Source organism: Aulostomus chinensis, chromosome 1 (assembly GCF_037954235.1).
Source record: "Aulostomus chinensis isolate RoL2024-O1b breed Wild chromosome 1, RoL_Achi_v1.0, whole genome shotgun sequence".
NCBI lineage: Eukaryota > Metazoa > Chordata > Actinopteri > Syngnathiformes > Aulostomidae > Aulostomus > Aulostomus chinensis.
Genome location: NC_141320.1, coordinates 22,411,360 through 22,483,448, shown reverse-complemented (window position 1 = coordinate 22,483,448; position 72,089 = coordinate 22,411,360). Strand labels below are relative to the sequence as shown.

Genomic DNA, 72,089 nt, shown 5'->3' with positions numbered 1-72,089 from the left:
TGCTGACAGTAATGTAGTCAGAGTTGCTACGAACCTTTAAATAATGCAACAATAATGTAGTAAGAGTTGCTACCAACCTCAAAATAATGTGACAATGATTTTAGGAGAATTGCTAATGATCTCAAAATGATGCGACAGTGATTTAGGAAGAATTGCTAATGAACTCAAAATGATGCTAGCAGTAATGGAGTGAAAGTTTCGAATAACCTCAAAGTGATGCTGACAGTCATGTAGTAAGTGTTGCTACGAACCTCAATATAATGCGACAGTAATGTAGTAAAAGTTGCTACGAACCTCAAAATATTGCGACAGTGATGTCGGAAGAATTGCTAATGAACTCAAGATGATGCTAACAGTAATGGAGTGAAACTTTCGAATAACCTCAAAGTGATGCTGACAGTCATGTAGTAAGAGTTGCTACGAACCTCAAAATAATGCGACAGTAATGTAGTAAAAGTTGCTACGAACCTCAAAATATTGGGACAGTGATGTCGGAAGAATTGCTAATGAACTCAAGATGATGCTAAAAGTAACGTAGTGATAGTTGCGAAGAAACTCAGTGATGCTTACAGTAATGTAGTTAGAGTTTCGAACAACCTCAAAGTGATGCTGACAGTCATTTAGTAAGAGTTGCTCATGAACTCAATTTAATGCTACAGTGATGTCGTGAGAATTGCTCATGAACTCAAAATGATGCTAAAAGTAATGTAGTGATAGTTGCTAATAAACTCAAAGTGATGCTGACAGTAATGTAGTAAGAGTTGCTACGAACCTTAAAATAATGCAACAATAATGTAGTAAGAGTTGCTACGAACCTCAAAATGATGTGACAGTGATGTCAGAAGAATTGCGAATGATCTCAAAATGATGCGACAGTGATGTAGTAAGAATTGCTAATGAACTCAAAATGATGCTAACAGTAATGGAGTGAAACTTTCAAATAACCTCAAAGTGATGCTTACAGTCATGTAGTAAGTGTTGCTACGAACCTCAAAATAATGCGACAGTAATGTAGTAAAAGTTGCTAAGAACCTCAAAATATTGCGACAGTGATGTCGGAAGAATTGCGAATGAACTCAAAATGATGCTAACAGTAATGTAGTGATATTTGCTAATCAACTCAGTGATGCTTACAGTAATATAGTAAGTTTTTCGAATAACCTCAAAGTGATGCTAAAAGTCATGTAGTAAGAGTTGCTACGAACCTCAAAATAATGCGACAGTAATGTAGTAAAAGTTGCTACGAACCTCAAAATATTGCGACAGTGATGTCGGAAGAATTGCTAATGAACTCAAAGTGATGCTAACAGTAATGTAGTGATAGTTGCTAATCAAGTCAGTGCTGCTTCCAGTAATGTAGTAAGTGTTTCGAATAACCTCTAAGTGATGCTGACAGTCATGTAGTAAGAGTTGCTACGAACCTCAATATAATGCGACAGTAATGTAGTAAAAGTCGCTACGAACCTCAAAATATTGCGAGAGTGATGTCGGAAGAATTGCTAATGAACTTAAAATGATGCTAACAGTAATGGAGTGAAACTTTCGAATAACCTCAAAGTGATGTTGACAGTCGTGTAGTAAGTGTTGCTACGAACCTCAAAATAATGCGACAGTGATGTCAGAAGAATTGCTAATGATCTCAAAATGATGCGACAGTGATTAAGTAAGAATTGCTCATGAACTCAAAATGATGCTAACAGTAATGGAGTGAACATTTCGAATAACCTCAAAGTGATGCTGACAGTCATGTACTAAGAGTTGCTACGAACCTCAAAATAATGCGACAGTAATGTCGTAAAAGTTGCTACGAACCTCAAAATATTGCGACAGTGATGTCGGAAGAATTGCTAATGAACTCAAAATGATGCTAACAGTAATGGAGTGATAGTTGCTAAGAAACTCAGTGATGCTTACAGTAATGTACTAAGAGTTTCAAACAACCTCAAAGTGATGCTGACAGTCATTTAGTAAGAGTCGTAATGAACTCAATTTAATGCTACAGTGATGTCGTGAGAATTGCTCAACAACTCAAAATGATGCTAACAGTAATGTCGTGATAGTTGCTAATAAACTCAAAGTGATGCTGACATTAATGTAGTAAGAGTTGCAATGAACCTTAAAATAATGCAACAATAATGAAGTAAGAGTTGCTACGAACCTCAAAATAATGCGACAGTGATGTCGGAAGAATTGCTAATGAACTCAAGATGATGCTAACAGTAATGTAGTGATAGTTGCTAATCAAGTCAGTGATGCTTAAAGTAATGTAATAAGTGTTTCGAATAACCTTTAAGTGATGCTGACAGTCATGTCGTAAGAGTTGCTACGAACCTCAATATAATGCGACATTAATGTAGTAAAAGTCGCTACATACCTCAAAATATTGCGACAGTGATGTCGGAGGAATTGCTCATGAACTTAAAATGATGCTAACAGTAATGTAGTGATAGTTGCTAATCAAGTCAGTGATGCTTACAGTAATGTAGTAAGTGTTTCGAATAACCTCAAAGTGATGCTGACAGTCATGTAGTAAGTGTTGCTACGAACCTCAATATAATGCGACAGTAATGTAGTAAAAGTTGCTACGAACCTCAAAATATTGCGATAGTGATGTCGGAAGAATTGCTAATGAACTCAAGATGATGCTAACAATAATGTAGTGATAGTTGCGAAGACACTCAGTGATGCTTACAGTAATGTAGTAAGAGTTTCGAACAACCTCAAAGTGATGCTGACAGTCATTTAGTAAGAGTTGCTAATGAACTCAATTTAATGCTACAGTGATGTCGTGAGAATTGCTCAACAACTCAAAATAATGCTAACAGTAATGTAGTGATAGTTGCTAAGAAACTCAGTGATGCTTACAGTAATGTAGTAAGAGTTGCGACGAACAACCTCAAAGTGATGCTGAAAGTCATGTAGTAAGAGTTGCTAATGATCTCAAAATGATGCGAAAGTGATGTAGTAAGAATTGCTAATGAACTCAAGATGATGCTAACAGTAATGGAGTGAATCTTTCGAATAAACTCAAAGTGATGCTGACAGTAATGTAGTAAGAGTTGCTACGAACCTTAAAATAATGCAACAATAATGTAGTAAGAGTTGCTACGAACCTCAAAATATTGCGACAGTGATGTCGGAAGAATTGCTAATGATCTCAAAATGATGCTAACAGTAATGTAGTGATAGTTGCTAAGAAACTCAGTGATGCTTACAGTAATGTAGTAAGAGTTTCTAACAACCTCAAAGTGATGCTGACAGTCATTTAGTAAGAGTTTCTAATGAACTCAATTTAATGCAACAGTGATGTCGGAAGAATTGCTAATGATCTCAAAATGATGCGACAGTGATATAGTAAGAATTGCTAATGAACTCAAAATGATGCTAACAGTAATGGAGTGAAACTTTCGAATAACCTAAAAGTGATGCTTACAGTCATGTAGTAAGTGTTGCTACGAACCTCAAAATAATGCGACAGTAATGTAGTAAAAGTTGCTCCGAACCTCAAAATATTGCGACAGTGATGTCGGAAGAATTGCTAATGAACTCAAAATGATGCTAACAGTAATGTAGTGATAGTTGCTATTCAAGACAGTGATGCTTACAGTAATGTAGTAAGAGTTTCGAATAACCTCAAAGTGATGCTGACAGTCATGTAGTAAGAGTTGCTACGAACCTCAATATAATGCGACAGTAATGTAGTAAAAGTCGCTACGAACCTGAAAATATTGCGACAGTGATGTCAGAAGAATTGCTAAAGATCTCAAAATGATGCGACAGTGATTCAGAAAGAATTGCTCATGAAGTCAAAATGATGCTAACAGTAATGGAGTGAAACTTTCGAATAACCTCAAAGTGATGGTGACAGTCATTAGGAAGAGTTGCTACAAACCTCAAAATAATGCGACAGTGATGTCAGAAGAATTGCTAAAGATCTCAAAATGATGCGACAGTTATTTAGAAAGAATTGCTAATGAACTCAAAATGATGCTTACATTAATGGAGTGAACGTTTCAAATAACCTCAAAGTGATGCTGACAGTCATGTACTAAGAGTTGCTACGAACCTTAAAATAATGCAACAATAATGTAGTAAGAGTTGCTACGAACCTCAAAATAATGTGACAGTAATGTAGTAAGAGTTGCTACGAACCTCAAAATATTGCGACAGTGATGTCGGAAGAATTGCTAATGATCTCAAGATGATGCTAACAGTAATGGAGTGAAACTTTCGAATAACCTCAAAGTGATGCTGACAGTCATGTAGTAAGTGTTGCTACGAACCTCAAAATAATGCGACAGTAATGTAGTAAAAGTTGCTACGAACCTCAAAATAATGCGACAGTAATGTAGTAAAAGTTGCTACGAACCTCAAAATATTGCGACAGTGATGTCAGAAGAATTGCTAATGATCTCAAAATGATGCTAACAGTAATGTAGTGATAGTTGCTAAGAAACTCAGTGATGCTTACAGTAATGTAGTAAGAGTTTCGAACAACCTCAAAGTGATGCTGACAGTCATTTAGTAAGAGTTTCTAATGAACTCAATTTAATGCAACAGTGATGTCGGAAGAATTGCTAAAGATCTCAAAATGATGCGACAGTGATTCAGAAAGAATTGCTCATGAAGTCAAAATGATGCTAACAGTAATGGAGTGAACGTTTCGAATAACCTCAAAGTGATGCTGACAGTCTTGTACTAAGAGTTGCTAAAAACCTCAATATAATGCGACAGTAATGTAGTAAAAGTCGCTACGAACCTGCAAATATTGCGACAGTGATGTCAGAAGAATTGCTAAAGATCTCAAAATGATGCGACAGTGATTCAGAAAGAATTGCTCATGAAGTCAAAATGATGCTAACAGTAATGGAGTGAACGTTTCGAATAACCTCAAAGTGATGTTGACAGTCTTGTACTAAGAGTTGCTACGAATCTCAAAATAATGCATCAGTGATGTCAGAAGAATTGCTAATGATCTCAAAATGATGCGACAGTGATGTAGTAAGAATTGCTAATGAACTCAAAATGATGCTAACAGTAATGGAGTGAAACTTTCGAATAACCTCAAAGTGATGGTGACAGTCATTAGGAAGAGTTGCTACAAACCTCAAAATAATGCGACAGTGATGTCAGAAGAATTGCTAAAGATCTCAAAATGATGCGACAGTTATTTAGAAAGAATTGCTAATGAACTCAAAATGATGCTTACATTAATGGAGTGAACGTTTCAAATAACCTCAAAGTGATGCTGACAGTCATGTACTAAGAGTTGCTACGAACCTTAAAATAATGCAACAATAATGTAGTAAGAGTTGCTACGAACCTCAAAATAATGTGACAGTAATGTAGTAAGAGTTGCTACGAACCTCAAAATATTGCGACAGTGATGTCGGAAGAATTGCTAATGATCTCAAGATGATGCTAACAGTAATGGAGTGAAACTTTCGAATAACCTCAAAGTGATGCTGACAGTAATGTAGTAAGTGTTGCTACGAACCTCAAAATAATGCGACAGTAATGTAGTAAAAGTTGCTACGAACCTCAAAATAATGCGACAGTAATGTAGTAAAAGTTGCTACGAACCTCAAAATATTGCGACAGTGATGTCAGAAGAATTGCTAATGATCTCAAAATGATGCTAACAGTAATGTAGTAAGAGTTTCGAACAACCTCAAAGTGATGCTGACAGTCATTTAGTAAGAGTTTCTAATGAACTCAATTTAATGCAACAGTGATGTCGGAAGAATTGCTAATGATCTCAAAATGATGCGACAGTGATGTAGTAAGAATTGCTCATGAACTCAAAATGATGCTAACAGTAATGGAGTGAAACTTTCGAATAACCTAAAAGTGATGCTTACAGTCATGTAGTAAGAGTTGCTACGAACCTCAAAATAATGCGACAGTAATGTAGTAAAAGTTGCTACGAACCTCAAAATATTGCGACAGTGATGTCGGAAGAATTGCTAATGAACTCAAAATGATGCTAACAGTAATGTAGTGATAGTTGCTAATCAAGACAGTGATGCTTACAGTAATGTAGTAAGAGTTTCGAATAACCTCAAAGTGATGCTGACAGTCATGTAGTAAGAGTTGCTACGAACCTCAATATAATGCTACAGTAATGTAGTAAAAGTCGCTACGAACCTGAAAATATTGCGACAGTGATGTCAGAAGAATTGCTAAAGATCTCAAAATGATGCGACAGTGATTCAGAAATAATTGCTCATGAAGTCAAAATGATGCTAACAGTAATGGAGTGAACGTTTCGAATAACCTCAAAGTGATGCTGACAGTCTTGTACTAAGAGTTGCTACGAATCTCAAAATAATGCGACAGTGATGTCAGAAGAATTGCTAATGATCTCAAAATGATGCGACAGTGATGTAGTAAGAATTGCTAATGAACTCAAAATGATGCTAACAGTAATGGAGTGAAACTTTCGAATAACCTCAAAGTGATGGTGACAGTCATGTACTAAGAGTTGCTACGAACCTCAAAATAATGCGACAGTGATGTCAGAAGAATTGCTAAAGATCTCAAAATGATGCGACAGTGATTTAGTAAGAATTGCTAATGAACTCAAAATGATGCTTACATTAATGGAGTGAACGTTTCAAATAACCTCAAAGTGATGCTGACAGTCATGTACTAAGAGTTGCTACGAACCTTAAAATAATGCAACAATAATGTATTAAGAGTTGCTACGAACCTCAAAATAATGTGACAGTAATGTAGTAAGAGTTGCTACGAACCTCAAAATATTGCGACAGTGATGTCGGAAGAATTGCTCATGAACTCAAGATGATGCTAACAGTAATGGAGTGAAACTTTCGAATAACCTCAAAGTGATGCTGACAATCATGTAGTAAGTGTTACTACGAACCTCAAAATAATGCGACAGTAATGTAGTAAAAGTTGCAACGAACCTCAAAATAATGCGACAGTCATGTAGTAAGTGTTGCTAGGAACCTCAAAATAATGCGACAGTAATGTAGTAAAAGTTGCTACGAACCTCAAAATAATGCGACAGTAATGTAGTAAAAGTTGCTACGAACCTCAAAATATTGCGACAGTGATGTCGGAAGAATTGCTAATGAACTCAAGATGATGCTAACAGTAATGTAGTGATAGTTGCTAAGAAACTCAGTGATGCTTACAGTAATGTAGTAAGAGTTTCGAACAACCTCAAAATGATGCTGAAAGTCATTTAGTAAGAGTTTCTAATGAACTCAATTAAATGCAACAGTGATGTCGGAAGAATTGCTAATGATCTCAAAATGATGCGACAGTGATGTAGTAAGAATTGCTAATGAACTCAAAATGATGCTAACAGTAATGGAGTGAAACTTTCGAATAACCTCAAAGTGATGCTGACAGTCATGTACTAAGAGTTGCTACGAATCTCAAAATAATGCGACAGTAATGTAGTAAAAGTTGCTACAACCTCAAAATATTGCGACAGTGATGTCAGAAGAATTGCTAATGATCTCAAAATGATGCGACAGTGATTTAGTAAGAATTGCTAATAAACTCAAGATGATGCTAAATGTGATGGAGTGAAACTTTCGAATAACCTCAAAGTGATGCTGACAGTCATGTACTAAGAGTTGCTACGAACCTCAAAATAATGCGACAGTGATGTCGGAAGAATTGCTAAAGATCTCAAAATGATGCGACAGTGATGTCAGAAGAATTGGTAATGATCTCAAAATGATGCTAACAGTAATGGAGTGAAACTTTCGAATAACCTCAAAGTGATGCTGACAGTCATGTACTAAGAGTTGCTACGAACCTCAAGATATTGCGACAGTGATGTCGGAAGAATTGCTAATGAACTCAAGATGATGCTAACAGTAATGGAGTGAAACTTTCGAATAATCTCAAAGTGATGCTGACAGTCATGTAGTAAGTGTTGCTACGAACCTCAAAATAATGTGACAGTAATGTAGTAAAAGTTGCTACGAACCTCAAAATAATGCGACAGTAATGTAGTAAAAGTTGCTACGAACCTCAAAATATTGCGACAGTGATGTCGGAAGAATTGCTAATTAACTAAAGATGATGCTAACAGTAATGTAGTGATAGTTGCTCAGAAACTCAGTGATGCTTACAGTAATGTAGTAAGAGTTTCGAACAACCTCAAAGTGATGCTGACGGTCATTTAGTAAGAGTTGCTAATGAACTCAATTCAATGCTACAGTGATGTCGTGAGAATTGCTCAACAACTCAAAATGATGCTAACAGTAATGTAGTGACAGTTGCAAATAAACTCAAAGTGATGCTGACAGTAATGTAGTAAGAGTTGCTACGTACCTTAAAATAATGCAACAGAAATGTAGTAAGAGTTGCTACGAACCTTAACATAATGCAACAATAATGTAGTAAGAGTTGCCAAGAAACTCAATATAATGCGACAATAATGTATTAAAGTTGCTACGAATCTCAAAATAATGCGACAGTGATGTCAGGAGAATTGCTAAAGATCTCAAAATGATGCGACAGTGATTTAGTAAGAATTGCTAATGAACTCAAAATGATGCTAACAGTAATGGAGTGAAACTTTCGAATAACCTCAAAGTGATGCTGACAGTCATGTACTAAGAGTTGCTACGAACCTCAAAATAATGCGACAGTAATGTAGTAAAAGTTGCTACGAACCTCAAAATATTGCGACAGTGATGTCGGAAGAATTGCTAATGAACTCAAGATGATGCTAACAGTAATGTAGTGATAGTTGCTAAGAAACTCAGTGATGCTGACAGTAATGTAGTAAGAGTTGCTAATGAACTCAATTCAATGCTACAGTGATGTCGTGAGAATTGCTCATGAACTCAAAATGATGCTAACAGTGATGTAGTGATAGTTGCTAATAAACTCAAAGTGATGCTGACAGTAATGTAGTAAGAGTTGCTACGAACCTTAAAATAATGCAACAATAATGTAGTAAGAGTTACTACAAACCTTAAAATAATGTGACCGTAATGTCAGAAGAATTGCTCATGATCTCAAAATGATTCGACAGTGATGTAGTAAGAATTGCTCATGATCTCAAAATGATGCCAACAGTAATGGAGTGAAAGTTTCGAATAACCTCAAAGTGATGGTGACAGTCATGTAGTAAGAGTTGGTAAAAACCTCAAAATAATGCGACAGTAATGTAGTAAAAGTTGCTACGAACCTCAAAATATTGCGACAGTGATGTTGGAAGAATTGCTAATGAACTCAAAATGATGCTAACAGTAATGGAGTGATAGTTGCTAATCAACTCAGTGATGCTAACAGTAATGTAGTAAGTGTTTCGAACAACCTCAAAGTGATGCTGACAGTCATATGGTAAGAGTTGCTACGAACCTCAAAATATTTCGACAGTGATGTCGGAAGAATTGCTCATAAACTCAAAATGATGCTAACAGTAATGTAGTGATAGTTGCTAATAAACTCAAAGTGATGCTGACAGTAATGTAGTAAGAGTTGCTACGAACCTTAAAATAATGCAACAATAATGTAGTAAGAGTTGCTACGAACCTCAAAATATTGCGACAGTGATGTCAGAAGAATTGCTAATGATCTGAAAATGATGCGACAGTGATGTAGTAAGAATTGCAAATGAACTGAAAATTATGCTAACATTAATGGAGTGAAAGTTTCGAATAACCTCAAAGTGATGCTGACAGTCATGTAGTAAGAGTTGCTGCGAACCTCAAAATATTGCGACAGTGATGTCGGAAGCATTGCTAATGAACTCAAAATTATGCTAACAGTAATGTAGTGATAGTTGGTAAACAAGTCAGTGATGCTTACAGTAATGTAGTAAGTGTTTCGAACAACCTCAAAGTGATGCTGACTGTCATGTAGTAAGAGTTGCTACGAACCTCAAAATAATGTGACAGTGATGTCAGAAGAATTGCTAATGAACTCAAGATGATGCTAACAGTAATGTCGTGATAGTTGCGAAGAAACTCAGTCATGCTTAAAGTAATGTAGTAAGAGTTTCGAACAACCTCAAAGTGATGCTGACAGTCATTTAGTAAGAGTTGCTAATGAACTCAATTTAATGTTACAGTGATGTCGTGAGAACTGCTCATCAACTCAAAATGATGCTAACAGTAATGTAGTGATAGTTGCTAATAAACTCAAAGTGATGCTGACAGTAATGTAGTAAGAGTTGCTACGAACCTCAAAATAATGTGACAGTGATGTCAGAAGAATTGCTAATGATCTCAAAATGATTCGACAGTGATTTAGTAAGAATTGCTAATGAACTCAAAATGATGCGACAGTGATGTAGTAAGAATTGCTAATGAACTCAAAATGATGCTAACCGTAATGGAGTGAAAGATTCGAATAACCTCAAAGTGATGCTGACAGTCATGTAGTACGAGTTGCTACGAACCTCAAAATAATGCGACAGTAATGTAGTAAAAGTTGCTACAAACCTAAAAATAATGCTACAGTGATGTCAGAAGAGTTGCTAATGAACTCAAAATGATGCTAACAGTATTCTAGTAAGAGCTGCTAATAACCTCAAAATGATGACAGTAATTTAGTAAGAGCTGCTAAAAACCTCAAAATAATGCTACAGTTATGTAGGAAGAATTGTTAATGAATTCAAAAATGATGCTGACAGTAATGTAGTAAGAGTTGAAACGAGAACAACAAACTGTCCTTTGATGGTTGGACAGGTTGGTTTGGTCCGTCCTCTCACTCATCATTAAAAGCCCTTATTACTAATCATTCATCCAATCTGACACTCACGTCTGCAGTGGGGAATCCCCAGCAACCCGCGGCCCACATGGAGCAGTCTCGGCCAATCACGTGGGGCCTGCAGCGGCACCAACCACCAAATGGCTCGCAGGTGTCACTCTCAGCTCCAACCTCATGGCAGGCACAAGGCAGGGCGCCGTTGTTGAAGAGAGCCCAAGAGACACAGCTGAGCTGAGACAGAATGGAGACCAAGGACAGGAGGGACGACAGAGAAAAAGGAAACGTTAGCGAGACATTTTAGGAAAATTAGTTAAGTGGGGAAACGGTTATTAGCCAAACTTGCTAAATGGAAGGACAACAAAAAAACAAAGATCTTCAAAAGAAAATTAGCACAAAATGAAACCCTGCAAGAGAAAGTAAATCAAGAACTAAATATTCTTGAGGCTCAGGTCTTTAGTTCCAATGCTTGTAAATGACATCTGAATGCATTCACAACCCAAATCTGAGCAGACAGAAGCGTCCCAGTCAGGCCCAGTTTAGTTCCTCTAGAACATTCAGGGATACAGAACATGGACCAACTCAGGCTGAGAGACACCAACTTGACATGAAAGCTGTTGAGGCCACAGTTGCTGATGAAGTGGTCAGATTTCTCCAGTGGTTCTTGGTTCAGGGAGCTGGAGCTGGAGCTGCTCTCAGGCACCACCAGGACGTAATCCTGGAGAGACAGAAGGAAGAAGTCCAGGCCTGACAGAGGAGAAGGAGGCACAGAGTAGAAACAGCAGATACGTGTGGGGAAAGGGAGAGGGTATCAGTCCAGCAGAGGAGCAGGAAACCTACCACCACAGGGCTCTGCCTGCAGGAACCTGCAGGTGAGGAGGACCTGGTGGTCCGGCACATCCAGAATGATCTGGTTTTCAGACACCGGCACGTTTCGGCAGCCGTAAGCGTGGGGACAGAAGGAGGCGTTGGCGTGGCCTGAAAGACACAAACAACCATCTCCATTTGAATGTTTCTCAAACAGCCGGAGCAGGAAAGCTAAGATGAATCAAAGATCCTCCACCCTGCCAGATCCGACCCTGGTAATGTAGACCTGCACAGGGTGGGTGGGGTGGAGTGGCTGGTGGTGGTGGAGGATGAAGACGTATCTGCCCAAAGCCTGGACACGGTGGAGTCCACCGCAGCGTTCTGAGTAGAAGGATGAGAGCGATGTTCAATGGTACATGTTTTCTTTCCTGAACCGCCGATGTTTCCAATCACGAATCTCAGTCATGAGATTTGAACATCATGAAGGAGTTCAAAAGTGTCAAACTGGGCCGGTCTCCATTTTATGAGTCCGGAGACAGAGGATAAAACTACAAGTCCCTGGTTCAGATTTGACTCGTCTGAATCCAAACACAGCAGCGTTCTTCCACCAGGCCAGATGAGTTGATCATGATAACAAGATATCTTCATGCTACTACAACACACAAACTCATCACAAGAAAAGACTTCATGGTGGAACAACAAATCTCCTCCCAATGGGAAAAACATTGAGTTGAACAATCAACTTTTCCATGATGACATGGAGAGCTTGGCAGCAGCAGCAGGCTTCCATTGGGGGCTGATATGCCAGCTCCACTTAGCCTTCTTTGGAATGGTTTCACCTGGAGTGATGCTGTTATTGAGACCTTTTATCTGGAACAACACCACCTGCATGGAGACTGAGGACTTCAACAGATGCAGATGTTGACCCAGAATGAATCTAAATATTCCAGATGTGTTGAATCAATCCAGCAGCAGTGGTGGGAGCGTCGTAAACTCACTCACTCAGCAGCCGTCAGCTTCCACCTTCCCTCCCCCTGTAGCTCCTCCTGTGTCCCCTCAGCGCTCTTGTTATAACGGTTCGCTGAGGGGACACAGGAGGAGCTACAGGGGGAGGGAAGGTGGATCAGAACCGTTCTAACAAGAGCGCTAAGGGGACACAGGAGGAGCTACAGGGGGAGGGAAGGTGGATCAGAACCCTTCTAACAAGAGCGCTGAGGGGACACAGGAGGAGCTACAGGGGGAGGGAAGGTGGATCAGAACCGTTCTAACAAGAGCGCTAAGGGGACACAGGAGGAGCTACAGGGGGAGGGAAGGTGGATCAGAACCCTTCTAACAAGAGCGCTGAGGGGACACAGGAGGAGCTACAGGGGGAGGGAAGGTGGATCAGAACCGTTCTAACAAGAGCTCTGAGGGGACACAGGAGGAGCTACAGGGGGAGGGAAGGTGGATCAGAACCCTTCTAACAAGAGCCTGAGGGGACACAGGAGGAGCTACAGGGGGAGGGAAGGTGGATCAGAACCGTTCTAACAAGAGCGCTGAGGGGACACAGGAGGAGCTACAGGGGGAGGGAAGGTGGATCAGAACCGTTCTAACAAGAGCGCTGAGGGGACACAGGAGGAGCTACAGGGGGAGGGAAGGTGGATCAGAACCGTTCTAACAAGAGCGCTGAGGGGACACAGGAGGAGCTACAAGGGGAGGGAAGGTGGATCAGAACCGTTCTAACAAGAGCGCTGTCCCACTAATGTTCCTCACCAGAATCCTCCTGTCAGGGGGGAACCATCTATGGGTGCTGATGCAGCAGACTGAAGGTTCAACGTAGTCCATGCTGAACTGGTCTTTAGGCACCAGGTGGACTTTGTGCTAAAAACAGCAGCAAAAAACAAACAAACAAAAAAGGGGAGAATTTTAACAAAAGTATGCAAATGAGCTGAAGATCAAAATAGAAAAAGTAAATCAAGGTTTTTTTCAAATGATTGCCAGCTATTTAGCTAAGAGAAGGACAAATGTCAATCAAGATGTCAGAATGGAACGATCCCACTGGCTTCTGGTCAAGGGAACCATGGAGATGCTAACTTCCTGTTGGACTATCAGGGTGTCTCATCCATGACATGCTAACTTCCTGTTGGACTATCAGGGTGTCTCATCCATGACATGCTAACTTCCTGTTGGACTATCAGGGTGTCTCATCCCTGACATGCTAACTTCCTGTTGGACGATAAGCGTGTCTCATCCCTGACATGCTAACTTCCTGTTGGACTATATGGGTGTCTCATCCCTGACATGCTAACTTCCTGTTGGACGATGAGGGTGTCTCATCCCTGACATGCTAACTTCCTTTTCGACTGTAAAGCCTGATTTATGCTTCTGAGTCGCGTAGTCGCCGTACCTACGCCGTCCACGCGAACCTTACGCCGTAGCCGGACGCGCGCCTCTAAAATATCCTGGCTACGCGTCGCGTCGACGCGTGGTGACGTCAACGTCGAGGACTGTGATTAGGCCGCTCAAAACGTCATTTCCGGTTCAGTCGCAGCACAACAACACCGCCATTTTCAAAGTTTCTGTGGTGAAAGCTCCAAGAAAAAATGGACCAAGCAGAAGAAAGGATTATTCGCGGCACTACAAAGACTGACAAATGGCCAACAATTGTTGTCTGTGACCGGAAGAAAACCAAGGAATCCGACAAGAGCCCCGTAAACAATACAAAGACAAACCCCACCCCCTAGCGGCTTGGCGGTGTATTGCAGAGCAACGCGTTCCCTCGACGCAGAATAAACCAGGCTTTTCAGTCGCACCTGTTTTACGCCCCCGTGCCAGATAAGGACCTCCATCGGGCTGTGCCACTCTGGAGGGAGCGCGTCTCACAGTCAGTCAGCGGAACCATGCGGATCCGGACCGGAGCTGTGGGAAGGAGCGCCAATTGTATCGGGTTGTTGTTTTCTGGACTGCAGCAGAACAGGAGCAGCCGGGACTGGAATGTAGAAGTAGGTTATCTTGAAGTTGACTCAGTTATGGTGAACGATATTGTGGTTCAACACTTTAATGAGCTTTAAGGCAAACACATTTCATCAGGAAACAACGCCGGAATTGGACGGATTTCAGCGGCACACAACAACGTATCCGATACACCTCATTGGAAACCTGGTGGTCTAAGACTAAGAAACACCAGTCACCATGAAGAAAGGAACTTTTAGCTGAGTACTCATGTTCTTTTCTGCAGGTTGAATGTCTCATTTGTTGGACAGAAGCGTCTCATCTCAACAAAAGCACCTCTTCAGTGCTGAGGCATGATGGGGCCAGGCATGAGAATGAAGTCCCAGATCCACCAGGATGAACTCAGGTATACAGCCACTCTCCAACTGACTCACAGTTGCTTCATTGATCATTAATTCCTCTTCATTTCTTCTCTCCTTCATCTTTAACCATCCAGCTTCCAGGAAGCAGATGCTGGATGAGGCTCTGCTGAATTTGATCCTGAAGGACTGCCAGCCCCTCAGCACTGTTGAGAGGGAAGGGTTCAGGGAACTGGTTCAGGTCCTTGAGCCTCATATGTTTGCCAACCAGAAAGGTTTGTGTGGAAATGATCTAAAGCAGTCGTTGATATCTCCAGTTTATTTCATCTCTAATTTCAATGTATTGATTTACTCTGGGTGTCATTTTCAGACCATCAAACAAACGGTGGCCAAAAAGTACCAGGAGGAACGGGAAGGAGTGAAAAAGGAAGTCCAGCTGCCATGTGGACATCTGTGGACATGGAGGCTCCCTTGGCTCTGACCTGTCACTGCATTAGTGAGAATGATTGTGTTGGGAGTGCAAGACTTTCCACAAAGTCACCCTGCATCATTTTGAGGTTCGTAGCAACTCTCACTACATCACTGTAGTTTCATTATAAGCTTCATCGCAATTATCACATCACTGTCGCATCATTTCTTACGTTCGTAGCAACTCTCACTACATCACTGTAGCATCATTTTGAGGTTCGTAGCAACTCTCACGACATTACTGTCGCATCATTTTGAGGATAGTCGCAACTCTCGCGACATTACTGGAGCATCATTTTGAGATTCGTAGCAACTCTCACCACATCACTGTAGCATCATTTTGAGGATAGTCGCAACTCTCGCGACATCATTGTAGCATCATTTCTTAGGGAAGTAGCAACTCTCATTCCATCCCCTTTAGCATTATTTTGAAATTACTATCAACTCTCACAACATCACTGTAGCATCACTTCTTAGGTTTGTAGCAACTCTCAGTACATTACTGTAGCATCATTTTGAGATTCCTAGCAACTCTCACTACATCACTGTAGCATCATTTTGAGGATAGTCGCAACTCTCACCACATCACTGTAGCATCATTTCTTAGGAAAGTAGCAACTCTCATTACATCACTTTAGCGTGATATGGAAATTACTATCAACTCTCACCACATCACAGTCGCATCATTTTGAGGATCGTAGCAACCCTCATTACATCACTGTAGCATCATTTTGAAGTTCGTAGCAACTCTCACCACATCACTGTAGCATTATTTCTTAGGTAAATAGCAACCCTCATTATATCACTGTAGCATCATTTTGCGGTTCGTAGCAACTGTCACTACATCACTGTAGCATCGTTTTGAAATTACTATCAACTCCCACCACATCACTGTAGCATCACTTCTTAGGTTTGTAGCAACTCTCATTACATCACTTTAGCGTGATTTTGAAATTACTATCAACTCTCACGACATCACTGTCAGCATCATTTTGAGATTAGTATCAACTCCCACCACATCACTGTAGCATCACTTCTTAGGTTTGTAGCAACTCTCATTACATCACTTTAGCGTGATTTTGAAATTACTATCAACTCTCACTACATCACTGCCACCTCATTTTAAGGATCGTAGCAACTCTCACCACATCAATGTCGCATCATTTTGAGGATCGTAGCAACTCTCACTACATAACTGTCGCATCATTTTGAGGATAGTCGCAACTCTCGCGACATTACTGTGGCATCATTTTGAGATTCGTAGCAACTCTCATTACATCACTGTAGCATCATTTTGAGGATAGTCGCAACTCTCGCGACATCATTGTAGCATCATTTCTTAGGGAAGTAGCAACTCTCATTACACCGCTTTAGCATTATTTTGAAATTACTATCAACTCTCACCACATCACTGTAGCATCATTTCTTATGTAAATAGCAACCCTCATTATATCACTGGTGCATCATTTTGCGGTTCGTAGCAACTCTCACCACATCACTGTAGCATCATTTTGCGGTTCGTAGCAACTGTCACTACATCACTGTAGCATCACTTATTAGGTTTGTCGCAACTCTCATTACATCACTTTAGCATCATTTTGAGGATCGTAGCAACTCTCACTACATCACTGTCGCATCATTTTGAGATTCGTAGCAACTCTCACCACATCACTGTAGCATCATTTCTTAGGTAAAGAGCAACCCTCATTACATCACTGTAGCATCATTTTGAGATTCGTAGCAACTCTCACCACATCACTGTAGCATCATTTCTTAGGTAAATAGCAACCCTCATTACATCACTGTAGCATCATTTTGAGGTTCGTAGCAACTCTCACCACATCACTGTAGCATCATTTCTTAGGTAAATAGCAACCCTCATTATATCACTGTAGCATCATTTTGCGGTTCGTAGCAACTCTCACCACATCACTGTAGCATCATTTTGCGGTTCGTAGCAACTCTCACCACATCACTGTAGCATCATTTTGAGGTTCGTAGAAACTGTCACCACATCACTGTAGCATCATTTCTTAGGGAAGTAGCAACGCTCATTATATCACTGTAGCATCATTTTGCGGCTCGTAGCAACTCTCACTACATCATTGTAGTATCATTTGTTAGGGAAGTAGCAACTCTCATTACACCGCTTCAGCATTATTTTGAAATTACTATCAACTCTCACCACATCACTGTAGCATCACTTCTTAGGTTTGTAGCAAGTCTCATTACATCACTTTAGCATCATTTTGAGGATCGTAGCAACTCTCACTACATCACTGTCGCATCATTTTGAGGATAGTCGCAACTCTCACCACATCACTGTAGCATAATTTTGAGGATCGTAGCAACTCTCACTACATCACTGTCGCATCATTTTTTAGGATAGTCGCAACTCTCGCGACATTACTGTAGCATCATTTTGAGATTCGTAGCAACTCTCACCACATCACTGTAGCATAATTATGAGGATCGTAGCAACTCTCACTACATCACTGTCGCATCATTTTGAGGATAGTCGCAACTCTCGCGACATCATTATAGCTTCATTTCTTAGGGAAGTAGCAACTCTCATTACACTGCTTTAGCATTATTTTGAAATTACTTTCAACTCTCACCACATCACTGTAGCATCACTTCTTAGGGTTTGTAGCAACTCTCATTACATCACTTTAGCATCATTTTGAGGTTCGTAGCAACTCTCACGACATTACTGTAGCATCATTTCTTAGGTAAATAGCAACCCTCATTACATCACTGTAGCATCATTTTGAGGTTCTTAGCAACTCTCACCACATCACTGTAGTATCATTTCTTAGGAAAGTAGCAACTCTCACCACATCACTGTCGCATCATTTTGAGGATCGTAGCAACCCTCATTACATCACTGTAGCATCATTTTGAAGTTCGTAGCAACTCTCACCATATCACTGTAGTATTATTTCTTCGGTAAATAGCAACCCTCATTACATCACTGTAGCATCATTTTGAAGTTCGTAGCAACTCTCACCATATCACTGTAGTATTATTTCTTCGGTAAATAGCAACCCTCATTATATCACTGTAGCATCATTTTGCGGTTCGTAGCAACTCTCACTACATCACTGTAGCATCATTTTGAAGATAGTCGCAACTCTCACCACATCACTGTAGCATCGTTTCTTAGGGAAGTAGCAACTCTCATTACATCACTTTAGCGTGATATGGAAATTACTATCAACTCTCACCACATCACTGTCGCATCATTTTGAGGATCGTAGCAACCCTCATTACATCACTGTAGCATCATTTTGAAGTTTGTAGAAACTCTCACCACATCACTGTAGCATTATTTCTTAGGTAAATAGCAATCCTCATTATATCACTGTAGCATCATTTTGCGGTTCGTAGCAACTCTCACTACATCACTGTAGCATCATTTCTGAGGGAAGTAGCAACTCTCATTACATCACTTTAGCGTGATTTTGAAATTAGTATCAACTCTCACCACATCACTGTAGCATCACTTCTTAGGTTTGTAGCAACTCTCATTACATCACTTTAGCGTGGTTTTGAAATTACTATCAACTCTCACTACATCACTGCCACCTCATTTTAAGGATCGTAGCAACATTCACCACATCACTGTCGCATCATTTTGAGGATCGTAGCAACTCTCACTACATCACTGTCGCATCATTTTGAGGATAGTCGCAACTCTCGCGACATCATTGTAGCATCATTTCTTAGGGAAGTAGCAACTCTCATTACACCGCTTTAGCATTATTTTGAAATTACTATAAACTCTCACCACATCACTGTAGCATCATTTCTTATGTAAATAGCAACCCTCATTATATCACTGGAGCATCATTTTGCGGTTCGTAGCAACTGTCACTACATCACTGTAGCATCACTTCTTAGGTTTGTCGCAACTCTCATTACATCACTTTAGCATCATTTTGAGGATCGTAGCAACTCTCACTACATCACTGTCGCATCATTTTGAGATTCGTAGCAACTCTCACCACATCACTGCAGCATCATTTCTTAGGTAAATAGCAACCCTCATTACATCACTGTAGCATCATTTTGAGATTCGTAGCAACTCTCACCACATCACTGTAGCATCATTTCTTAGGTAAATAGCAACCCTCATTACATCACTGTAGCATCATTTTGAGGTTCGTAGCAACTCTCACCACATCACTGTAGCATCATTTCTTAGGTAAATAGCAACCCTCATTATATCACTGTCGCATCATTTTGCGGTTCGTAGCAACTCTCACCACATCACTTGAGCATCATTTTGAGGTTCGTAGCAACTCTCACCACATCACTGTAGCATCATTTCTTAGTTAAATAGCAACCCTCATTACATCACTGTGGCATCATTTTGAGGTTCGTAGAAACTGTCACCACATCACTGTAGCATCATTTCTTCGGGAAGTAGCAACTCTCATTACATCACTGTAGCATCATTTTGCGGCTCGTAGCAACTCTCACTACATCATTGTCGCATCATTTCTTAGGGAAGTAGCAACTCTCATTACACCGCTTCAGCATTATTTTGAAATTACTATCAACTCTCACCACATCACTGTAGCATCACTTCTTAGGTTTGTAGCAAGTCTCATTACATCACTTTAGCATCATTTTGAGGATCGTAGCAACTCTCACTACATCACTGTCGCATCATTTTGAGGATAGTCACAACTCTCACGACATTACTGTAGCATGATTTTGAGATTCGTAGCAACTCTCACTACATCACTGTAGCATCATTTTGCGGCTCGTCGCAACTCTCACCACATCATTGTAGCATCATTTCTTAGGGAAGTAGCAACTCTCATTACACCGCTTCAGCATTATTTTGAAATTACTATCAACTCTCACCACATCACTGTAGCATCACTTCTTAGGTTTTTAGCAACTCTCATTACATCACTTTAGCATCATTTTGAGGATCGTAGCAACTCTCACTACATCACTGTCGCATCATTTTGAGGATAGTCGCAACTCTCACGACATTACTGTAGCATGATTTTGAGATTCGTAGCAACTCTCACTACATCACTGTCGCATCATTTTGAGGATAGTCGCAACTCTCCCTACATCACTGTCGCATCATTTTGAGGATCGTAGCAACCCTCATTACATCACTGTAGCATCATTTTGAGGTTCGTAGCAACTCTCATCAAATCACTGTAGCATCATTTCTTAGGTAAATAGCAACCCTCATTATATCACTGTAGCATCATTTTGCGGTTCGTAGCAACTCTCACTCCATCACTGTAGCATCATTTCTTAGGGAAGTAGCAACTCTCATTACATCCCTTGAGCATTATTTTGAAATTACTATCAACTCTCACCACATCACTGTAGCATCACTTCTTAGGTTTGTAGCAACTCTCATTACATCACTTTAGCATGATTTTGAAATTACTATCAACTCTCACCACATCACTGTCAGCATCATTTTGAGATTAGTATCAACTCTCACTACATCACTCCCACCTCATTTTGAGGATAGTCGCAACTCTCGCGACATTACTGTAGCATCATTTTGAGATTCGTAGCAACTCTCACCACATCACTGTCAGCATAATTTTGAGGATCGTAGCAACTCTCACTACATCACTGTCGCATCATTTTGAGGATAGTCGCAACTCTCGCGACATCATTGTAGCATCATTTCTTAGGTTTGTAGCAACTCTCATTACACCGCTTTAGCATTATTTTAAAATTACTATCAACTCTCACCACATCACTGTAGAATCACTTCTTAGGTTTGTAGCAAATCTCATTACATCACTTTAGCATCATTTTGAGGATCGTAGCAACTCTCACTACATTACTGTAGCATCATTTTGAGATTCGTAGCAACTCTCACTACATCACTGTAGCATCATTTTTAGGTTCGTCGCAACTCTCACCACATCACTGTAGCATCAATTTAAGGTTCGTAGCAACTCTCACCACATCACGGTGGCATCATTTCTTAGGTAAATAGCAACCCTCATTACATCACTGTACCATCATTTTGAGGATCGTAGCAACTCTCACTACATCACTGTAGCATCATTTTGAGGTTCGTCGCAACTCTCACCACATCACTGTAGCATCATTTCTTCGGAAAGTAGCAACTGTCATTACATCACTTTAGCGTGATATGGAAATTACTATCAACTCTCACCACATCACTGTCGCATCATTTTGAGGATCGTAGCAACCCTCATTACATCACTGTAGCATCATTTTGCGGTTCGTAGCAACTCTCACCACATCACTGTAGCATCATTTCTTAGGTAAATAGCAACCCTCATAATATCACTGTAACATCATTTTGCGGTTCGTAGCAACTCTGACTACATCACTGTAGCATAATTTCTTAGGGAAGTAGCAACTCTCATTACACCCCTTTAGCATTATTTTGAAATTACTATCAACTCTCACCACATCACTGTAGCATCACTTCTTAGGTTTGTAGCAACTCTCATTACATCACTTTCGCGTGATTTTGAAATTACTATCAACTCTCACGACATCACTGTCAGCATCATTTTGAGATTAGTATCAACTCTCACTACATCACTGCCACCTCATTTTAAGGATCGTAGTAACTCTCACCACATCACTGTCGCATCATTTTGAGGATCGTAGCAACTCTCACTACATAACTGTCGCATCATTTTGAGGATAGTCGCAACTCTCGCGACATTACTGTGGCATCATTTTGAGGATCGTAGCAACTCTCACTACATAACTGTCGCATCATTTTGAGGATAGTCGCAACTCTCGCGACATCACTGTAGCATCATTTTGAGGATCGTAGCAACTCTCACTACATCACTGTCGCATCATTTTGAGGATCGTAGCAACTCTCACCACATCACTGTAGCATCATTTCTTAGGTAAATAGCACCCCTCATTACATCACTGTAGCATCATTTTGAGATTCGTAGCAACTCTCACCACATCACTGTAGCATCATTTCTTAGGTAAATAGCAACCCTCATTACAACACTGTCGCATCATTTTGAGATCATTAGCAATTCTTCTGACATCACTGTCGCATTATTTGGAGGTTCATAGCTCTTACTACAATACTGTCAGCATCACTTTGAGGTTGTTCGAAACACTTACTACATTACTGTAGGCATCACGAAGTTTATTAGCAACTATCACCACATCACTGTCGCATCATTTTGAGATCATTACCAATTCTTCTGAAATCACTGTGGCATTATTTTGATATTCGTAGCAACAATTACTACTTTACTGTTGCATTAGTATATGGTTCGTAGCAACTCTTACTACATGACTGTCAGCATAACTTTGAGGTTGTTCCAAACACTTACTACATGACTGTCAGCCTCACTTTGAGGTTGTTCGAAAATTTCACTCCATTACTGTTAGCATCATTTTGAGTTCATTAGCAATTCTTCCGACATCACTGTCGCATTATTTTGGGGCTTAGTTGCAACTTTTACTACATTACTGTTGCATTATTTTAAGGTTCGTAGCAACTCTTATTACATGACTTTCAACATCACTTTGAGATTATTCGAAACTTTCACTCCATTACTGTTAGCATCATTTTGACTTCATTACCAATTCTTGCTGCATCACTGTCACATTATTTTGAGATCATTAGCAATTCTTACTACATCACTGTCGCATCATTTTGAGATAATTAGCAATTCTTACGACATCACTGTAGCATTAAATTGAGTTCATTTGCAACTCTTACTACATGACTGTCAGCATCACTTTGAAGTTTTATGAAACTCTTACTACATGACTGTAAGCATCACTGAGTTGATTAGCAACTATCACTACATTACTGTTAGCATCATTTTGAGTTCATTAGCAATTCTTACGACATCACTGTAGCATTAAATTGAGTTCATTAGCCATTCTTACTTAATCACTGTCGCATCATTTTGAGATCTTCAGCAATTCTTCTGACATCACTGTCGCATTATTTTGAGGTTCGTAGCAACTCTTGCGACATGACTCTCAGCATCACTTTGAGGTTGTTCGAAACACTTACTACATTACTGTAAGCATCACTGAGTTGATTAGCTACTATCACTACATTACTGTTAGCATCATTTTGAGTTCATTCGCAATTCGTCCGACAACACTGTCGCAATATTTTGAGGTTCGTAGCAACTTTTACTACATTACTGTCGCATCATTTTGAGATCATTAGCAATTCTTCCGACATCACTGTCGCAATATTTTGAGGTTTGTATTAACTCTTGCTACATGACTGTTGCATTATTTAAAGGTTCGTAGCAACTCTTACTACATTACTGTCAGCATCACTTTGAGTTTATTAGCAACTTTCACTCCATTAATGTTAGCATCATTTTGAGTTCATTAGCAATTCTTACTAAATCACTGTAGCATCATTTTGAGATCATCAGCAATTCTTCCGACATCACTGTCGCATTATTTTTTAGGTTCACAGCAACTCTTACGACATGACTGTCAGCATCACTTTGAGGTTATTTGAAACTTTCACTCCATTACTGTTAGCATCATTTTGAGTACATTAGCAATTCTTACTAAATCACTGTCGCATCATTTTGAGTTCATTAGCAATTCTTCTGACATCACTGTCGCAATATTTTGAGGTTCGTAGCAACTTTTACTACATTACTGTGGCATTATTTTGAGGTTCGTAGCAACTCTTACTACATGACTGTAAGCATCACTGAGTTGATTAGAAACTATCACTACATTACTGTCAGCATCACTTTGAGGTTATTCAAAACTTTCAATCCATTACTGTTAGCATCATTTTGAGTTCATTAGCAATTCTTACTAAATCACTGTAGCATCATTTTGAGATCTTTAGCAATTCTTCTGACATAACTGTTGCATGATTTTGAGGTTCGTAGCAACTCTTACTACATTACTGTCAGCATCACTTTTAGGTTATTCAAAACTTTCACTCCATTACTGTTAGCATCATTTTGAGTTCCTTAGCAATTCTTACTACATCACTGTTGCATCATTTTGAGATCATTAGCAATTCATCTGACATCACTGTCACATTATTTTGAGGATCGTATCTACTCTTACTACATTATTGTTGCATTATTTAAAGGTTCGTAGCAACTCTTACTACATTACTGTCAGTATCACTTTGAGTTTATTAGCAACTATCACTACATTACTGTTAGCATCATTTTGAGTTCATTAGCAATTCTTATGACATCACTGTAGCATTAAATTTAGTTCATTAGCAACTCTTACTACATGATTGTCAGTATCACTTTGAGGCTGTTCGAAACACTTACTACATTACTTTACGCATCACTGAGTTGATTAGCAACTATCACTACATTACTGTTAGCATCATCTTGAGTTCATTAGCAATTCTTACTTAATCACTGTTGCATCATTGTGAGATCTTTAGCAATTCTTCTGACATCACTGTCGCATTATTTTGAGGTTCGTAGCAACTCTTACTACATTACTGTCAGCATCACTTTGAGTTTATTAGCAACTATCACTACATTACTGTTCGCATCATTTTGAGTTATTTTGCAATTCTTACGACATCACTGTCGCATTATTTTGAGGTTCTTAGCAACTCTTACTACATGACTTTCAGCATCACTTTGAGGTTATTCGAAACGTTCACTCCATTACTGGAAGCATCATTTTGAGTTCATTCGCAATTCTTACTTAATCACTGTTGCATCATTGTGAGATCTTTAGCAATTCTTCTGACATCACTGTCGCATTATTTTGAGGTTCGTAGCAACTCTTACTACATTACTGTCAGCATCACTTTGAGTTTATTAGCAACTATCACTACATTACTGTTCGCATCATTTTGAGTTAATTAGCAATTCTTACGACATCGCTGTTGCATTAAATTGAGGTTAGTAGCAACTCTTACGACATGACTGTCAGCATCACTTTGAGGTTGTTCGAAACACTTACTACATTACTGTAAGCATCAGTGAGTTGAATAGCAACTATCACTACATTACTGTTAGCATCATTTTGAGTTCATTAGCATTTCTTCCGACAACACTGTCGCAATATTTTGAGGTTCGTAGCAACTTTTACTACATTACTGTCGCATTATTTTTAGGTTCGTAGCAACTCTTACTACATGACTGTAAGCATCACTTTGAGGTTATTCGAAACTTTCACTCCATTACTGTTAGCATCATTTTGAGTTCATTAGCAATTCTTACTACATCACTGTCGCATCATTTTGAGATCATTAGCAATTCTTCTGACATCACTGTCGCATTATTTTGAGGTTCGTAGCAACTCTTACTACATTACTGTCAGCATCACTTTGAGTTTATTAGCAACTATCACTACATTACTGTTCGCATCATTTTGAGTTAATTAGCAATTCTTACGACATCGCTGTTGCATTAAATTGAGGTTAGTAGCAACTCTTACGACATGACTGTCAGCATCACTTTGAGGTTGTTCGAAACACTTCCTACATTACTGTAAGCATCAGTGAGTTGAATAGCAACTATCACTACATTACTGTTAGCATCATTTTGAGTTCATTAGCATTTCTTCCGACAACACTGTCGCAATATTTTGAGGTTCGTAGCAACTTTTACTACATTACTGTCGCATTATTTTTAGGTTCGTAGCAACTCTTACTACATGACTGTAAGCATCACTTTGAGGTTATTCGAAACTTTCACTCCATTACTGTTAGCATCATTTTGAGTTCATTAGCAACTCTTACTACATCACTGTAGCATTATTTTGTGTTCATTAGCAATTCTTCTGACATCACTGTCGCATTATTTTAAGGTTCGTAGTGTGGCAAGGCGAGCGGTGGGGAACAGTTGCCAACAACGCCACCTGGGGGCTTTCACCCCAGGATATAAACAAAATTTCAAAATGACCGGGCTTCCACTTGAACAAAGGCACACAGTTCAAGAGACACAACAGGAAAGGATCGTGATTTCCAATTATAAAATACTTTTATTCGAAAAATAGTTTAAAATGAGCAACAGACTAAATGAATACCAATGGATATAATAAGGAGTGCAAGAGGAATTACCAAAAGGAAAAGGGGACAGGGCTGGGGCTTACCACGACAGCGATGACGAAAAGGGGAGGGATCCAAAAAAACTACACTGCACCCGTGACACAGCAAACCAAAAAAACATGAATAAGGAACCACCACCAGGGGGACCGCTGCTGCTCTGGGCCCTCAACACCTGTCAAAGAAAAGAAAAGAACACCATTAAAAACATGAAATCAAGGCAACCCTCACTCACGAACTAAATATCGCTACCACAAATAACCCAACAGAAACTATTTTAAATCCAAATGATCAAAATGGGGAGCAGAAGGCTATAATAATAATAATAATAATAATAATTATAATAATAATAACAATAATAATAATAAGGGTTTTAAACAATAAATCAAATGTAACCCACAAAAACTAACAATAATAATTCAAAGAAAGGAATAACAAATAGAAAAGGAATAAACTCAAGTAATTAAGGAAATGTCTGCCCCTCTAATTAAAACCAGTCTCCAAGGGGGATGGCTCAGCGCCGATGAGGGTCGGGATGCCCTCTCTTGGCCCACGTTGAGGCTCTTATAAAGGCCGTAGTGCACGGCTTTAACCGCCGTTACTGGGATCAGAGCCGTTATGAGCCGAATCAGCAAGAATCCAGACTGAAGAAGAGGAGAAGAGGAAGAACCAAAACAGCAGCGAGGCTCACAGCAGCAATTGACGGCTGCGCACTGCAAAATAAACAAGTTAACCTAATTAAAATGTGGATGAAGGGCATTACAGAATCACAAAAGCTAAGAATAAACATTTCCTACCGGAGAGCAGAATCGTGGCGTCAGACGAGGCAGGAGGAGGAAGCCCGCAGCCCAGACTACACAAACGATGGCCGGGAGAGGATAATCAGAACACCACAGACCATCGGCAGCTTGATATGAAAGGCAGACAACTACGCGTCTTACCCACAGAAAGGGCACCACGCACACACCGGCCCAAGGGAGACAGCCCAGCTCCCGGTAACACCACACCGCTGGACGGAGCAAAACTGGAGTAAACAGGGGGCCCAGGACACTGAATAATGGAGCAGAGCAAGCATGCATACCTTTGTTTGTAACAAATCTGCTGACCAGCGAGACGCCACCACGCACGGCTGTCTTCTCTGTAAAGGAGGGAGAGGAAGTGGAAAGGATGGAGAAGGGTCGGACCAGGTCTACTTCTAGGTGACCACTCACCATCGTCTTCCACACTGCCCCTCACGGTGGGGAGTGTAGCGCTATCCTGCCACAGTACATTTGTTTCATTCTTTTGCTCTTGCACTTTAATTAAAATGGACTTGACTTGAGAATGTTTTGTTTCAAAATATAGATGAATTCCCAGATTTATAGCTAGCATGAGTATGAAGTTGCACTTGCACCCGGTGGGAAAATGTCCTCTGCATTTGACTCTAACTATGTAGGAGCAGTGGTAGCAGTGTCAGCCTGGGGGCTTGGTCAAGATCAATGACAGGAGTAGCAGACAGGTAATATCCATAGCATGCTTGTTGTTTGAGAGGAGTAAGGGTACACTGTTGGTCTCTCACCTGATGGGCTGTCATCAGCACAAATGATCTGTTCCTAAACATCAAAATCTACCATCCCCCTGATTGTTTTTTACAACTGGAGTACTGGTTAACACTTTAGAAAGCCTTCATTCAGAGCTGTGAAGAACCTTGAACCTGATATCCCAGACATCAAAGTGGGCCACTAACTGGCCAGATGAAGCTATGCTAGGCTGCTGTATCCTGAAGAGCTAAAGTAGCAGCTTCTGAGAGGGATGCTAACCTGGATGTGTTCATCTCCTACTTTAATATCAGCCCCCAACTTGGAGCTCTGACAGCCTCCAGCTTGTTGTTCCTGTTTCTGCTTCAGTCAACAGGGAACTCCAACCTGCAGTAGAATCTTCAACAATGGAATAGAAAAGTGAGGAAGAAAAACTAGAATAAACTTACAAAGCTGAGAAATGTTCATGAAGAAGAAAGGCACACGTTATGATTGAGGCCAGAAACTAAAACTCCACACCAAATGTACTTTGACTTGTAGGATAATGAACTTGAATGTGTTGAAACAGCAGATCAATGAATCCACTACCACACAACAAGATGATGACCCCCTACCACAAGATGGCGTCACAGATCCTGATGCTCTGAGCAGGAAACACAGAGCAAAACATTACAACAAAGCTCCTGTTGTTCCCTCCAGGAAAAAAAGTGGCTCTGATGAGAAGAAGGATCCCAGCGTCCTCTGAGGATCCATGGCCGCACCATTGGGTAGAAGGACGATGGGGTCGGCACCAGGAGGAACCCTGGTGTCTCCGATGCAGGGAAGATGGAGCAGTGAAGAGACCACATTGTGGCGTCCTAAAGAGGACATTTGGTGGAGCCTGAGACAGCAAACATCACGCCCCCTTCATCAGAAGAACCACAGCACCAGAAGAAAGAATCCTGGCAGTGACGACAGGGAGGATCAGGGTGACCTCCTCACCTCCACCTTTGAACCTTCAAATGAACTTTAAAAAGCTTTAGAGTGGAGAAGGATTTTAAAACATTTTATTGTTTTTTCCTTTCATTCTCATTTGTGCGATTGTCTGATTTATTAGAAATAAACACTGTCTGCTGGGTTTCCATCGACTGTGATTCTCTTTTTGCATGCAAGTTGAAAGTTCTACCAATAAAAACCACAAGTATTTGAAGACCAAAGGAAGAACCCCCAAAGTCAGGACCCTGAGATCAAAGTGAGCGCTCTGATCTCAGAGGTCTGGGATATTTCTCATCCCATGGCCCTTCAAATAAGAGCCCTGTGTCTCTGTCTCAAAGTTTTCAAACCGTATTTGTTGTTTAAATTAAAACCAGATGACCACTGTGGTCCTTTTTACACGGTAAGTAAAGCACAGATGCCCTGGTGGACCTGTTTGCACCCTGGACTTTGAATCCAGTGACCTGAGTCCAAGTCTCAGTTCCAGCAGGTTTCCTGCAGCCTTCAGCAGAGCTGCCATGTTTCTCTGTAGAGAACTAAGTGATGCTCTCAGCAGGTTGAGGGCACCACCAACAAGTGAGGTATGAACCTCTGACTTCCTTCTTGTCAAACAGGAAACTCCTAATACCTCATTTGAGTAAAGTACCTCATATTCCTGACATCCAAGTAGTAGTGAAGTGGAGGAAGAAGGGAGGAGATCTCCAACAGGATCCTTCTTTCCTCTGTCCTCCTTGATCTCATGGATCACCACAGTCAAGGGGAGACCCAAGCTCCCGGATGGATCTGGCACTCAGGAACTGCTGAGTTTTCCAGTGGACTTTGTTCCATCCATGGTTCAGGAACAGGACTCCTCCTGGTTAACCTGGTATCTTTCCACCCAACTGTGGGTTCTTGGAGAATTTTTCATGTCATGTCAAGAAATCAGGCTGGTGGGTTTTTCAATGAGAGAAATTCTGGTAACTTAATTAAGTGGCATGTTTGTTGAAGCAGTAATTAACTGATAAATTAAGGAAGGCCTGGCCAGTCTTTGCTCCCAGGTCATACGATGGAGTTAGAAAGTCCTGAATCAATCTGGAGTTCCTTGATTTCCTTGTGGTTCATGATCCTTTTGCCAGTGTAGTCTGGAACAAGAGCAAGATGAACCTCCAAATATCAACAGGTTGATTGCAGGTGATGTCAAGTGGTATTTAGAGGAACTTCGTCCTTGTGTTTGGTTCCATGGTGGAAGGGTGAGCACTCTGGACTCTGGATCCAGTGATCCCAGTTCAAGTCTTGGTGGGACCTTCCTGTCTGGAATGTGTCCCATGTAACAAACTGATCAAGAGATGCAATGTGGTTCTAATGTTCTGGTTCATTTCTTACTGCCATGAACTCAGACTGTGTGTTTAATGTTAACAATAAATGCAACAACTAAGGAGCCAGTAGCTCCTGTGGAAAAAATTCTGCTTTGTCAGTGAATTAATTCAGTCTGCATCTAAGTTTCTGTCAGGATGGTTGAGCGGTCTAAGGCACTGCGTTCAGGTCGCATTCTCTCCTGGAGGCGTGGGTTCGAATCCCACTTCTGACAAAGGACATTTTCTCCACATTCCTATGCATCCACAATGGTACATTCCAAACCCGGCTGAAGCTGCTCTCCACTGAGGGGAGTGAGTGGTTGAACTGGCAGCAGAGGAGGCAAAGGAGCTTCCCTGTGACGGTCCAACATCGCCTGGTTTCCTCCAACATGGAGCAGCCACCAAACTCTAACTTCAATGTTGGATCAAAGTCTACTGAAGGAATGTGTTTTCTTTCAATTCACATTTTGTCCATTAACTTCATAATCAGAGTCTCCATCTTATCACATGACTAAAGTCTGGGTTCTGTAGTGGTGGTAAAATATCCTTCCATGCCCCTCACTAGTTTGCACACAGAAAAGCATATTTTACTGGTTTCAGATCTCTTAGCTTGTTCTCTCTCTTAAACCAGCTGAGGCAGCTTTCATTGTGTGATTCATTTTAAAATATAAATATGGAACAGAACCATTGGAATCAGATGTCAGGACATTTGAAGGAATGTCAATCTCCTGTTGAAATGTTGCAGTGTGCAGCTGAGGCTCTCTGGCAGTGGCACCAGGAGCCACAATGGCAGAACCTGGACCCTCTTGGAGGAGAACCACAGGTGAGGGCCTTCTTGGCTCCAGATTGATGGAAGTCAAGTGTCTGAGGCTGTTAGCAGCCATGAAGTTGATCTGGTTGGCACTGGTATTTGTTCTTGCTGCAGCTCAGGAGTGATTCAGGAGAAGAGTTTCAGAACAGCCAAAGTTGGGGACTGGAATTTAAAAATGTCACCTGGAACCAGACAACCTTGGGAGGTAAAAGCTCCAATCATAGCCACTCAGGGTGGATGACAGCTTCTTCTGCTGCTGCATCTGACAGTCAGAGCATCAAGTCAAGAAAACATCACCATCTTGTAGTTCCAAACCTCCACCTGTCAGATTCAGCTACTTCTTATTGTGGGACTTTAAATTTGAACACAATGGAATTTGGACAAGGAGTTTTCCTTCAAGCCCAAACATCATCGTCCAGCCTGCAACCAGAGGTCCATCAGTTATCATGGAGCCACAGGTGGAGTCTGGATTCTTTTCTAGAATGAGACGGCAATGACAGTCCTGCCAAGTGACATCACTGACATGACTGGATGACTTCAGTCACGTGACTGGATGACAGTGTAGATTCCAATGTAGAGGTTGGGGAAATAGTCTTTGAGAATCCAGCTTGAACCCACAGCCTCCTTGTTTTCCAAAAACCCAAACAGCGACCATCAGTCTCCCTCCAATCCTGTTCTTGGGTAAACAACAAAAACAGAGTAAAAGTCTCTGGCAACATATTTGTTTCCTGTAGGGTTTCTTCATGTATGTGTGGTGTACTTGCTTTCCCAGAGGACTGCCATCTTTGTTCTGTGGGCTGACATGTTTTAGTGTCAGCACAGGTCATAGCGCTGAGACTGAACTCTCATTCTCCTCCAAGTATTATTTCCACCTCACACTCCTGCAGATATTCAAGTGAACATGGAACACAAATTTATGCTCAACTTCTCCTGTGTATTCATCCACAGTCACTAAACAACAACCAAACCAAACAAAAGGGGTTTGCTAGCGTGGCGATCAGCTGTAGTTCACCATCTTATCCAGGTCACATGACTCAGGAGTAGTGTGGCCGTCTGGCAACCAAAGGGTGGCTGGTTTGATCCTCACTTTCTCCAGTGACCATGTCAAAGTGTCCTTGAGTAAGATACTGAACCCCTAAATACTTCTGATGAGTAGGTTGGCTCCTTGCATGGCAGCCTTCAGCATCAGTGTGTGAGTGTGTGTGAATGAGAGGACATTGTTCAGCTCCTTGAGGGCTGCTGAGGTAGAAAGGCTCTGTACAAACTGAGTCCTTTTACCATTTCTTTCCTGCTTCTAGCAGCGCTGTTGTCACTTCCTGTGACCGTGGGAGGAAAGGGGTCCCTCTTCAGAATAAGTTTGATATCATGATGTTACTTCCTCTTCAACATGCCTTTAGCAGACCAACTCAGAGAGCAGCACAGTGAGGTAGTGTGGCCGAGCGGTCTAAGGTGCTGGATTAAGGTTCCAGTCCTCTGAGGAGGCGTGGGTTCAAATCCCACCACTGCCATCATGTCCCAGGTCACTGGAGAGGTGTGGCAGGTCTCTCACTGCCTCTCCTTTCTCTTCCACTGAGGTCTTCAAACCTGTGACCAAAAGAAGAGCCCTCTTCTGAGTCCACAGACCTGACCATCGCTGCTCTGACTGCCAGGTTACCTCCTGGTGATCAGAGTGAAGTCAATGGGGAGGTAGTCAGTTGTTCCTCTGTTTTTTGACAGAGGCTTCATTGTGAATTAAATAATTTTAATTCTTTACTTGACATTTCACGCTGTTTCGACTGAAAAAGACGAGTTCCTGGAGAAGATCTTCTAGGGGTCCAGGTTAAAGCGGTGCCCCAGCTGGCACCAGGTGCTGACCCAGGTCCTGCATGGGAGATACTGTCAGTTCTGTTCTGCCCTGCTCACAACCACAGGCTGGTGTTGAGGCCTGCAGCAACCAGGGCCCCAGTCACCAAGAGTATAAAGGCTGGTCATTGTGGCAGTGGGAGGAGTCAAAATGAAGACCGACCAATGAGAGCAGAACGTTCCTGGAGAAGTCAGAAGAACTTGACCATGTTTCCTACAGTACCCAGGAGGCCTGGTAGTTGTTGAAGGAAGCTCCAAAAGCAAAGAGCAGACAGCAGGACATCAAAAGAAAAGATCCAGACACTAAAACTACAAGTAGAAACAAGAAGAAATACTAAAAGCTTTGGAAAGATACTACAAGGTTGGATATACATTATTATATACACTACTATTCTCACTGACTCCTAAAGAGGGACAGGAAACATTAGAATGTGGATCAGATCAGCTGATTTCAGTGTTGAGTCCATCCCTCCATCCACTTTCTATTCTTATCCTTTAAGGGTCACGGGGGGGGGGGGGTGAACAATGTCACCTGAATGATCCCAGGTGACATTGTTCAAGAGGCAGGGTTCACCCTGGACAGGTCACCAGTCCATCAGGAGAAATGAGGTGGTCGGTATCATGCAACCTAAACTAAAACATTCGTCAGATCAAATTCAGATTAAAGCAAGAGGCTCCAGATCAAAGTCAGAATTCCTGATGATGTCATCAGGGCTTTGACAGTAGCTAGAATTCTGTCTTTGATCTCAGGAGAACATGAAAGAAACACAACTGAGGAAAGTAGAGGAGAACATTCAGCTTCATTAGAAACACTTGAACTGTTGAACAGTAGAATTTGTTTGAAACAGTTTACAACACTGAGTGACAGGATTGAAGAGGGAAGATTTTTCTACTTTAAATTTAATTCTAACTTTAAACTGTGGATGAACATTTTTAGTCGTTCATATTCTAACACAGAGAGGAAGTCATGTCATTCCCTTTTTAAAAAAAGAAAAACATGTGAAGCTCCTCCCCCCAGCTCCAGATGGACAGACAGACATGAGAGAGGCCAGGAAGCAAAGAAGTGTTGTGCTCCTCTCCAGTGCTCTGGTGTTGTTGTGTTCTTCTCAGCTCCATCATGAAGACCTGCTGGCACTGGGCGCTGGTGGAAGTTTGCAGCTCTCACTGGAAAGTCCTGAGGCTCCTCCCACTCTGAAGCAGGCAGTTGCTCCCAGCCAGCCCTCACTTTCACTCTCTGGTGTAGGAGTGAAGAACAAAATCAGAATCAAGAACCATCACTCTTTCATTGGGGCTCCTTTCTCCTTGTTCTGATACAGAAATTCAACAGCTTCTATCATTGATTGACAGGAAATGTCAGTGATAGACTAGGATTTTCTGCTGTGCTGTCAAATTAACTTTGATCAAAGCTTCACTCTTCAGGTGTGAAAGTTTTTCAGTCCAAAGACATGAGAATGAGGACGAGGCTGATTGACCCTCCAAACTGACTCTAGGTGGCACTGTGAGGGTGAACGGTGTCTGTCTCTATGTGGTGGCCCTGTGATGGACTGGTGACCCTCCAGGGTGAACCCCCCTTCATGCTGAAAGCTGCTGAGACAGGACCCCCCCCCCCCACAACCCTGAACAGGATAAGTGGAAGAAAATGGTTGGATGGATGAATGGATGGATGGATGGATGGATGATGGATGGATGGATGAATGAATGGATGGATGGATGGATGAATGAATGGATGGATGGTGGATGGATGGATGGTGGACGGATGGATGGATGCATGGATGGATGGATGAATGGATGGATGAATGAATGGATGGATGAATGGATGGATGAATGAATGAATGGATGGATGGATGATGGATGGATGGATGGATGAATGAATGGATGGTGGATGGATGGATGGATGGTGGACGGATGGATGGATGGATGGATGAATGGATGGATGAATGAATGGATGGATGCATGGATGGATGAATGGATGGATGGATGGATGGATGAATGAATGGATGAATGGATGGATGAATGGATGGATGAATGAATGAATGGATGAATGAATGAATGGATGGATGAATGAATGGATGAATGGATGGATGAATGGATGGATGGATGGATGGATGGATGGATGATGGGCTACAGTTCAGTCACTGTCTCTTGCTCCCACAGTGATTCGATCGTCCTACCAACACAGCAGGACTCACCAGGAGACAATGGATTGTCAGTCATTTTTCACTGGCAGCACTGGAGCAGGAGCCCTCAAGGTCTCCACTGGCATTGGTGGACTCCAGGATGTGTTTGGACCTACAGAAATGCACAACCTGTTCATGGCAACACTTTCATGTATTTAGCCCTGCTCCCAGATCTCTGCTACAATTTTCATGTCATAATATCATACAACAGTTCAATGTTGACCCTTCCACCACCGTTCCACTGAAGCAGAGGTCACTGGCAGTGTTGCACATGTTGGGAGGAGCCTGTGGCTCAGTGTTTGACTCCCAAGCCTCTGGAATAAAACACAAGGAACAACTGACCACCTCACCATGACTTCACCCTGATAACCAGGAGGTAACCTGGTAGTCAGAGCAGCGGTGCTCAGGTCTGTGGACTGAACAATGTCCCCTCATTCACACATACATCACTCTTTCATTGGGGCTCCTTTCTCCTTGTTCTGATCCAGAAACTCAACAGCTTCTATCATTGATTTGACAGGAAATGTTGATGACACACTGGGATTTTTGTTCTCCTGCTGTCACTGTCAAGTGCAGCTGAACATGAGAGGTAGCAGGATCATTCATGTGTTCATGTTTCCAGCAGACAAGGAGGAAACCTGGGAGGACTTCAGTGACTTTGATCACTGGTTCTCACTTCATCTTCTCAGTATAAAGTTTAAAGCGAGCTGGCCAGGAGTTGAACCTAGAATCTTCTGATCCGTAGTCAGACGCGTTATCCATTGCACCACCAGCCCTGTGAAGAAGCTGCTATGTTCATGTGTGCTTGCTTTTACAGAAAATCCCAACAAGGTGGTGTCATTTTCAGGGGACACAATGGTGCAGTGGTCAGTACTGTGGCCTCCCAGCAAGAAGGTTCAGCTCTCCTCCTATTTGGTTGCTAGGAACCTGAATCAGTCCTCAGTGGAGCGGTGCTGCTGAGGCTGAGTGAGGCTGAGTGAGGGACTGAGCAGGAGCCAGCAGGTCCAAGCAGGTTCAGGCAAACTCCCCTCAGTCCACCAACATCAAAGCAGAGGAACTGAGTTCATCTAACAAAATGATTCATATCATCTCCTCTTGGAATGTTCTGGAACTACAAGTACACTTAAAATGGCTGACTTATGACAACAGAAGGAACTTTGAAGTAGATTTGATTTATTTAAGTCAGTGACAGTCATTTTTTCAAGAATTTAGTTCAGGTAACTTGATTGTTTTACTAAGATGAGCTTTAATGTTATACCATTGAAACAAGACCTTCATGTATTTATGATGACATCACCAATAGGAGCCTTCAGTCTGTCAGGGGGTAGAGTTCAGTCACCACCAATGACATCAGAGTCAGAGTTAGAGATCAAAGACAGACATTAAAGTCTCTCTTATTAAAAAAAATTAAAGTGTTATATCTTTGAAAATATACTGCAATACATGAAATATTATATTTACATGAATGGTAACCTCGTTCTTATATTCTTTAATATACTGCAATAGTAATGGACCCTCTATGACACTGTAGTGATGAATCTATCAAGGAGTAAAAATTATTATAATCAGAGAATTTTGAAGTCAAGTTTGAGATCAGTTTGATCCTCTCTCTCCCTCCCCCCTCTCTCTCCCTCTCTCTCTCCCTCCCTCTATCTCTCTCTCTCCCTCTATCTCTCTCTCCCTCCCTCTCCCTCTCTCTCTCTCAGGAGCTTTTAAATGAATATTTTAATAAAACAGAACAGGAGACTGAAGAGTGATCACTCAAACCCACAGGCTGAATGGGACATCTCTTAAAAATATTGAACCACTGAGTAAAACCATAGAAGCGCTCCTGTCTAGTCGGTGCTAACAAGTTAGCTGTTGAGTGAGTCCAGCTGTGCTGTCTAGGAATCCTGGTCAAAAGCCTCCACTCATCAAACAGCTGGTGTGTTGGTGGATCTGTGGATCCTGCTGGAAGAAGCAGGGTGGAGCTCTGAATGGTTCCTGTCTCAAAGAGCTTCTCTGTGCAGCTCCCATCAGCTCCTAAAAACAGGAAACCAGCAGATTCACTGTTGAACAGTGGCATTAAAATGTCTCAAAAGCTGTCCTGTCCACCATTTGTTGGTGCAAAGACATTTAAAAACACCAGTTGAACATTTTCCAAAGTTGCTCTCACCTTCTTTCAAACACCTGGAATGATTTCCTCCAAACCAAAAGAAACTGGTGAAAAAAACAACAACAAAAACTCCTGGAGAATCAAACTCCACCCTCTGCTCCAACTGGACTTGGGACTTCAAATGACCCCCATTAAAAGCCTGCCTGCATCCCCATTCACTGACTGTTGTGCTGTGGGTCTCCTGGACAAACATGGCAGGATCCTCTTGATCTCCAGGAGAATAAAAGAGGGAACCCTAGAAAACAAGTCAGCGTGAAAGAGGAGCAGATTTTAAAACTCCTCATCATTTCCACCTCCAGGAGTGAAGCCTCCCGGGACCCAAGAGGCTCCAGCTGGCAGAGCTCTCACTGGTTTCTCCACCACCTCGCTAACCTGAGCTGGAGCATCTGAGAACCAAACAGTGACCCCCTTCATTCCAGAGCTGACTCCACAAACTCTGAGCCCCACTTTACCCACAGCCAGCAGGCCTCCTCAACACTGCATGACACACAACGACTAAATTTAACACTTCTCATCAAGAGATCTGTCACAGGTGTCTACTGTGGAGGGTCAGTCTGTCCGTCCACATTCAGATCATTAACACAGCGACTCCTAAGCACCAGTAGAGCCTGTTCATCGTCCCTGGGTGGGCTCGAACCACCAGCCTCTCGGTTAACAGCCGAGCGCGCTGACCGATTGCGCCACAGAGACTCTGAGTCACTGCTTTTCATGAAGAGTTTTCAGGCTGAATTCAGTGTGTGAGGTCCACACTGCACATTTGAGGGACCATGAAGGACAGAGGAGAGTCTGACTGTCATGGTGAAAGCCTTCAGCACTAGAACTGAAACAGCCCCACCATCTTAACCCCCCCAGACCAAACAGGCTTCATCAGAAACAGACCCCCCTCCTAGAACATCCAGAGATCATCAGTCTGATTAATAGAACATGACAAACAAACAAGAACATGTTATTGTTTGATCAGAAGGTGAAACAATGTTTCTATGTTTGTCTGTTCTGGTCTGAATGAAAGAGGAGGTTTTCTTGGTCATGTGACGTGGATGAGAGTTCAACTAGAACTTCCTGATTCAACAGGATTTGAGTTTGTTGGGATTTTGTCAAAGCCACCAACCAAACCTCTGAGTGGTGCAGATGTCTGCTGCCTCCTCAGAGCAGACTGGAGCTCAGCCTCACTCACCTGTGGGAGCCCCAGCAGAGCCACCGTGTGATGGAGTTTCAGTTTAGGCTCCAAGGTCCTGGATTGAATTGGTGTTTTGTGTTTTTAGGCCTCCTGGCACCGTCAATGGTAGAGCAGAGTGGTGCAGAGGAAGCGTGCTGGACCAGAACCCAGAGGTCGATGGATCAAAACCATCCTCTGCTAAAAGAAGAAAAATAAAATGATCCAGTGTCTTTAGAAATGTGTGTCTGTTAAAAAGAGGTTCATAAGGACTTTGTCTTCCTCCACAATCACCAACCATTGTGAGAGTTAACAACAGTCCACTTTCTGACTGAAGCAAAAGTAGACTTCAAAAGGTTTTTCTGATTCAACATAGCAGCTAAATTTCCATTTCCATTTCCTGAACAGGACAGGTTAAAAAAAAGGGAATGACATGACTTCCTCTGTATGTTAGAATATGAACGACTAAAAATGTTCATGCCCAGTTTTAAGTTAGAATTAAACTGAAAACACAAAAACCTTCCCTCTTCAATCCTGTCACTCAGTGTTGTAAACTGTTTCTAACAAATTCTACTGTTCAACAGTTCAAGTGTTTCTAATGAAGCTGAATGTTCTCCTCTACTTTCCTCAATTGGGTTTCTTTCATGTCCTCCTGACATCAAAGACAGAATTCTAGGTACAAATAAAGACACTATCAAAGCCTCCTGATGACATCATCATCAATTCTGTCTTTGATCTGTGTTTGTCCAGTTTGTCCTGAGTGGATCCAACAGTTTCCCATGGGTGACTCTGTCGTGGTCTCTCTCCTGCTGTCTCCAACTCTCAGAGCGCTTCTACTGGTTTCTCCCCATCGTCCCTGTTGCTAGGCAGAGCACTGGTGAGGACTGAGGCCAGTGATGTCATCACCTCCAGCTGAGACCTGCCAGGTGGTCCTGCTTCATTCAACTCTGCTGCCTCTGCCACTGCCCTGACTGGTGAGGCTGACAGCAGGTTCTCTCTCATCTAAACTCTCTGTTTACAATGGAGGCTGAAATCCTTGTGATTGGTGGTTCAATCATCAGGTCTGTTGAACTCCCAGGAGCCATCACCTGCTGTCTTCCTGGTGCCAAAGTTGTGGACATTATTGAACGTCTCCAGGACTCATCGATCTCCACCCCTCCTGCAGGTTCTCCCTGTCTCTGTGTGGGTTCTCTCTGGTACTCCAGCTTCCTCCCACAGTCCAAAGACATCAAGAGGGTAGTGGTTACCTGGACACTCTAAATGACTGTGAGTGTGAATGGTTGTCTGTCTGTGTGTGTTGGTCCTGGGATGGACTGGTGACCCATCAAGGGTGAACCCAGGGCTGGACTGGCCATCTGGCCGATGCACATCTTTGGGCCGGCCCATAACTGTCATAATTTTTTTTTCAAAAGTGTATAGTTTTTAATCGACCGTAACGGTATCGGAGACGCGAAACGCGGCCCATTGGTTGATTTTCTTGAAGGACATTGGGCTCGTCCAATGAAATCTCTCAGCTCTCTCTCTTTCTCTTAGTCAAGCCATGCTGTTGCAATGGAAGTGAAGGAGTCAGATCAGACAGTTGGAGACTATTTTAGTCGCCCTTCTTCCACACAGAGGACTGATTTTTTAAAGTTTCATCCTCAACAAGATTCCATGAACCCTGTCGTCCAGAGGCTCTTCGTTAGAACGGACGGCACGACGTGGAAATGGCTGACTTATTGTGGTCAACGTCATGCTTTGTTTTGTTTTGTTTGCCCTGCTTTTAGCAAGCCCAGTGATCCAAGTGTCTTCATTAGAGGCCTGACAGACTGGAGGCATGTGCACCAAAGAGTAGAGGAGCATGAGAGAGGCATGGCACAGAGGCAGTGTGCTGAGGCCTATTTTTGAAACTGCTCCAGAGCAAGACTGGCCACCTCCTTGAGGGAAGACAGCTGACAGGACACCGTGAGCAGGTTAAGAAGCAGGGCTGGACTGGGACCAAAAAATGGCCCTGGCATTTTTCATCCCTGGCAGCCCTCCATGGTTATTTACACGATATGTGTAAGCACACGCCATACCAGAGGGTGTATGTGCACATTTTGAAGTTTCAAAAATTAAAATAAAGTGCAGTATTCTACATGGAAGACAGTAACCATGTTAAAAGAGTGATACTCTTTCACTACTCAGAGACCTTCTTCTTCCACTACACGTTCCAACACCTGACGTCTCTTCTTCCCAGTCCAGCCCTGGAAAGAACGCGTCGAGTTTTGGAAATTCGGCTGCTTTTCTTTTCCGGAGTCTCTCTTTTTTGGCTCCTCCTTTCTCCTTCCTCTTACTGGGCAACATTCTTCATGGCTTCTGACTGCAAGGCGGCCGCTGAGTGGTGGCACTACAACTGGATGGGTCTGTTTCTCATTTTAACACAAAAACAAACTAACCGCTGTTTCTGCGTTTTTACCAGAAATATATATTTTGAAATGCCTGCTCACACCGGCCCATCCGGCTACATCCACCAAACTTTACACACATAATATAATATAATAATATAATATAATACCCCTGAACACAAGCCCCAAAGCAGTAGTTGTTTTGTTTTTCTTCATAAAGGAGGTGCACAGTCATGACTACGATATCTCTGGCAACAAACATGGAAGGGGCTTTGGGGTCTTGTGTTTCAGCTCTGTAACTTCTGGATGGCTGAAAATGTCAGAATCAGTCCTCTCACTGACATCCACCATTGGTGTGACTTTTGGTGGCTTCAGCTCAAATGAAACCAGGGAAGAGGGGCCAGACTTTGAGGAGCCCCTTAGGGTTAGTGGATGCCCCGGGACCGTGCTTGGGCCCCTTAGCACCTAGATGGCTGAAATTCCCAGCACATGCTACTCTGGGGCATCACACTATGTGTGTAAAGTTTGGTGGATGTAGCCCAAGTAGAAACACCAGAACCCAGATTTGATCCTCAATTCTGCTCCAAAAGGCTCTCGGAGTGCAGAAGTCCCAGACCCTGATTTTGCCCAGTTTCACAAGGGGATAGTTTTTTCTCTTTGAACCTAGGAAGTTGAAATTTGAGTGTGTTGTTCTGTTCTCGAAGGATCGCATCTGTGCTGGTTTGACCCCCCTAAGTCCTTTCTGCTGTCTGTAAAGGGCGTGGCAAAGTCCAGTAAAGTCTTTCAATGAAGCATCATAACTGGTCAAAGTTGCTCCAAATGAGATGAGATTTCTGGGAGGAGTTCACACCTCTGCCAGAAACCAATATTTAAAACTTTGAAGCCCCACCTCCTTCCTGAAGCCACTTCCTGTTTGGGAGGGGGTTCTAGAATTATTCCACCAGATTAGGATTTCATAAAGTTTCAGGTCTGTATCCACTGGAGAGGCCAATGAGAGCAAAAGAGCAACAGGGTCAAAGGTCAACAGGCCTTGTGTCTCAGCCAGGCCTCAAAGGGTTAAGTGAGCCTTTTGGAGCTCCTTTGAAAAAAGGCCTGACACCAATCTTGTTCAGGACCAACATGAAGAAGGATCTTTGGAACATTTTCACATCTTTAAGACGGCCTTGACTCCTTTTTATAGCAGGAGTCACTGAACAGCACAAAGCTGCTATTGCAGCCATCAGGCCTCATTTCTGATCAGTTATTATTGTTGAAACAAAGCTGAATATCAATTATTGATTTTTATTGTCATCATTGTGAACACCTGATGAGAGAAACACAATAAAAACATTTGAAAAGGAAGGATCAGAGTGTTGTTGTACTGCAATACTACAGTACAGCATCAGAGACACTCAGTTATTGATTGCCTGAATGATTGATTTCCCCAGAAGAGGAACAGCTTTGTTGGAGCAGTAAAAATACACACATCAGAACGACAAAGTTACATTGGAAAAGAAACTACATGACATTACCAGCACAACATCTGAAGAACAGTTAGGATCAATTTAACTGGCCAGATAGTTAGGATTTCTTTAATGATATCCTTGATGAACCCAGACATCAGAGTGGTTTGTTCCCCTCAATCATAAATCTGTAAATACAGCGTGAAGTGATGGAACTAAAAGGCCACCTCTGAGTGCAGGAGTGAGCCTCTGTGACGGATGTGACGTCAGCAGACCGCCATTAGTTTGAGTCATTGTTTATATTCTTAATGCTGATTGGTCGATCTATAATGGTGACAAATGGACTTTGTAGGTAGAATAAACATCCAGAAATTAAATGAATTTGTAGATTGTCTTATTAATCAAAAGATGAAGTATTAAAAATATTTGTTTTTTTTCCTCGGAGTGAGCGACAACTACCGGATTTTCTCACAGAAGAACGGGGGGCGACTTCCACGGAAGCAGATGTTTGTAATTCCTGGGGCACTAAAATCCATTTCATATTATTCTTTCTTGAACAGCGAATATTATGGAAATAAAATTTATATTTCTCGCCAGAAATGTCCTGAAAATGCTTTTTAAAAATCAAACCTATCTTGAAATGACACTCGTCCGTAATGGCGTCCTTAGCAACCAACATAGCAACAGTAGAAATGTGACACTGTAACGACTCTCTTCCGAGAGGTGAAAGATTCACCGTAATAACGAACAAACCAAAGATTAAACACAAGAACTGAGCAAAGATTATGAAAACAAAATGCATATTTCTCTCTAGAAATGTCATCAGAATGCTTTATTAAATCAAAATTATCTTGGAAGAAGGCACTTTCCTCCGAAAATGACAGGAGCGGCGGCCATGTTTTTGTTTTGAGAGGCCCGCATGAAAGAGTCACATGAGGGAAGGGGGTATGGGGTCATGGGGGGGGGGGGGGGGCGATCCCAGGTGACATTGTTCAAGAGGCAGGGTTCACCCTGGACAGGTCACCAGTCCATCAGGAGAAATGAGGTGGTCGGTATCATGCAACCTAAACTAAAACATTAGTCAGGTCAAATTCAGATTAAAGCAAGAGTCTCCAGATCAAAGTCAGAATTCCTGATGATGTCATCAGGGCTTTGACAATAGCTAGAATTCTGTCTTTGATCTCAGGAGGACATGAAAGAAACACAATTGAGGAAAGTAGAAGAGAGCATGGCAGCATGATGGTGCAGTGGGGAGCACTGTGGCCTCACAGCAAGAAGGTTCTGGTTTGAGTCCAGGCTCGGGTGGGGAATCTTTCTGTGTAGAGCCTGTATGTTCTCCCCATGAATGCGTGGGTTCTCTCTGGTACTCCAGCTTCCTCCCACTGTCCAAAGACATGTAATTGGGGACGAGGCTGATTGGACACTCTAAATTGACCGTAGGTATGAATGTGAGTGTGAATGGTTGTTCGTCTCTGTATGCTGACCCTGTGATGGACTGGTGACCTGTCCAGGGTGAACCCCGCCTCTGGCCTGTAGATGCTGGGATAGGCTCCAGCCCCCCCCTCGACCATCAGTGTAGGTCTTTTGTTAATTGCATGCCACATGAAATTATTGTTGGTCAGTTTTCTAGCGACTGTCTCACAGTGGCAAGACAAGAACACTTCTACTTTTAATGTTGACAGTTTGTTCAACACTGAACTTCATCCAGTACCATGTTGTCAAACACTGGAACCTCCACAGCACCTGAACAGGGACTTGAACCCTGGACCCTCAGATTAAAAGTCTGATGCTCTACCCTCTGAGCTCCTCAGGCTCTTTCTACAGCATTGAGACAGGAACAGAAACACCTGTGAAGGTCAAACTGATGCTTTCTTGACTTGTTCAGTCCTCCATGTTGAAGTCCACCATGCTTTTGATTGGCTCTGATTCTCTGTGGCAAAATCCAAAAAAAGGCTCCAAAAATGTCCTGAATGTCACAAGAATGCACAGGACAAGATGTTAGTTTCCTTCATGTCTGCAGTTCCTCCACTGGAAAGTAAAGTCAATGCTGCTCCTCTGCTGAAACCTGGGATCGGACCAGGGACCTTTAGATCTTCAGTCTAAGGCTCTCCCAACTGAGCTGGTTCAGTTCTGAGTGAGGGCCCTGCTTCTCTCATTTATAATCTCTTCCACTCTCACTGGACCTTAGAGAGGATTGGAGCTTCTGAAGTCCTGACACATTGAACAGTTCTCCAGGACCATTTTTGATGGATGTCTGGATCACACCAGCCTTTTTTGTTTGTCTTCTTGCACCACCGTGCCGCCCCTACTAGTCGTCTACATATCAGTGTTCTCAGTATTGCACGAACATTCACATCAGTATTGTGCTAATATTTTATTTCCTGGCTCTTCAATCCTCCTATTATGAAGTTGATTGCTTCAGCGACCAGGAGACGTTATCATTGGCAGCTAGTTTGCTATTATTGCTGCTGCTGTTGTTGGTTGTGTGTCTGTCTTCCATCCCCCTGTCCCTCTGTCTTTCTCTCTGCTTGTCTTTCACCCTCATCTTGTTCCCATCTTTTTGTCATTCTCTCCCTCCTTTCTCTCTGTCTTTTGTCTTTCCTTCTCTATATTTGTCTTCTGCTGTCTGTCCTGTCCTGCTCTCTTTCAACAACCAACCAGTCAAAGCAGACGTCCGGTTAAAAAAATATGATAAAAGAACTCTTGGTTTGATTTGGCTTGAGGCATGAAGAAGATAGGATTGTTTTCCTTTCATTTTAGAAGCTTTTCCAGATTCATGAAAAGATCATCAATCAGTGCAGTATTTCAGACAGACTTCTGGTCCGTGAGCACGAGGAATCCAGCACAGATCCACAGAACTCCAACTGCCATCTTTGATGGTTCCTTTACATCTGTAGGGTGGAGAGATCCTCCTGAGTCTGGCTTGGAATGTTTGTCTGTGGATGTGTTGGCCCTGTGATGGACTGGTGACCTGTCCAGGGTGAACACGGCCTGTCGCCCAAAAGCTGCTGGGATAGGCTCCACCCCCTCATGACCCTGAACAGGATAAGCAGAAGACAATGGACAGAAGTCCTGACACATTGAACAGTTCTCCAGGACCATCTTTGATGAAGGTCTGGATCACACCAGCCTTTTTTGTTTGTCTTCTTCCAGTTGCCTCAACATTGTGTGAGCCAATAATTCCACATCTGTACCAGACACACCTCTGGTTGGTGGGTTGATGGATCTCTCTGTTCTAACAGTGTCTTTTATCTTGCTTTTATCTTTTCTATCTTTTCTTTGTATCTGCATTCTGTGGTGCACGGTGGCTCTGGAAGAGCGCTCTAACTATTGTCACTGTACCCCCCCCCCCCTACAACGAAAATAAAAGATTCTGATTCCGATTCTGACACACACACACACACACACACACACACACACACACACACACACACACACACACACACACACACGTGTATCAACATGATGTTCCGAATGTTTCACTGTCTGTGGTTGTCCAGCTCTCCTTGCCTCTTCACTGTCATTGTCAGAACTCGGAGCAGTCTTCCTCTCCAGGTGATGTCTCTGAGTGATGATGATTGCTGTCTGTTCAACCAGCTTCATTTGTTGATATCTGAGAAGGACTGAAGACAGCAAAGTGTGCTGATTGGCCAACAACCCCTCACAGGTCAAAGGTCACTGCTCTGAGGCGGACCAGTTTACTGTAACAGTGGTGGCACCATCCACTGCTGGCGCTCTCTTCAGTGCTTCTTGTTTCTGCCCTTTGTGTGTGAGCTCCTAGAGCAGCTGGTCCGGCTCCTCCCCTTTTCTTTTCTATTCCTCTAATTTATTTTTTGATTTTCTATTTTTGTAATTCATCATCGATCTCGGCTCACGGTCGCTACACTCTTGACCTCCTGTGAGCCTTGAAGAGAGAGAAGCCACCTTTGTGTCGGAGAAGAGCAGCTTAGTCCAGGCAGCCAGCAGCCTGAGACCAGAGGGTAGCCAATCAACGCGCTTCCCTTCTTCATCGAGCGAATCTCAGCGGGAGCCACGGTCGACGAGGTGGAGGCTTTGGAGGCCGTCCTCCCACCAGTTCGTTGGAGAGGCGTCGTACATCGATGGGAGAATCCAGCTGAGAACGTAAGCCGGTTACGTTGGTTTTCACCGATTCAGGCCTGGACTCCTGTCTCGCTGCCAAACTCCGCCTGACTCCGTAGAGCTGGTCAGCCTCCACTCAGTCCTCTTCATTTGGTTGGAGGTCACTATCGTTCATCCTACACACCTTTCCACCTGCCTCTTAGCCGTCTACTTGAAGCTCAGATAAATCCAGGCTAATTCATACCTGCTACTCAATATGGGCCTTAATTACTCTGCTGGAATTGTCACTCTGTCTTAAGTGTTTTCTTAATTGTATTAAATCCTCTTTAATTTCCAAGAAGTCTTCCAACTCATTCATTCATGCAAGCCACTGATCCACAAGACCTCATTGATGAGCTTCAACCTGAGACTGATTGTTTCTCATTGGACGAGACACCCATTCAATGAGACTCATTGTCAGTCCATTGAAATCTACTGGTGTTCCTGGTGAGTTGATTTAACAACATGAGCTGACAGAATCTACGTTCAGGTAGGAACCACCACATCCAGGGGTCTGGACCTTTGAGCAGGCAGAGCCATCAAAGTAGCAGACTAAGCTAGCAGACGTTAGCATTGAGAAGAAACTGATACCTGAGCCTACTTTTGGGTCTGGTCAGGTGATGACACAATAAAATGACATCATTGTCAGACTGACGCCTGCTCAACACTGACCAAACGCCGCCCTATTGCATTGTGGGAAATTTCTGCTTGGCTCGCGTCCATCAAAACACACAAAGAAATTTCTCCAGAATCAGGATTGACAGTGGATACAATTGATTCCACACTGGTTTCAAGTGCAGGTGTGGAATTTCAGACACAGTCTGTGTTTGTGTTGTTCATTCAGTGATTTTTCTTACAATTCCCAATCAAAGCCCCACATTGCTAATGAACTCAAATTGATGCTAACAGTAATGTAGTGATAGTTGCTAATAAACTAAGTGATGCTGACAGACATGCGGTTAGAGTTTCGATTAACCTCAAAGTGATGCTGACAGTAATGTAGTAAGAGTTGCTTCGAACCTCAAAGTAATGGGACAGTGATTTCAGAAGAATTGCTAATGATCTCAAAATGATGCGACAGTGATGTCGTAAGAATTGCTAATAAACTCAAAACGATGCAAACAGTAATGTAGTGATAGTTGCTCATAAACTCAGTGATGCTTACAGTCATGTAGTAAGAGTTGCTAAAAACCACAAAATAATGCGACTGTCATGTCGGAAGAATTGCTCATGATCTCAAAATGATGCGACGGTAATCTAGTAAGAGCTGCTAATAAATTCAAAATGATGCTAACAGTAATGTAGTGAAAGTTTCGAATAACCTCAAAGTAATGCTGACAGTCATGTGGGAAGAGTTTCGAGTAACCTAAAAATGATGCGGACAGTAATGTATTAAGAGTTGCTAATAACCTCAAAATAATGCGACAGTGATTTCAGAAGAATTTCTAATGAACTCAAAATGATGCTAACAGTAACGTAGTGATAGTTGCTAATGAACTCAGTGATACTTACAATAATGTAGGAAGAGTTTCAAACTCCCTCAAAATGATGCTGACAGTCATGTAGTAAGAGTTGCTACTAAACTCAAAATAATGCGACAGTGATGTCGGAAGAGTTGCTAATGAACTCAAAATGATGCTACAGTGATGAAGTAAGAGATGCTAAAAAACTAAAAATGATGCTGACGGTAATGTAGGAAGAGTTGAAACTAACGTTAAAATGATGCTACACTGTTGTCATAAGAATTGCTAATAAACTCAAAATGATGCTAACAGTAATGTAGTAAGTGTTTCGAACTACCTCAAAGTGATGCTGACAATAATGTAGTAAGAGTTGCTACGAACCTCAAAATAATGCGACAGTGATGTTGGAAGAATTGCTAATGGTCTCAAAATGATGCGACAGTGATGTAGCAAGAATTGCTAATGAACTCAAAATGATGCTAACTGTAATGGAATGAAAGTTTCGAATGGCCTCAAAGTGATGCTGACAGTCATATAGTAAGAGTTGCTACAAAACTCAAAATAATGCGACAGCGATGTCGGAAGAATTGCTAATAAACTCAAAATGATGCTGACAGTCATGTAGTGATAGTTGCTAATAAACTCAGTGATGCTTACAGTAACGTAGTAAGTGTTTTGAACAACCTCAAAGTGAAGCTGACAGTCATGTAGTAAGAGTTGCTACTAACCTCAAAATAATACTACGGTGATGTCGTAAGAATTGCTAATGATATCAACATGATGTGACAGTGATGTAGTAAGAATTGCTAATGATCTCAAAAAGATGCTACAGTGATGCCGGAAGAATTGCTAATGAATTCAAGAATGATGCTGACAGTAATGTAGTGATAGTTGCTAATAAACTCAAAGTGATGCTGACAGTAATTTATGAAGAGTTGCTAAAAACCTTAAAATAATGACACAGTAATGTAGTAAGAGTTGCTATGAAACTAAAAATAATGCGACAGTGATGTAACAAGAATTGCTAATGATCTCAAAATGATGCGACAGTGATGTCGTCAGAATTGAGAGTCGGGGTTTTCCAAGTTGATCTCCTCCCACGCATGAATTCTCTGGTTCATTCCACTTACTGCGAAGACGAGCCGTGGATGTATTGTCCTGAGCCCAGGGCTTGTCAGATACCATGACCCTCAACTAAATGTGGCAGAAACCCTGCCCTCTTCATTTAGGGCTGGAAGGTGTGAGAGATACTGGGAGCTCATCGAGGCTACGTCCTCCGCGGTCTCCTCAGGCTGGCCAGCACAAGAGGAGACCGCCAACTGGCCAGGACAGGCGGTCACCGTTGTTGTTGTTGCCGCCGTGGTCGGCCTTTCTTTCTTTCTTTCCTTTTTTCACACGATCACAGGGGAGAGCGCGGACGCAGTCCCCCACTGTCAGAAATTATGCAGTTGAGATTCCCACATTTGGGGAATTCACCAGGGTCAGCACAGCCCCAGTGCAATGGCTGAGCCTCACCCGGGGAGAACCACCTTGCTGATCATGGTATCTCCCCTGCCAGGTAAGTATGACTCGCTGAGCTTAGGAACAGACATGAGCTCCAGGGACACAGCCTTCTGACTGACAGGCAGGGAGGCCGACACAGCGCCTGATCTTTCCTACCTTGTGCCAATCTGCCGCGTGCGCAGCCCCCTTTGTTTCTCACAACGATGCCGGATGTCGGATATCCCAAGCCCGGGAAGCTCAGGCACATTGAAGGTTCAGGTCTTTCAGAGTGCATTCCAAAGCCTTTTGGGAAAGGCTCCGAGAGCAGTGCCGTCAGCGGACCTCCATCCTTATCTGGAGTGCAAACGGAGCCACAACTTGACGCCCAGCGGCAGCGCGGGCGGAAATCCAGCCCCGGCCTCATGTGCAGCACTCGAGAGTTGGCCTGAAGAGCACGGGATTTGCTCCTGACAAAAGGGGAGGGGCCCGCACTGTTCCTGGAAGGCCATTGCGGCCGCAGGCTGAGGAAAAGCTGCAGTGCAGGAGGAGAACCCTGGTCCGGCTTTGGGTGGAGCAGGTGAGCGAGTGCCTGGCGGAGGCTTGTTTTATTTCCGACGAGAAATGCGGGGCATTGCACCACTCCTGGAAACACTGCAATACCAGGTTGATGCGTGGAAAGGACGGAGCAAGCTCCCGTTCCATCTCCCTGTTCCAAAAAGCAATTTAATATATGGTTCCCGGATAGGGAACGTACCAGATATTAAACTGATAAGAACAGATACTACACTTGATCTTAGCCAAAAGGCCGAGAAGCGATGCCTGTCAGCCACCCGACGTGAGAGCCAGCACCCCCGGTACAGCCAATCCCGGCCGCGGCTGTGGGCAGGAACTGCAACATTTTGGGTGGCGACACAAAATGCAGTGCCATAAACACTACATCTGGCACACTGGTTGTCCCCACTGCTATCCAAAGCAAAGGCAATCGGTGCCTTCACCCTGCTATGCTAGTGGGGCGACTCAAAGTAAAACAAAGCGGTGTTCAAAGCCACAAGCCAGCGACTCATCCTGGAGTCGGGGTTTTCCAAGTTGATCTCCTCCCACGCATGAATTCTCTGGTATCATTCCACTTACTGCGAAGACGAGCCGTGGATGTATTGTCCTGAGCCCAGGGCTTGTCAGATACCATGACCCTCAACTAAATGTGGCAGAAACCCTGCCCTCTTCATTTAGGGCTGGAAGGTGTGAGAGATACTGGGAGCTCATCGAGGCTACGTCCTCCGCGGTCTCCTCAGGCTGGCCAGCACAAGAGGAGACCGCCAACTGGCCGGGACAGGCGGTCACCGTTGTTGCCGCCGTGGTCGGCCTTTCTTTCTTTCTTTCCTTTTTTCACACGATCACAGGGGAGAGCGCGGACGCAGTCCCCCACTGTCAGAAATTATGCAGTTGAGATTCCCACATTTGGGGAATTCACCAGGGTCAGCACAGCCCCAGTGCAATGGCTGAGCCTCACCCGGGGAGAACCACCTTGCTGATCATGGTATCTCCCCTGCCAGGTAAGTATGACTCGCTGAGCTTAGGAACAGACATGAGCTCCAGGGACACAGCCTTCTGACTGACAGGCAGGGAGGCCGACACAGCGCCTGATCTTTCCTACCTTGTGCCAATCTGCCGCGTGCGCAGCCCCCTTTGTTTCTCACAACGATGCCGGATGTCGGATATCCCAAGCCCGGGAAGCTCAGGCACATTGAAGGTTCAGGTCTTTCAGAGTGCATTCCAAAGCCTTTTGGGAAAGGCTCCGAGAGCAGTGCCGTCAGCGGACCTCCATCCTTATCTGGAGTGCAAACGGAGCCACAACTTGACGCCCAGCGGCAGCGCGGGCGGAAATCCAGCCCCGGCCTCATGTGCAGCACTCGAGAGTTGGCCTGAAGAGCACGGGATTTGCTCCAGACAAAAGGGGAGGGGCCCGCACTGTTCCTGGAAGGCCATTGCGGCCGCAGGCTGAGGAAAAGCTGCAGTGCAGGAGGAGAACCCTGGTCCGGCTTTGGGTGGAGCAGGTGAGCGAGTGCCTGGCGGAGGCTTGTTTTATTTCCGACGAGAAATGCGGGGCATTGCACCACTCCTGGAAACACTGCAATACCAGGTTGATGCGTGGAAAGGACGGAGCAAGCTCCCGTTCCATCTCCCTGTTCCAAAAAGCAATTTAATATATGGTTCCCGGATAGGGAACGTACCAGATATTAAACTGATAAGAACAGATACTACACTTGATCTTAGCCAAAAGGCCGAGAAGCGATGCCTGTCAGCCACCCGACGTGAGAGCCAGCACCCCCGGTACAGCCAATCCCGGCCGCGGCTGTGGGCAGGAACTGCAACATTTTGGGTGGCGACACAAAATGCAGTGCCATAAACACTACATCTGGCACACTGGTTGTTCCCACTGCTATCCAAAGCAAAGGCAATCGGTGCCTTCACCCTGCTATGCTAGTGGGGCGACTCAAAGTAAAACAAAGCGGTGTTCAAAGCCACAAGCCAGCGACTCATCCTGGAGTCGGGGTTTTCCAAGTTGATCTCCTCCCACGCATGAATTCTCTGGTATCATTCCACTTACTGCGAAGACGAGCCGTGGATGTATTGTCCTGAGCCCAGGGCTTGTCAGATACCATGACCCTCAACTAAATGTGGCAGAAACCCTGCCCTCTTCATTTAGGGCTGGAAGGTGTGAGAGATACTGGGAGCTCATCGAGGCTACGTCCTCCGCGGTCTCCTCAGGCTGGCCAGCACAAGAGGAGACCGCCAACTGGCCGGGACAGGCGGTCACCGTTGTTGTTGTTGCCGCCGTGGTTGGCCTTTCTTTCTTTCTTTCCTTTTTTCACACGATCACAGGGGAGAGCGCGGACGCAGTCCCCCACTGTCAGAAATTATGCAGTTGAGATTCCCACATTTGGGGAATTCACCAGGGTCAGCACAGCCCCAGTGCAATGGCTGAGCCTCACCCGGGGAGAACCACCTTGCTGATCATGGTATCTCCCCTGCCAGGTAAGTATGACTCGCTGAGCTTAGGAACAGACATGAGCTCCAGGGACACAGCCTTCTGACTGACAGGCAGGGAGGCCGACACAGCGCCTGATCTTTCCTACCTTGTGCCAATCTGCCGCGTGCGCAGCCCCCTTTGTTTCTCACAACGATGCCGGATGTCGGATATCCCAAGCCCGGGAAGCTCAGGCACATTGAAGGTTCAGGTCTTTCAGAGTGCATTCCAAAGCCTTTTGGGAAAGGCTCCGAGAGCAGTGCCGTCAGCGGACCTCCATCCTTATCTGGAGTGCAAACGGAGCCACAACTTGACGCCCAGCGGCAGCGCGGGCGGAAATCCAGCCCCGGCCTCATGTGCAGCACTCGAGAGTTGGCCTGAAGAGCACGGGATTTGCTCCTGACAAAAGGGGAGGGGCCCGCACTGTTCCTGGAAGGCCATTGCGGCCGCAGGCTGAGGAAAAGCTGCAGTGCAGGAGGAGAACCCTGGTCCGGCTTTGGGTGGAGCAGGTGAGCGAGTGCCTGGCGGAGGCTTGTTTTATTTCCGACGAGAAATGCGGGGCATTGCACCACTCCTGGAAACACTGCAATACCAGGTTGATGCGTGGAAAGGACGGAGCAAGCTCCCGTTCCATCTCCCTGTTCCAAAAAGCAATTTAATATATGGTTCCCGGATAGGGAACGTACCAGATATTAAACTGATAAGAACAGATACTACACTTGATCTTAGCCAAAAGGCCGAGAAGCGATGCCTGTCAGCCACCCGACGTGAGAGCCAGCACCCCCGGTACAGCCAATCCCGGCCGCGGCTGTGGGCAGGATCTGCAACATTTTGGGTGGCGACACAAAATGCAGTGCCATAAACACTACATCTGGCACACTGGTTGTCCCCACTGCTATCCAAAGCAAAGGCAATCGGTGCCTTCACCCTGCTATGCTAGTGGGGCGACTCAAAGTAAAACAAAGCGGTGTTCAAAGCCACAAGCCAGCGACTCATCCTGGAGTCGGGGTTTTCCAAGTTGATCTCCTCCCACGCATGAATTCTCTGGTATCATTCCACTTACTGCGAAGACGAGCCGTGGATGTATTGTCCTGAGCCCAGGGCTTGTCAGATACCATGACCCTCAACTAAATGTGGCAGAAACCCTGCCCTCTTCATTTAGGGCTGGAAGGTGTGAGAGATACTGGGAGCTCATCGAGGCTACGTCCTCCGCGGTCTCCTCAGGCTGGCCAGCACAAGAGGAGACTGCCAACTGGCCGGGACAGGCGGTCACCGTTGTTGTTGTTGCCGCCGTGGTCGGCCTTTCTTTCTTTCTTTCCTTTTTTCACACGATCACAGGGGAGAGCGCGGACGCAGTCCCCCACTGTCAGAAATTATGCAGTTGAGATTCCCACATTTGGGGAATTCACCAGGGTCAGCACAGCCCCAGTGCAATGGCTGAGCCTCACCCGGGGAGAACCACCTTGCTGATCATGGTATCTCCCCTGCCAGGTAAGTATGACTCGCTGAGCTTAGGAACAGACATGAGCTCCAGGGACACAGCCTTCTGACTGACAGGCAGGGAGGCCGACACAGCGCCTGATCTTTCCTACCTTGTGCCAATCTGCCGCGTGCGCAGCCCCCTTTGTTTCTCACAACGATGCCGGATGTCGGATATCCCAAGCCCGGGAAGCTCGACCGATGCCGTTTTCAAGGCTCACCTTGTCGCTCGGTGAACCAGCGTGGCCTCGAGCCGCATTAGAATTGCTAATGAACTCAAAATGATGCTAAAAGTAATGTTGTGAAAGTTTCGAATAACCTCAAAGTAATGCTGACAGTCATGTAGTAAGAGTTTCTATGAACTTCAAAATAATGCGACAATGATGTCGGAAGAATTGCTAATAATCTCAAAATAATGCGACAGTGATGTCGGAAGAAATGCTAATGATTTCAAAATGATGCTGACGGTAATTTTGGAAAAGTTGAAACTAACCTCAAATTGATAATACAGTGATGTCATAAGAATTGCTAATAAACTCAAAATGATGCTAACAGTAATGTAGTGATAGTTGCTAATAAACTCAGTGATGCTTACAGTAATGTAGTAAGTGTTTCAAACAACCTCAAAGTGATGCTGACAGTCATGTAGTAAGAGTTGCTACTAACCTCAAAATAATGCAACAGTAATGTAGTAAGAATTGCTAATGAACTCAAAATGATGCTGACAGTAATCTAGTGAGAGCTGCTAATAACCTCAAAATGATTCTGACAGTAATGTAGTGAGAGCTGCTAATAACGTCAAAATAATGCAACAGTAAAGTAGAAAGAGTTGCTACGAACCTCAAAATAATGCGATAGTGATGTCGGAAGAATTGCTAATGATCTCAAAATGATGCGACAGTGATGTAGTAAGAATTGCTAATGAACTCAAAATGATGCTAACAGTAATGGAGTGAAAGTTTTGAATAACCTAAAAGTGATGCTGACAGTAATGTAGTAAAAGTTGCTACGAACCTCAAAATATTGCGACAGTGATGTCGGAAGAATTGCTAATGAACTCAAAATGATGTTAACAGTAATGTAGTGATAGTTGCTAATTAACTCAGTGATGCTTAAAGTAATTAGTCAGTGTTTTGAACAACCTCAAAGTGATGCTGAAAGTCAGTTAGAAAGAGTTGCTTAAAATAATGCAACAGTAATGTAGTAAGAGTTGCTAACAACCTCAAAATAATGCGACAGTGATGTCAGAAGAATTGGTAATAACCTCAAAATGATGCTGAAAGTGATGTCGGAAGAATTGCTAATGAACTTAAAATGATGCTAACTGTAATGTAGTGATAGTTGCTAATCAACTCAGTGATGCTTCCAGCAATGTAGTAAGTGTTTCGAATAACCTCAAAGTGATGCTGACAGTCATGTAGTAAGAGTTGCTACGAAACTCAAAATAATGCTACTGTGATGTCGTAAGAATTGCTAATAAACTCAAAATGATACTAACAGTAATGTAGTGAAAGTTTCGAATAACCTCAAAGTGATGCTGACAGTCATGTGGTTAGAGCTGCGAGTAACCTAAAAATGATGATGACAGTGATGTCGTAAGAATTGCTATTGAACTCAAAACGATGCTAACAGTCACGTGGTGATGGATGCTAATAAACTCAGTGATGCTGACAGTAATGTAGTAATAGTTGCTAATAACCTCAAAATGATGCGACAGTGATGTCGTAAGAATTGCTAATGAACTCAAAATGATGCGACAGTGATGTTGTAAGAATTGCTAATGAACTCAAAATGATGCTGACGGTAATCTAGTAAGAGTTGCTAAAAAACTCAAAATAATGCGAAAGTGATGTCGTAAGAATTGCTAATAAACTCAAAATAATACTGACATTATTGTAGTAATAGTTGCTACGAACCTCAAAATGATGCTACCGTGATGTTCTAAGGATTGCTAACAAACTGAAAGTGATGCTGACAGTAATGTAGTGAAAGTTTCGAATAACCTCAAAGTGATGCTGACAGTCTTGTAGTAATATTTGCTACGAACCTCAAAACGATGCTACAGTGATGTAATTAAAGTTACTAATGATCTCAAATGATGCTGAGAGTGATGTCGTAAGATTTGCGAATAACCTCAAAAAATGCTACAGTGATGTAGGAAGAGTTGCTAACGACCTCAAAAACAATGCTACAGGGATGTAGGAAGAGTTGCTAATAACCTCAAAATAATGCGACAGAGATGTCGTAAGAATTGCTAATGAAATCAAAATAATGCTAACAGTAATGCAGTGAAAGATTCGAATAACCTCAATGATAATAATGAACTCAAAATGATGCTGACAGTGATGTAATGAGGGTATCTACTAATTTCAAAAAGATGCGAAAGTGATGTCATGAGAGTTGCTTCTAACCTAATAAATGATGCGAAAGTGATGTGGTGAGAGTTGCTACTATCCTCAAAATGATGCTCCAGTGATGTACTGAGAGTTGCTGAAAACCTTAAAATGATGCTGACAGTCATGTAGTGAGAGTTGCTACTATCCTCCAAATGATGCTACAGTGATGTACTGAGAGTTGCTTAAAATCTCAAAATGATGCTAAAGTGATATAGTGAGAGTTGCTACGAACCTCAAAATGATGCTCCAGTGATGCAGTAAGAGTTGCTTAAAACCTCAAAATGATGCTGACAGTAATGTAGTGAGAGTTGTTAAGAACCTCAAAATGATGCTACAGTGATGTGGTGAGAGTTGATAGTAATTTCAAAATCATGCCAAAGTGATGTAATGAGAGTTGCTACTTACTTAAGAAATGATGCTACAGTGATGTGGTGAGAGTTGCTACGAACCTCAAAATGATGCTAAAGTAATGTGGTGAGAGTTGCTACGAACCTCAAAATGATTCTACAGTGATGTTGTGAGAGTTGCTACGATCCTCAAAATGATGCTACAGTAATGTATTAGGTTGCATGCAGTGATGAAGTAAGAGTTGACACTATCCTCAAATTGATGCTTCCAGTAATGTAGTGAGAGTTTCTTCTTAACTGAAAATAAAGCTACAGTAATGTAGTGAGAGTTTCTTCTTAACTGAAAATAAAGCTACAGTGATGTAGTGAGAGTTTCTTCTTAACTGAAAATAAAGCTACAGTGATGTAGTGAGAGTTTCTTCTCACATAAGAAATGATAATCAAGTGATGTAATGAGAGATGCTACGGACCTAAGAAATGATGCTACAGTGTTGTAGTGAGAGTTGCAACTAATGTCAAAATGATGCTAAAGTGATGTAATGAGAGTTGCTAATAACTTCAAAATGATGCTACAGTGATGTAGTAAGAGTTGCTCATGACATCAAAATGATGCTACAGTGATGTGGTGAGAGTTGATAGTAATTTCAAAATCATGCCAAAGTGATGTAATGAGAGTGGCTACTTACTTAAGAAATGATGCTACAGTGATGTGGTGAGAGTTGCTACGAACCTAAAAAATGATGCTACAGTCATGTAGTGAGAGTTGCTAAAAACCTCAAAATGATGCTGACAGTGATGTAATGAGAGTTGCTACTAACCTAAGAAATGAGGCTGACAGTGATGGGGTGAGAGTTGCGACTAATCTCAAAATGATGCTCCAGTGATGCAGTAAGAGTTGCTTAAAACCTTAAAATGATGCTGACAGTCATGTAGTGAGAGTTGCTTAAAATCTCAAAATGATGCGACAGTGATGTGGTGAGAGTTGCTACTATCCTTCAAATGATGCTACAATGATGTAGTTAGAGTTGCTTAAAATCTCAAAATGATTTGACAGTGATGTGGTAATAGTTTCAAAAAACTCAAAATGATGCTCCAGTGATGTAGTCAGAGTTGCTACGAACCTCAAAATGATGCTGACAGTCATGAAGTGAGATTTTCTACTATCCTCAAAATGATGCTACAGTGATGTGGTGAGAATTGCTAAAAATCTCATAATGATGCGAAAGTGATGTGATGAGAGTTGCTCAAAACCTCAAATGATGCTGTCAGTAATGTAGTGAGAGTTGCTACGAACCTCAAAATGATGCTCCAGTGATGTAGTGAGAGTTGCTACGAACCTCAAAATGATGCTACAGTAATGTAGTGAGAGTTTCTACGAAGCTCAAAATGATGCAACAGTAATGTGGTGAGAGTTGCTTAAAACCTCAAAATGATGCTACAGTAATGTGGTGAGAGTTGCTTAAAACCTCAAAATGATGCTACAGTGATGTAGTGAGAGTTGCTACGGACCTGAAAATGATGCTCCAGTGATGCAGTAAGAGTTGCTTAAAACCTCAAAATGATTCTACAGTGATGTGGTGAGAGTTTCTTAAAATCTCAAAATGATGCGACAGTGATGTGGTAAGAGTTGCGAAAGACCTCAAAATGATGCTAAAGTGATATAGTGAGAGTTGCTACGAACCTCAAAATGATGCTCCAGTGATGTGGTGAGAGTTGCTACTATCCTCCAAATGATGCTACAGTGATGTAGTGAGAGTTGCTTAAAATCTCAAATGATGCAACAGTGATGTAGAGAGAGTTGCTACGATCCTCAAAATGATGCTACAGTAATGTATTAGGTTGCTAAAACCTCAAAATGATGCTACAGTGATGTAGTGAGAGTTGCTACGAACGTCAAAATGATGCTCCAGTGATGTGGTAAGAGTTGCTAAAAATCTCAAAATGATGCTACAGTGATGTAGTGAGAGTTGCCACGAACCTCAAAATGATGCACCAGTAATGTAGTGAGAGTTGCTCCGAACCTAAAAATGATGCGACAGTGATGTGGTAAGAGTTGCTAAAAATCTCAAAATGAAGCTAAAGTGATGTGGCGAGAGTTGAAAAAAAAAATCAAAATGATGCTGTCAGTAATGTAGTGAGAGTTGCTACGACCCTCAAAATGATGCTACAGTGATGTAGTGAGAGTTGCTAAAAACCTCAAAATGATGCTACAGTGATGTAGTGAGAGTTGCTTCAAATCTCAAAATGATGCTACAGTGATGTGGTGAGAGTTTCTTAAAATCTTAAAATGATGCGACAGTGATATGGTGAGAGTTGCTACTATCCTCCAAATGATGCTACAGTGATGTTGTGAGAGTTGCTTAAAATCTCAAAATGATGCGACAGTGATGTGGTGAGAGTTGCTACTATCCTTCAAATGATGCTACAATGATGTAGTGAGAGTTGCTTAAAATCTCAAAATGATGTGACAGTGATGTGGTAATAGTTTCAAAAAACTCAAAATGATGCTCCAGTGATGTAGTCAGACTTGCTACGAACCTCAAAATGATGCTGACAGTCATGAAGTGAGATTTGCTACTATCCTCAAAATGATGCTACAGTGATGTGGTGAGAATTGCTAAAAATCTCATTATGATGCGAAAGTGATGTGATGAGAGTTTCTCAAAACCTCAAATGATGCTGTCAGTAATGTAGTGAGAGTTGCTACGAACCTCAAAATGATGCTCCAGTGATGTAGTGAGAGTTGCTACGAACCTCAAAATGATGCTACAGTAATGTAGTAGGAGTTACTAAAAATCTAAAAATGATGCTGAAGTGATGGGGGGAGAGTTGCTAAAATCCTCAAAATGATGCTACAGTAATGTAGTGAGAGTTGCTACGAAGCTCAAAATGATGCAACAGTAATGTGGTGAGAGTTGCTTAAAACCTCAAAATGATGCTACAGTGATGTAGTGAGAGTTGCTACGGACCTGAAAATGATGCTCCAGTGATGCAGTAAGAGTTGCTTAAAACCTCAAAATGATTCTACAGTGATGTGGTGAGAGTTTCTTTAAATCTCAAAATGATGCGACAGTGATGTGGTAAGAGTTGCGAAAGACCTCAAAATGATGCTGACAGTAATGTGGTGAGAGTTGCTAAAAATCTCAAAATGATGCTAAAGTGATATAGTGAGAGTTGCTACGAACCTCAAAATGATGCTCCAGTGATGTGGTGAGAGTTGCTACTATCCTCCAAATGATGCGACAGTGATGTAGTGAGAGTTGCTTAAAATCTCAAATGATGCAACAGTGATGCAGAGAGAGTTGCTACGATCCTCAAAATGATGCTACAGTAATGTATTAGGTTGCTAAAACCTCAAAATGATGCTACAGTGATGTAGTGAGAGTTGCTACGAACGTCAAAATGATGCTCTAGTGATGTGGTAAGAGTTGCTAAAAATCTCAAAATGATGCTAAAGTGATGTGGTGAGAGTTGCTAAAATCCTCAAAATGATGCTACAGTGATGTAGTGAGAGTTGCCACGAACCTCAAAATGATGCACCAGTAATGTAGTGAGAGTTGCTCCGAAACTAAAAATGATGCGACAGTAATGTGGTAAGAGTTGCTAAAAATCTCAAAATGATGCTAAAGTGATGTGGTGAGAGTTGAAAAAAAAAATCAAAATGATGCTGTCAGTAATGTAGTGAGAGTTGCTACGACCCTCAAAATGATGCTACAGTGATGTAGTGAGAGTTGCTAAAAACCTCAAAATGATGCTACAGTGATACAGTGAGAGTTGCTACTCATCGAAGAAATGATGCTAAAGTGATGTAGTGAGAGTTGCTTCAAATCTCAAAATGATGCTACAGTGATGTGGTGAGAGTTTCTTAAAATCTTAAAATGATGCGACAGTGATATGGTGAGAGTTGCTACTATCCTCCAAATGATGCTACAGTGATGTTGTGAGAGTTGCTACGAACCTCAAAATGATGCTCCAGTGATGTGGTGAGTGTTGCTTCTATCCTCCAAATGATGCTACAGTGATGTAGTGAGAGTTGCTTAAAATCTCAAATGATGCTACAGTGATGTAGTGAGAGTTGCTACGGACCTCAAAATGATGCTCCAGTGATGCAGTAAGAGTTGCTTAAAACCTCAAAATGATGCTGATAGTAATGTAGTGAGAGTTGTTAAGAACCTCAAAATGATGCTACAGTGATGTGGTGAGAGTTGCTACGAACCTCAAAATGATTCTACAGTGATGTAGAGAGAGTTGCTACGATCCTCAAAATGATGCTACAGTAATGTATTAGGTTGCTAAAAACCTCAAAATGATGCTACAGTGATGTAGTGAGAGTTGCTACGATCCTCAAAATGATGCTACAGTAATGTATTCGGTTGACTAAAAACCTCAAAATGATGCTCCAGTGATGCAGTAAGAGTTACTTAAAACCTTTAAAAATGATGCTGACAGTCATGTAGTGACAGTTGCTACTATCCTCCAAATGATGCTACAGTGATGTCGTGACAGTTGCTAAAAATCTCAAAATGATGTGACAGTGATGTGGTAATAGTTTCAAAAAACTCAAAATGATGCTCCAGTGATGTAGTAAGAGTTGCTACGAACCTCAAAATGATGCTGACAGTCATGAAGTGAGATTTGCTACTATCCTCAAAATGATGCTACAGTGATGTAGGAAGAGTTGCTAAAAACCTCAAAATGATGCTGCAGTGATGTAGTGAGAGTTGCTACTAATCTAAGAAATGATGCTAAAGTGATGTGTTGAGAGTTGCTTCAAATCTCAAAATGATCCTCCAGTGATGCAGTAAGAGTTGCTTAAAACCTTAAAATGATGCCACAGTGATGTGGTGAGAGTTGCTACTAACCTAAAAAATGATGCTACAGTCATGTAGTGAGAGTTGCTAAAAACCTCAAAATGATGCTGACAGTGATGTAATGAGAGTTGCTACTAACCTAAGAAATGATGCCACAGTGATGGGGTGAGAGTTGCTACTAATCTCAAAATGATGCTAAAGTGATGTAATGAGAGTTGCTACTAACCTAAGAAATGATGCTACAGTGATGTGGTGAGAGTTGCTACAAACCTAAGAACTGATGCCACAGTGATGTAGTGATAGTTGCTAAAAACCTAAAAATGAGGCTCCAGTAATGTATTAGGTTGCTAAAAACCTCAAAATGATGCTACAGTGATGTAGTGAGAGTTGCTACGATCCTCAAAATGATGCTACAGTAATGTATTCGGTTGACTAAAAACCTCAAAATGATGCTCCAGTGATGCAGTAAGAGTTGCTTAAAACCTTTAAAAATGATGCTGACAGTCATGTAGTGACAGTTGCTATGTACCTAAGAAATGATGCTACTGTGATGTGGTGAGAATTGTTACCGACCTCAAAATGATGCTAGAGTGATGTAGTGAGAGTTGCTACTAATCTCAAAATGATGCTAAAGTGATGTTGTGAAAGTTGCTATGTACCTAAGAAATGATGCTACAGTGATGTGGTGAGAGTTGTTACCGACCTCAAAATGATGCAAGAGTGATGTCGTGAGAGTTGCTCCTAACCTAAAAATGATGCTTACAGTGATGTCGTGAGAGTTGCTACTATCCTCAAAATGATGCTGAAAGTGATGAAGTGAGAGTTGGTACAAACCTCAAAATGATGGTGACAGTCATGTAGTGAGAGTTGCTAGGAACCTCAAAATGATGCTACAGTAATGTGGTGAGAGTTGCTTAAAACCTCAAAATGATGCGACAGTGATGTAGTGAGAGTTGCTACGGACCTGAAAATGATGCTCCAGTGATGCAGTAAGAGTTGCTTAAAACCTCAAAATGATGCTACAGTGATGTGGTGAGAGTTTCTTAAAATCTCAAAATGATGCGACAGTGATGTGGTAAGAGTTGCGAAAGACCTCAAAATGATGCTGACAGTAATGTGGTGAGAGTTGCTAAAAATCTCAAAATGATGCTAAAGTGATATAGTGAGAGTTGCTACGAACCTCAAAATGATGCTCCAGTGATGTGGTGAGAGTTGCTACTATCCTCCAAATGATGCTACAGTGATGTAGTGAGAGTTGCTTAAAATCTCAAATGATGCAACAGTGATGTAGTGAGAGTTGCTACGATCCTCAAAATGATGCTACAGTAATGTATTAGGTTGCTAAAACCTCAAAATGATGCTACAGTGATGTAGTGAGAGTTGCTACGAACGTCAAAATGATGCTCCAGTGATGTAGTAAGAGTTGCTTAAAACCTTAAAATGATGCTGACAGTCATGTAGTGAGAGTTGCTACTATCCTCAAAATGATGCTAAAGTGATGTGATGAGAGTTGCTAAAAATCTCAAAATGATGCTGTAAGTAATGAAGTGAGACTTGCTACGAACCTCAATAATGCTACAGTAATGTTGTAAGTGTTGCTAAAAATCTCAAAATGATGCTAAAGTGATGTGGTGAGAGTTGCAAAAATCCTCAAAATGATGCTACAGTGATGTAGTGAGAGTTGCCACGAACCTCAAAATGATGCACCAGTAATGTAGTGAGAGTTGCTCCAAACCTCAAAATGATGCGACAGTCATGTGGAAAGAGTTGCTAAAAATCTCAAAATGATGCTAAAGTGATGTGGTGAGAGTTGAAAAAAAAAATCAAAATGATGCTGTCAGTAATGTAGTGAGAGTTGCTACGACCCTCAAAATGATGCTACAGTGATGTAGTGAGAGTTGCTAAAAACCTCAAAATGATGCTACAGTGATACAGTGAGAGTTGCTACTCATCGAAGAAATGATGCTAAAGTGATGTAGTGAGAGTTGCTTCATATCTCAAAATGATGCTACAGTGATGTGGTGAGAGTTTCTTAAAATCTTAAAATGATGCGACACTGATATGGTGAGAGTTTCTACTATCCTCCAAATGATGCTACAGTGATGTAGTGAGAGTTGCTTAAAATCTCAAATGATGCTACAGTGATGTAGTGAGAGTTGCTACGGACCTCAAAATGATGCTCCAGTGATGCAGTAAGAGTTGCTTAAAACCTCAAAATGATGCTGACAGTCATGTAGTGAGAGTTTTTAAGAACCTCAAAATGATGCTACAGTGATGTGGTGAGAGTTGATAGTAATTTCAAAATCATGCCAAAGTGATGTAATGAGAGTTGCTACTTACTTAAGAAATGATGCTACAGTGATGTGGTGAGAGTTGCTACGAACCTCAAAATGATGCTAAAGTAATGTGGTGAGAGTTGCTACGAACCTCAAAATGATTCTACAGTGATGTAGTGAGAGTTGCTACGATCCTCAAAATGATGCTACAGTAATGTATTAGGTTGCTAAAAACCTCAAAATGATGCTACAGTGATGTAGTGAGAGTTGCTACGATCCTCAAAATGATGCTACAGTAATGTATTCGGTTTTCTAAAAACCTCAAAATGATGCTCCAGTGATGCAGTAAGAGTTGCTTAAAACCTTTAAAAATGATGCTGACAGTCATGTAGTGAGAGTTGCTACTATTCTCCAAATGATGCTACAGTGATGTCGTGAGAGTTGCTAAAAATCTCAAAATGATGCTGCAGTGATGTCGTGAGAGTTGCTACTAACCTAAGAAATTATTCTACAGTGATGTGGTGAGAGTTGCTACTAACCTCAAAATGATGGTGACAGTCATGTAGTGAGACTTGCTGCTAACCTTAAAATGATGCTGACAGTGATGTCGTGAGAGTTTCTTTGAACCTCAAAATGATGCTACAGTGATGTAATGAGAGTTGCGACAAACCTAAGAAATGATGCCACAGTGATGTAGTGATAGTTGCTAAAAACCTCAAAATGAGGCTCCAGTAATGTCGTGAGAGTTGCTACTATCCTCAAAATGATGCTAAAGTTATATGGTGAGAGTTGCTACTAATCTCAAAATGATGCTGAAAGTGATGTCGTGAGAGTTTCTACGAACCTCAAAATGATGCTACAGTGATGTAATGAGAGTTGCTACAAACCTAAGAAATGATGATACAGTGATGTGGTGAGAGTTGCTACTAATCTCAAAATGATGCTAAAGTGATGTTGTGAAAGTCGCTATGTACCTAAGAAATGATGCTCCAGTGATGTGGTGAGAGTTTTTACCGACCTCAAAATGATGCTAGAGTGATGTCGTGAGAGTTGCTACTAACCTAAAAATGATGCTTACAGTGATGTCGTTAGAGTTGCTACTATCCTCCAAAATGATGCTTCAGTAATGTAGTGAGAGTTGCTACTATCCTCAAAATGATGCTGAAAGTGATGAAGTGAGAGTTGCTACAAACCTCAAAAGGATGCTGACAGTGATGTAGTGAGAGTTGCTAAAAACCTGAAAATGATGCTACAGTGATGTGGTGCAAGTTGCTACTAATCTCAAAATGACGCGAAAGTAATGTAATGAGAGTTGCTACTTATTTCAAAATGAGGCTCCACTGATGTAATGAGAGTTGCTACTAACCTAAGAAATGATGCTACAGTAATGTAGTGAGAGTTACTACTAAATTAAAAATGATGGTGACAGTCATGTAGTGAGACTTGCTACTAACCTTAAAATGATGCTGACAGTGATGTCGTGAGAGTTTCTACGAACCTCAAAATGATGCTACAGTGATGTAATGAGAGTTGCTACTAACCTAAAAATGAGGCTCCAGTGATGTCGTGAGAGTTGCTACTATCCTCAAAATGATGCTAAAGTAATATAGTGAGAGTTGCTACAAACCTAAAAATGATGCTACAGTGATGTAATGAGAGTTGCTACTAACATAAGAAATGATGCTACAGTGATGTCGTGAGAGTTGCTACTAACCTTAAAATGATGCTGACAGTGATGTCGTGAGAGTTTCTTCGAACCTCAAAATGATGCTACAGTGATGTAATGAGAGTTGCTAAAAACCTAAGAAATGATGCCACTGTGATGTAGTGATAGTTGCTACTAATCTCAAAATGATGCTAAAGTGATGTTGTGACAGTTGCTATGTACCTAAGAAATGATGCTACAGTGATGTGGTGAGAGTTGTTACCGACCTCAAAATGATGCTAGAGTGATGTGGTGAGAGTTGCTACGAATCTCAAAATTATGCTAAAGTGATGTTGTGAAAGTTGCTATGTACCTAAGAAATGATGCTACAGTGATGTGGTGAGAGTTGTTACCGACCTCAAAATGATGCTAGAGTGATGTCGTGAGAGTTGCTACTAACCTAAAAATGATGCTTACAGTGATTTCGTGAGAGTTGCTACTATCCTCAAAATGATGCTGAAAGTGATGAAGTGAGAGTTGCTACAAACCTCAAAATGATGGTGACAGTCATGTAGTGAGAGTTGCTACGAACCTCAAAATGATGCTACAGTGATGTGGTGAGAGTTGCTTAAAACCTCAAAATGATGCTCCAGTGATGCAGTAAGAGATGCTTAAAACCTCAAAATGATGCTACAGTGATGTGGTGAGAGTTTCTTAAAATCTCAAAATGATGCGACAGTGATGTGGTGAGAGTTGCTAAAAATCTCAAAATGATGCTAAAGTGATATAGTGAGAGTTGCTACTAACCTAAGAAATGATGCTACAGTGATGTGGTGAGAGTTGCTACGAACCTCAAAATGATGCTACAGTAATGTGGTGAGAGTTGCTACGAACCTCAAAATGATGCTCCAGTGATGTAGTAAGAGTTGCTACGAACCTCAAAATGATGCTGACAGTCATGAATTGAGATTTGCTACTATCCTCAAAATGATGCTACAGTGATGTAGGAAGAGTTGCTAAAAACCTCAAAATGATGCTGCAGTGATGTAGTGAGAGTTGCTACTAATCTAAGAAATGATGGTAAAGTGATGTGGTGAGAGTTGCTTCAAATCTCAAAATGATGCTCCAGTGATGCAGTAAGAGTTTCTTAAAACCTTAATATGATGCCACAGTGATGTGGTGAGAGTTGCTCTTAACCTAAAAAATGATGCTGACAGTGATGTAATGAGAGTTGTTACTAACCTAAGAAATGATGCCACAGTGATGGGGTGAGAGTTGCTACTAATCTCAAAATGATGCTAAAGTGATGTAATGAGAGTTGCTACTAACCTAAGAAATGATGCTACAGTGATGTGGTGAGAGTTGCTACTAACCTCAAAATGATGGTGACAGTCATGTAGTGAGACTTGCTGCTAACCTTAAAATGATGCTGACAGTGATGTCGTGAGAGTTTCTTTGAACCTCAAAATGATGCTACAGTGATATAATGAGAGTTGCGACAAACCTAAGAAATGATGCCACAGTGATGTAGTGATAGTTGCTAAAAACCTCAAAATGAGGCTACAGTGATGTGGTGAGAGTTGCTACTAATCTCAAAATGATGCTGAAAGTGATGTCGTGAGAGTTTCTACGAACCTCAAAATGATGCTACAGTGATGTAATGAGAGTTGCTACAAACCTAAGAAATGATGCTACAGTGATGTGGTGAGAGTTGCTACTAATCTCAAAATGATGCAAAAGTGATGTTGTGAAAGTCGCTATGTACCTAAGAAATGATGCTCCAGTGATGTGGTGAGAGTTGTTACCGACCTCAAAATGATGCTAGAGTGATGTCGTGAGAGTTGCTACTATCCTCCAAATGATGCGACAGTAATGTGGTAAGAGTTGCTAAAAAACTCAAAATGATGCTAAAGTGATGTGGTGAGAGTTGAAAAAAAAAATCAAAATGATGCTGTCAGTAATGTAGTGAGAGTTGCTACGACCCTCAAAATGATGCTACAGTGATGTAGTGAGAGTTGCTAAAAACCTCAAAATGATGCTACAGTGATACAGTGAGAGTTGCTACTCATCTAAGAAATGATGCTAAAGTGATGTCGTGAGAGTTGCTTCAAATCTCAAAATGATGCTACAGTGATGTAGTGAGAGTTGCTTAAAATCTCAAATGATGCTACAGTGATGTAGTGAGAGTTGCTACGGACCTCAAAATGATGCTCCAGTGATGCAGTAAGAGTTGCTTAAAACCTCAAAATGATGCTGACAGTAATGTAGTGAGAGTTGTTAAGAACCTCAAAATGATGCTACAGTGATGTGGTGAGAGTTGATCGTAATTTCAAAATCATGCCAAAGTGATGTAATGAGAGTTGCTACTTACTTAAGAAATGATGCTACAGTGATGTGGTGAGAGTTGCTACGAACCTCAAAATGATGCTAAAGTAATGTGGTGAGAGTTGCTACGAACCTCAAAATGATTCTACAGTGATGTTGTGAGAGTTGCTACGATCCTCAAAATGATGCTACAGTAATGTATTAGGTTGCTAAAAACCTCAAAATGATGCTCCAGTGATGCAGTAAGAGTTGCTTAAAACCTTTAAAAATGATGCTGACAGTCATGTCGTGAGAGTTGCTACTATCCTCCAAATGATGCTACAGTGATGTCGTGAGAGTTGCTAAAAATCTCAAAATGATGTGACAGTGATGTAGGAAGAGTTGCTAAAAACCTCAAAATGATGCTGCAGTGATGTAGGAAGAGTTGCTAAAAACCTCAAAATGATGCTGCAGTGATGTAGTGACAGTTGCTTCTAATCTCAGAAATGATGCTAAAGTGATGTGGTGAGAGTTGCTAAAAATCTCAAAATGATGCTCCAGTGATGCAGTGAGAGTTGCTTAAAACCTTAAAATGATGCCACAGTGATGTGGTGAGAGTTGCTAAAAACCTCAAAATGATGCTGACAGTGATGTAATGAGAGTTGCTACTAACCTAAGAAATGATGCCACAGTGATGGGGTGAGAGTTACTACGAACCTCAAAATGATTCTACAGTGATGTAGTGAGAGTTGCTACTAATCTCAAAATGATGCTAAAGTGATGTAATGAGAGTTGCTACTAACCTAAGAAATTATTCTACAGTGATGTGGTGAGAGTTGCTACTAACCTCAAAATGATGGTGACAGTCATGTAGTGAGACTTGCTGCTAACCTTAAAATGATGCTGACAGTGATGTCGTGAGAGTTTCTTTGAACCTCAAAATGATGCTACAGTGATGTAATGAGAGTTGCGACAAACCTAAGAAATGATGCCACAGTGATGTAGTGATAGTTGCTAAAAACCTCAAAATGAGGCTCCAGTGATGTCGTGAGAGTTGCTACTATCCTCAAAATGATGCTAAAGTTATATGGTGAGAGTTGCTACTAATCTCAAAATGATGCTGAAAGTGATGTCGTGAGAGTTTCTACGAACCTCAAAATGATGCTACAGTGATGTAATGAGAGTTGCTACAAACCTAAGAAATGATGCTACAGTGATGTGGTGAGAGTTGCTACTAATCTCAAAATGATGCTAAAGTGATGTTGTGAAAGTCGCTATGTACCTAAGAAATGATGCTCCAGTGATGTGGTGAGAGTTGTTACCGACCTCAAAATGATGCTAGAGTGATGTCGTGAGAGTTGCTACTAACCTAAAAATGATGCTTACAGTGATGTCGTTAGAGTTGCTACTATCCTCCAAAATGATGCTTCAGTAATGTAGTGAGAGTTGCTACTATCCTCAAAATGATGCTGAAAGTGATGAAGTGAGAGTTGCTACAAACCTCAAAAGGATGCTGACAGTGATGTAGTGAGAGTTGCGAAAAACCTGAAAATGATGCTACAGTGATGTGGTGCAAGTTGCTACTAATCTCAAAATGATGCTACAGTGATGTAATGAGAGTTGCTACTTATTTCAAAATGAGGCTCCACTGATGTAATGAGAGTTGCTACTAACCTAAGAAATGATGCTACAGTAATGTAGTGAGAGTTACTACAAAATTAAAAATAATGGTGACAGTCATGTAGTGAGACTTGCTACTAACCTTAAAATGATGCTGACAGTGATGTCGTGAGAGTTTCTACGAACCTCAAAATGATGCTACAGTGATGTAATGAGAGTTGCTAGTAACCTAAAAATGAGGCTCCAGTGATGTCGTGAGAGTTGCTACTATCCTCAAAATGATGCTAAAGTAATATAGTGAGAGTTGCTACGAACCTAAAAATGATGCTACAGTGATGTCGTGAGAGTTGCTACTAACCTGAAAATGATGGTGACCGTCATGTAGTGAGAGTTGCTAAAAACCTCAAAAGGATACTGACAGTAATGTAGTATCCTTGCTAAAAACCTGAAAATGATGCTGACAGTGATGTAATGAGAGTTGCTATGAACCTAAGAAATGATGCGACAGTGATGTAATGAGAGTTGCTAGGAATCTCAAAATGATGCTCCAGTAATGTCGTGAGAGTTGCTACGAACCTCAAAATGATGTTACAGTGATGTAATGAGAGTTGCAACGAATCTCAAAATGATGCTACAGTAATATCGCGAGAGTTGCGACTATCCTCAAAAATGCGACAGTGATGTAGTGAGAGTTGCTACGATCCTCAAAATGATGCGACAGTGATCTGGTGAGAGCTGCTACGATCCTCAAAATGAGGTGGCAGTTATGTAGTGAGAGTTGATACTAATCTCAAAATGATGCTGACAGTGATGTGGTGAGAGTTGATAGTAATTTCAAAATCACGCTAAAGTGATGTAATGAGAGTTGCTACTTACCTAAGAAATTATGCTACAGTGATGTAGGGAGAGCTGATACTAATCTCAAAATGATGCTACAGTGATGTTTTGACAGTTGCTAATAACCTAAGAAATTATGCTGACAGTGTTGTGGTGAGAGTTGATAGTAATTTCAAAATCATGCTAAAGTGATGTAATGAGAGTTGCAACTTACCTAAGAAATGATGCTACAGTGATGTGGTGAGAGTTGCTTATAACCGAAGAAATGATGCTACAGTGATGTAGGCAGAGTTGCTACGATGCTCAAATTGATGTTTCCAGTAATGTAGTGAGAGTTGCTACAAACCTCAAAATGATGCTACAGTGATGTCATGGGAGTTGCGACTAACCTAAGAAATGATGCTACAGTGATGAAATGAGAGTTGCTACAATTGTCAAAATGATGCGACAGTAATGTAGTGAGAGTTGCTACGATCCTCAAAATGATGCTACAGTGATGTGGTGAGAGTTGCTACTTACCTAAGAAATGATGTTACAGTGATGTGGTGAGAGTTGCTAGAAACCTCAAAATGATGCGACAGTGATGTCATGAGAGTTGCTACGAATCTCAAAATGATGTGACAGTAATGTCGTGAGAGTTGCGACTATCCTCAAAATGATGCGACAGTGATGTAGTGAGAGTTGCTACGATCCACAAAATGATGCTAAAGTGATGTAATGAGAGTTGAGACCAACCTAAGAAGTGATGCTACAGTGATGTGGTGAGAGTTGATACTAATTTCAAAATAATGCTAAAGTGGTGGCGTGAGAGTTGCTACGAACCGCAAAATGATGCTACAGTGATGTAATGAGAGTTGCTACTTACCTAAGAAATGATCCTAAAGTGATGTGGTGAGAGTTGCTACGAATCTCAAAATGATGCGACAGTGATGTTATGACAGTTGCTACTAACCTAAGAAATTATGCTGACAGTGTTGTGGTGAGAGTTGATAGTAATTTCAAAATCATACTAAAGTGATGTAATGAGAGTTGCTTATAACCGAAGAAATGATGCCACAGTGATGTAAGCAGAGTTGCTACGATGCTCAAATTGATGCTTCCAGTAATGTAGTGAGAGTTGCTACGAACCTCAAAATCATGCTACAGTGATGTCATGGGAGTTGCTACTAACCTAAGAAATGATGCTACAGTGATGAAATGAGAGTTGCTACAAATGTCAAAATGATGCGAAAGTGATATAGTGAGAGTTGCTACGATCCTCAAAATGATGCTACAGTGATGTGGTGAGAGTTGAAACTATCCTCACTATGAGGTGACAGTGATGTCGTAAGAGTTGATACGAATCTCAAAATGATGCTGACAGTGATGTAATGAGAGTTGCTAAAAATGTCCAAATGATGCCAGAGTGATGTAATGAGAGTTGATAGTAATTTCAAAATCACGCTACAGTGATGTGGTGAGAGTTGCAACTTACCTAATAAATGATGCTACAGTGATGTGGTGAGAGTTGCTACGAACCTCAAAATGATGCTACAGTAATGTCGTGAGAGTTGCTACGATCCTCAAAATGATGCTAAAGTGATGTAATGAGAGTTGCGACAAACCTAAGAAGTGATGCTACAGTGATGTGGTGAGAGTTGATACTAATTTCAAAATAATGCTAAAGTGGTGTAGTGAGAGTTGCTACGAACCGCAAAATGATGCTACAGTGATGTAATGAGAGTTGCTACTTACCTAAGAAATGATGCTACAGTGATGTCGTGAGAGTTGCGACTATCCTAAAAATGATGCTACAGTGATGTAAGGAGAGTTGCTACAAATGTCCAAATGATGCTACAGTGATGTAATGAGAGTTGCTACAAACCTAAGAAATGATGCTACAGTGATGTAATCAGAGTTGCTACAAACCTAAGAAATGATGCTACAGTGATGTGGTGAGAGTTGCGACGAACCTCAAAATGATGCTACAGTGATGTAATGAGAGTTGCGACAAACCTAAGAAGTGATGCTACAGTGATGTGGTGAGAGTTGCTACTAATTTCAAAATAATGCTAAAGTGGTGTAGTGAGAGTTGCTACGAACCGCAAAATGATGCAACAGTGATGTAGTGAGAGTTGCTACTAACCTCAAAATGATGGTGACAGTCATGTAGTGAGACTTGCTGCTAACCTTAAAATGATGCTGACAGTGATGTCGTGAGAGTTTCTTTGAA

The 72,089-nt window shown here is 42.0% G+C and overlaps 1 long non-coding RNA gene and 10 other non-coding genes across 11 annotated transcripts; 1 reads left to right on the top strand and 10 right to left on the bottom strand.

Moving 5' to 3' along the window:
• Window positions 1-13,280: 13,280 nt before the first annotated feature.
• LOC147270793 (uncharacterized) lies at window positions 13,281-27,440 on the bottom strand. The gene is made up of 5 exons (XR_015115723.1): window positions 27,383-27,440; window positions 27,243-27,310; window positions 27,099-27,154; window positions 26,349-27,014; window positions 13,281-13,371 (listed from the first exon to the last, which is right to left on the bottom strand). It is a non-coding gene; the product is annotated as an uncharacterized LOC147270793 (long non-coding RNA).
• A 4,920-nt stretch (window positions 27,441-32,360) lies between these two features.
• On the top strand, window positions 32,361-32,443 carry trnal-aag (transfer RNA leucine (anticodon AAG)). The gene has a single exon. It is a non-coding gene; the product is annotated as a tRNA-Leu (tRNA).
• Window positions 32,444-35,657: 3,214 nt separating this feature from the next.
• Window positions 35,658-35,730, bottom strand: trnar-acg (transfer RNA arginine (anticodon ACG)). Its single transcript has one exon. It is a non-coding gene; the product is annotated as a tRNA-Arg (tRNA).
• A 1,995-nt stretch (window positions 35,731-37,725) lies between these two features.
• On the bottom strand, window positions 37,726-37,799 carry trnan-guu (transfer RNA asparagine (anticodon GUU)). Its single transcript has one exon. It is a non-coding gene; the product is annotated as a tRNA-Asn (tRNA).
• An 11,255-nt stretch (window positions 37,800-49,054) lies between these two features.
• LOC147270789 (U1 spliceosomal RNA) lies at window positions 49,055-49,218 on the bottom strand. Its single transcript, XR_015117185.1, has one exon. It is a non-coding gene; the product is annotated as a U1 spliceosomal RNA (small nuclear RNA).
• A 542-nt stretch (window positions 49,219-49,760) lies between these two features.
• LOC147270788 (U2 spliceosomal RNA) lies at window positions 49,761-49,951 on the bottom strand. Its single transcript, XR_015117101.1, has one exon. It is a non-coding gene; the product is annotated as a U2 spliceosomal RNA (small nuclear RNA).
• A 580-nt stretch (window positions 49,952-50,531) lies between these two features.
• On the bottom strand, window positions 50,532-50,695 carry LOC147270787 (U1 spliceosomal RNA). The gene has a single exon (XR_015117168.1). It is a non-coding gene; the product is annotated as a U1 spliceosomal RNA (small nuclear RNA).
• Window positions 50,696-51,237: 542 nt separating this feature from the next.
• LOC147270786 (U2 spliceosomal RNA) lies at window positions 51,238-51,428 on the bottom strand. Its single transcript, XR_015117098.1, has one exon. It is a non-coding gene; the product is annotated as a U2 spliceosomal RNA (small nuclear RNA).
• A 586-nt stretch (window positions 51,429-52,014) lies between these two features.
• LOC147270785 (U1 spliceosomal RNA) lies at window positions 52,015-52,178 on the bottom strand. The gene has a single exon (XR_015117150.1). It is a non-coding gene; the product is annotated as a U1 spliceosomal RNA (small nuclear RNA).
• A 542-nt stretch (window positions 52,179-52,720) lies between these two features.
• On the bottom strand, window positions 52,721-52,911 carry LOC147270784 (U2 spliceosomal RNA). Its single transcript, XR_015117097.1, has one exon. It is a non-coding gene; the product is annotated as a U2 spliceosomal RNA (small nuclear RNA).
• A 586-nt stretch (window positions 52,912-53,497) lies between these two features.
• LOC147270783 (U1 spliceosomal RNA) lies at window positions 53,498-53,661 on the bottom strand. The gene has a single exon (XR_015117133.1). It is a non-coding gene; the product is annotated as a U1 spliceosomal RNA (small nuclear RNA).
• Window positions 53,662-72,089: the final 18,428 nt, after the last annotated feature.